This window comes from Urocitellus parryii, chromosome 6 (genome assembly GCF_045843805.1).
Source record: "Urocitellus parryii isolate mUroPar1 chromosome 6, mUroPar1.hap1, whole genome shotgun sequence".
Lineage (NCBI taxonomy): Eukaryota > Metazoa > Chordata > Mammalia > Rodentia > Sciuridae > Urocitellus > Urocitellus parryii.
Genome location: NC_135536.1, coordinates 187,604,255 through 187,674,578, shown reverse-complemented (window position 1 = coordinate 187,674,578; position 70,324 = coordinate 187,604,255). Strand labels below are relative to the sequence as shown.

Below are 70,324 nucleotides of genomic sequence, written 5' to 3'. Positions count from 1 at the left end.
AGCCTACAGCACAAAGTGGTCAGCTCTGCAGCAAGCCTGCTGCTCTTTGTAAGTAGGAAGTGGAGGTTCCGAGACTCTCTGGAGGCCAACATTGATGGGATCCACAGGGCTGCTGACCACATAGAAGGAGCTTTAAAAGAATTTCTGGATTTTGCCCGAGGAGTTTATGGGTCAACCTGCAACGTCACTGACAGTCATCTTAGGGCCAGAATTCGAGATCAGTTACAGACAATCTCCAATTCCTACCAGATCCTGCTAGAAGCCAAGGAAAACCTGGACAGCTGCAATTGGTCCCTCGAAGTTCTTGTGACAGACAAAGTTCAGAACAGCCTCGATGACCTTGAGAGGTTTGTCATGGTGGCACGGATGGTTCCAGAAGATGTCAAGAGATTTTCCTCCATTGTCATTGCCAATGGGAGGCTGCTCTTTAAGGAGAATTGCGAAAAAGAAGAGACTATCCAGTTGTCCCCAAATGCAGAATTTACGTGTAAAAAAGGCATCCAGCTTCCACAAAGAGAAGTAGAATCATACCAAAAGAGTGCTCCTTTTAATAAAGCAAGGGAAAACTACCATTCCCCAGAAGTACTTAAGAAAAATGGGACAAGTGCTTCTGAACAGGTGAGTTCAGAGGTCCCAGTGGCATAAAGTGGGTCTTCTGATGTCGTCCAGAGCCATCACCACTAAGCGAGGTGCCGAGAAGCTCTACCAATAGCTCTTAGGCTCTCGCAAGACAAAGGTTCCATTTCCTAGAGAATAAAACGCATGAAAGCAAACTTCTTGATAAAATCTTGTTGGATTTTAATATTAAGCCCAGATAGATCAGTATATTTTGATTTCCTCTAAAAAATTTTGGGGGTTCAGGTTTACCTCTGATCCTAGAATTAGAAAGTATTTTTTTTTAAATCTTTTAAAAATGTTTGTTAAGTTTTGCCGGACACAGTGGTGCACTCCTGTAATCCCAGCAGCTTGGGAAACTGAGACAGGAGGATTGAAGGTTCAAAGCCTACCTCAGGCCCTAAGCAACTCAGCAAGACCCTGTCTCTAAATAAAATACAAAATCGGGCTGTGGATGTGGTTCAGTGGTTCAGTGGTTAAGTTCCCGAGTTCAATCCTGGTACCAAAAAAAAAAAAAAAAAAAATTATTAAGTTTTAAATCTTGCCACCAAGTATCCTCATGTTTTTGAAAATTATACATTTTGTTTTCATCAGCATGTTTCATAGAAAAAGAAGTACCCTTCAAACATTCTTGTATTTTTGTTTGTTTTTGTGGTTTGGACTGTGCTGAGGGATGAACCAAGGCCTTGTGCAGGCTGGGCAAGCACTCTGCCAACCGAGCTACACCCCAGCCCCCATTCAGACAATCTTCTGAGTTGTTCCAGGTCTGATCAGCCTCCACACTCCAGTCCTACCTAGGAACTCTTGTGGAGCCTTTAGACCTTACAGGAAGAGGACGTTGAGTTCAGAGGTTGCAGCCAAGAGCCCAGCGGGCACCTGAGGGCTGCGTGGAGATGGTTTGACTCTTTGGGTCCCAGCCTTGGGGTTCTGTTGACATGCCTGATGATGTAACAGCTTTAACATATTCTAGAAATTTGAACATCTTTCATTTCCAGGTAAATTTTTTTTAATTAAAAAAATTTTAATTAAAATATTTAAACATAATTTTTTTATGGGTCATTACATTAGGTCTTGTTGGTTAGCATTGGGTGTCAGTAGCAGAACCAAGAACAGGAGCGCTCGAGCGTTAGCCTGAACTGATGCAGTTTGAAATAATGGAAAAATCATCCAAGTTGGGATTTTATTTTTCAGGCATTACCTAACCTAGAAGAAAAAGAAACATGCATCTTGGAACAAAAGTTAGAAGAAGACAAAGACTTAGATACAATGGTAAGCTATCTTGCTCACTCCCCAACACCTCTGGTTACATGTTTTGTCCCTAGAGACATTTCATCATGCTATAGCAATCTCATCCTATAGCCATGACCCACTTGGGGGAGATCTGGTTTTCTCTTCTTCTCCTTCTTCGTAGTTCAAAGAACCCTGTAGAGCTCCAGTGTATGCATCATGGCCCTTAACCCTGACCACCAGGGAAAACTGCAAGTTCATCTTGGGTGGGTCCAACATGGCATTAGATAACATGGTCACATTCTCTGTGATGTCATCAATTAATGCTTCTGATTACAACAACAAAACCCACTTTGGTTTGAAGTTCTGTCTTCAACACCTCCTTGACATCTCCTACTTCTTTTTTTTTTTAATCAAAGATGTTATCATTGTGCTTATTGTTATTGGTCATCTCCGATTTGTGACCAATGACAATAGTTTTCCAATTCCAAATTTTGAAATTTTCCTTTAAATTATTAAAGTGAAAACAATGGGTCCATCCAGAGACTCAGTGTGAAGCCAGCAGATGTCAAGAGGGAGGCTGGCTGCTTGGGAAACAGTGAACCAGTTCAACAGCCCAGATTCAGGGGCATGCTAGGTGGGGGAGGGTGATGCAGACAAGGTCATGTGCCTTCTCTGAGGCAAAGGGGGGCAAGGACCCAGGCTCAGTTACCCACACCCCAAATACTGAGCATCAGGCCTTCTGTATTGCTAAAGGTCATGCTGTCCTGTTAAGGCAAAGTATGCCTTAGACCAGAGGCCACCCAGCATGACAGTACATCACAGTCCCTTGCAAGGCTTGCTGAAACTCCGAATTTCTGATTAGTTGGGGCGTGGGTGCAGAGAATCTACCTTCCTGACAAGCCCCCAGGTGCCCCTGATGCTTTTGGTCCAGGGGCCACACCTGGAAAGCCCCTGCTTCACACTGACAGTGCTTCCTCAGTAGAGACAGGGTGTCATTGGCCACAGGGGACCATGCTCCGTGTGTGGGAAGCCCCGGTGGCACCCCAACCCCTGCCCACACACTGCCTGCAGCTGCCTGTCCATAAGACAACAACTAGAACCACCTCTGCAGGCTCCACCCCCGGGTCAGGAGCTGTGGTACTCTCTTCCTTTACCTACACTTGATACTTCTAAGATAGATTTCCTGGCTCATGATGCTCATCCCTGCTCACAGAGTCCTCTTAACCAACACCCCATCCTCTTTTCACTTCATACTAAAAAATATTCATTGTCTTCATTTTCCAAATATGAAATCATAAAAATGAATAGATTTCTCCAAAGTATGCCTTGCTTCTTGTCTGACTCCCCCTCCACCAGCCCCGAGGGTCACAGCCCCCTCTGACATTCACTTTTCGGGTCCTTTCGGATGAAGTGCTGTCATAGGTAGACAAGAGAGGGCAGAGTTTGAGGGAGAGAGTCTCAGACTCTGCCATTTGACTGTGAGCTCCAGCTGAATTTACTAATTGAATGGCCCCTGAGTTCAGTTTCCTCACTTATAACAAAGGAGGGCCGGGTGTATGTACCTCATTGGTACAGCACTCACCCAGCTTGTGAAGAGGTCCTGGCTTCAACCCTCAGCACTGCAAATAATAAAACTAGATTTAAAAAAAAAAAAAAACCCAAAGCTGCCTTGTATTGCTACCCCGAGTGGCCACCACCAACTCGGTGCTGAGAATTCTCCGATGGCATATTGTCCTGGGAGAAACATTGATCCCATTTTCCTGAAAGTAAAATTTTGATGAGACCTTAATAGCAAACAAGGTAAGCATTTTCATATTAAGGTAGGTAGGTCAGTGTATTTGACCCCTTTCACTGTACCTCTGGTACTGGAATTAGAAAGGATTTGTAAATGTCTTAAAAGCTATTCTTCGGGCACATTTTTAAAATCTCACCGTCAAGTTTCTACGTTGTTGTTGTTGTTGTTGTTATTATTGTTTTTTTCTTTTCCCTTTTATTTTTTCTCTTTCCATATTTTTATTGGTGCATTATTGTTAAACATAATAATGTTACTTGTTGTTACATCTTCCTGCATGCACACTATTGTTTGTGATTTGGTGCTGGGGTCAAACCCAGAGCCTTGCACATGTTAAGCACATGCTCTATCACCAAGCTTCAACCCCAACTCCTTCTTGCACTTTTGAAAGCTATAAATTTAGTTATTGTCCACATGTCCCTTAGAGTGAATTTCTTCTGGTTTACTGATGGTCAAATAAAATTATATATAGTATGTATTATAATGCATAAGATAACATATACTATGTTATGATATATGCTACAGTGGTTTGGAAACATTAACATTATTTTCTTTAGATGTCCCCCCAAAAACTGTGCCTTTCCTTCTAAAATGCCTTGCCAATCAAGCAAAAATAAGAAAGGGAAGATAACCGCAGCTGGCTGATCCATCTGTCTCTTATCTGCTTCCTCCTTCTCTTCTCTAGAATCCTGGCTCTCTTGTAGCCCAGCCTTTGACTCAGCAGAACCCTGGGAGGAAAGTGCACCTTTCTGAACACTGCCGCCTCTATTTTGGGGCGCTCTTCAAAGCCATCAGCGTATTCCACAGCAGCCTCAGCAACAGCCAGCCTCCAGAGATCTTTATCACTCAGAGCAAGCTGGTCATCATGGTGGGGCAGAAGCTGGTGGACACTCTGTGCAAGGAGACCCAGGAGAAGGATGTGCGTAACGAGATCCTCTGCAGCAGCAGCCACCTTTGCGGGCTGCTGAAGGACCTGGCACTGGCCACCAAGAATGCAGTTCTCAAGTACCCGAGCCCTGCAGCCCTGGGGCACCTCCAGGCTGAGGCCAAGAAGCTGGAGCATCACACAAGACAATTCAGAGGGACGTTGGATTGAGGCGCTGCTGCTTCCTCCCTCAAGTTACTTCTTAGTTTCTCAGCACAACCTGGGCAACTCTGTCCCCTGGGGAACGCCGCAGAGCATACAGGATGGGCCACAGCAGCCACTGTGCCCAGAGCCTGTAGTACAAGCAGCCGAGCAACTCCAGGACACTGGCTTACCCCCAGGGGGCAGGAAAGAGAGCCAGGTATTATGTAAGGACCTTATGAGGAGGACATGCCATCTAGGGTATGCAAAGTCACTGTTGAAAGTAACAACGAAGAAATCATTTCTATGTTGGTTAAATGTGTGTGTGGTTTACATTCATTTATTCAGCACTTATTTATTGGGCACTAATTATATGTCAAGTTCTAAGGCTAGAGACACAGCAGTTTCTCAGCAGGCATGCCCTCATGAACTCACAGTCCAATAGCGAAGACAGACAATAAAGTGATTAAGAAATGCATCTATAATAAATCAGAGGCAGGGAGAAAATACAGTCCAGGGAAGAGAAGGGAGCTCAGTTTCAAAAGATACATTTTCTGTTGCATCCATTAGAAAATGTAATTTTTTTAAAATTTTGGATTGAATTAATTCAGTGAGATTGGTACAAGTTGTGTATGTTTCTAGCCCCAAACTATATATATATATATATATATATATATTTTTTTTTTTTATTTTTTATTTTTTGCTGTTTTCTTACTGTGGTTAAAGATGCATGGTATATTCTTGCCACACATGTTCTGTTGTGTTCCCTATTAACTTATTTTGTATATTGTAGATTCTGTATTGAGAAGTTCTACTGCTCAATTAGAAAAAAAAAAGTTTATATTTCAACAGTTGCAACTCTGTGACCGTTTATAATAATATTTAAATATAACCACGAATCGAAGCATCATTTTCAGCAACCCTTTGCAAGCCTTTGGTCCACACTGCCTGAGTTCTGGTCCCAAAGTCAAGCCCTTGATGTTTATTTTTGGCCTTCAAATGCTTCTCACTGAAGTCTGTAGGCAGATGCTGTAGAGGCCATGTTTTATGCATCAGATCAGCATGTGGCACAAAGCCATCCCCTGTGGGGTGCAGACAGGAAGGTGTGGTGTGGACAGGATACCCATCGCTGGGCACAGACATGGAAATGACACTGAGCTCTCCTCCCGTCCAACCACCTCCTCTTCCACCCCTTGCAGCGGAGGCTTTCTGCTCAGGTTTCTATGGTTACATAATCCTGTCCATCCCAGGGACGGTCTGTGGTTGTCATATGTATCTCAGCCACATAAACACCTCTGTAGCCTGAAATCAGCATCTCCAGCTGGGTCCCCTGCAGGGGAACCAGGTCCAGTGGCCATCCGCTCTTCTGTCCTTGGTGGGCATGTGAAGACATTGGTGGTAGAAAGCTGACTGTTTTGTTGAGTTCATTTCTGGATCCTAAAAAAAAGAAGACTCTCTCCTTTGTGAGACTTGTCTCTACGGCTGAACAGGGAGACCCTAGAGGGCCATGTTCTTTGAACAGCAGAAGCTTCATCCATTGGGATTGAAGTCAGTTTTTTCACCACTGTCACCATAAGACCAGACAAGAACAATTAGAGGAGGAAACGTTTCTTTGGGGACTCACAGTTTCAGAAATCTCAGTCCGTAGAAGGCCAGCTCCATTCCTCAGGGCTTGAGGTGAGGTGGAAACATCACAGCGGAAGAGTGTGGCAGAGGGAAGCAGCTCAGGTCGTGGAACCAAGACGCAGAGGGAAAGATCTGCTCAACAAGGACAAAATAGAGACCCCAAAGGCATGCCCCCAGGGACCCACCTCCTCCAGTCACAGCCTTCCTGCTGCAGTGACCACCCAGTTAATCCCTTCCGGGGGATTTATACATCTAATAGGTTAAGGCTGTCGTGACCCAATCACTTCACCTCTGAACTTACTTGATTTGTCTCACACATAAACTTTTGGGGGACACCTAATAACTAAACCATAACAGGGACTCTATTCCTAGTGTTGGAAAACCATATCTGGTTTATCTTAAACAATAGAGGAAATTTATTGACTCAAGTATCTTAAAACAATTTGGGGCAGAATAGCTGCACAGCCATTGGAGGTGGGAGCAGGATTAGGCAAGTCTAGGTGGAGTTAATCCTGTATTATAGTCTTGGACAAAACATTTCCCCATGTTCAATGTATCTACATGCAGAACAGAGTAGAATCTGACCCCAAGGTTAAGGCAGTGAAGAGGATAGACCGATGAGACATTGCTCCTGTTCTAGCCACCTATGGGACACCTGCAGGCCCATGAGAAGAGCTAGTACTCTTCAAGTCCCTGAAGAGTAACCTAGGCAACTGTTATTATCACAACCCACACACCAGAGGTGTGATCTACAGCAAAGCCAACAGGGGACTAAAATTGTACTGCCCAGCTGTGTGGCCTCCCAAATTAGCGACTTTTTAAAGTCAAGTAAGAACAGTGAAGCTGAAAGATTTATTTAGGGTTTCTATGAGGAGCAAAGGGAAAGTTCTTTATGGAGCTCTCCTTTGGCCTCCATACGCCTTACCTATCTAGGGTTACCACCAACTGAATCCATATCAGTGGATTAATCCACTCTTAGGTTACAGCTCTCATAAGCAAGTCATTTCACCTCTGAACATTCTTGCTTTGTCTTGCATGTGAACTTTTGGGGATGCCTCATGTCTAAACCATAATACCAGTTGGCTTGCCTTGATTCCACAAAAGACATGAGATTCTGGTATCAAAGACTGTGTCATTGGTCCCCAACATGACCTCAGGCCCAATGAGTCATGAGGAGGACTTAAAAGAATGCAGAATAGTGTTGTACTCAGAGCTCTGAATTTTTTCAGTAAAAGGACAGAAAGTAAAATCAACAAAAAGAAGAGGGTACCAGGGTGAAATGTAGGGGGACAGACACAAGCTCCTAAAGTCCTCTCCTAGTGCAATGACAAGGGACACACTTGATTCCCACCCCCCATGAGCTGTGACATCATTGTGAGGAGTCTCAAACCTGGGAAGCTTGTGAGAGCCACAGCACCCAGTGTCATTATTGGGCACTGATCACATAGGCATCTCTTCCTGACACATACCTGATTTCCAGATTCTCAGAAGGAAAGCAGATGTTTAGCACAAACCACACTTGTCTGTACAGCTTAGGTGCTGTGAGCCATTCTTATTTGTTCTGGGGATGTTGGAAACCCTCCTGAGTTCCAAGTTCCTACATGTCAATCAAAGGCCAATGTTGCAGGCAGGCCTTCCTAAGGATGCTGGTTAGAGCTGCCATGTGGACTTCTATCTGCACAGAGACCTGAGATTCCCTCAGCACCACAAGAAGCTTCACCTTCATGCCCTGTTCCCTCATCCCTCAACTGCAAGGGGGTGAGTCAGAGGTGGGCTCAGGTGTAGGCCATTCACACTTAGGTTTGTTTCAAAGCAGAGGAAACTCAGAACAGAAATATCCAATCTCTTATAATGGGCTCTGAGCAGAGCTGGCCAAGCTTCACTTAGAGGAGACCTCGTCTTTATTACACTGGAAACAGACAAGCCTGCCCAGTGCTCTGGAGCGAGGCACTATCTCTATCTTCCAAGGCTGTTGGCTACCAGGATTCTTGAAAAGATGGTCCAGGGAAAAAATACCAGGTCCTCTGCTCAGAAGACGTGCAAAGAACAGGGTTGGGGATGTAGCTCAGGGATGGAGCATTGCTTAGCTAGTACAAGGCCCTGGGTTCCATCCCCAGCACCACAAAAACACAAAGTGAAGCAAATAATACAAAAGGGAATGATGTATGGAAATGAAAAGCAGCTGTGGAGAACTGAATTCCAATACAACCCCCTCGCAAAAGTCAGCCATGTTGTTAGAAGAAGAAAAGATTGTTGCTTGGAGGCAAACCACAAGTTTTTATTGCAGTGGACAAAATTTTTTACACAACGATGATAACAGCAGCCCATATTTATTGAATGATTACTACTAAAGCACTGTTCCAGCTGTTTGTATATTTTAGCTCAGTCCTTCCTAAGTGACAGAATGTCTAAAAGGTCATGATAGGTCCTATTTCATGTCCCCCCCACTCCCCATTTTGAGATGAGTTCAAACCAAGGACACTTGTCAACAAAGTGCAAAACCATTGGATACGAACATGAAAAGTGCTGCTCTTAGCTAAACGTGTTTCCTTCCTTTTTTTTTTTATTGAAAGAGTAGTTATTAATCTAATAGGATGATTACTTCTGGGAAAACATCTAATAGAATTACACATATATTTTCAGCTCTGCCATTTTTTTATTTTTTATTTTTATTTATTGTTAAATATTTGTGTCTCATGCCCAGAATTCTGTACCATTTCCTCCCAAAGAAGGGAGAGGAAATGGTGGGTGGTGGTGGGGGTGGTGGGGGTGGTAGCAACTTGACCTCAATTATGTTAAATTCATCAGGAGGATGGAAGTGGTGAGGAGACCACTTAAGAGATCTTCCAATGTGACAAGCCCTGCGGTGTCATGTTTCTGGAACTAGGCTTTCTTTCTTTTTTTTTTTTAATAAAACATCTTTTAACATTTTTTAATTTTTCCCTAACGGTGTACCCCAATCTATAAATGTGCCATTCCTGTTTGCACTCGTAATGTATCAACATGTATCAACGCTATTTGTTAATACTGTTTTCCCTTCACCCCTGACTTTAATATGCACATCTTGAGCACCTCCTATTTTTCAAGGACTCTACTGAGCTCTAGAGGTGCTGCAGGGAACAAAGCAAAGGCTTACACTATGCAGCTATCATTCCATGGCGGGGGGGGGGGGGAGGGCACCAGGGCCAGGACAGTACCCAAGTCACCCTCCCATAATGCAACAAGGGCCCCAAAATACTTGGTAATAAAAAGAAATAGTATTCTGATGCTCCCCTCACACACATCACACATTTTTCCTTTTTTCCCCCCTTTTTTATTGGTACTAAGGATAAAACCCCAGGTCTTGTGCATGCCAGGCAGTCAGTCCACCATTGAGTTACATCCCTAGCCCTGATGGAGTTTTGTGTTTTGTTTTTTTAAAGAAACCAAAATCAATGCCAAAAAATCATGGTAAATAAGAAATCAAAACTGAAATATATACCACAATATGGAGGAGTAATTTGCAATGAAGATGATAAAGGAAAAGAGGGGGTCTGTGTGACAGAGGAGTGTTCTTTTAGATGGAAAGGTTAGGGACAATCTCTTTGAGAATGGGACCCACAAATAGACTACTAAGTCACTCCAGAGAGTTAGCTGGGCAAGCATTTAGGATTAAGAGATCATCCCCAAGAAGGATCAGAAATTCTTGTGCTCAGGAAGAGAAGAGGGAGGTCCATGTGGCTGGGACTTAGTGAGGGAAAGAAGAGTGGCCAACATGATTTAGGAATGGTAGCCAGGGCCAGTTTATGGAAGGCCTTATGTATTCCTGGAATATTCTACTTCCCTAAGACTAGGAATTAAAAGTAATTTTTGTTTTGAATTATCTCATTAATGATCTAATTTTCCACTTTATTTCAACTTTCTTTTCGAACCTCTCCTAAGTAGGACCTGAAAGGATAGCTGTAAAACTTCTTAAAAATCCTAATATATAGTTTTTTTTTTTTTAAAAAAATTCTCACTCTTGAAATGAGTTACTTACTCTACATGTCTTATCTTTCCAGACAGAATATTAAACTGCAGCTATGGGAAAGAAACTAAATAGAAATCTCAGGAAATCAAACTCCTAATGGTTTAGATGTCTAAAATATGCGGGAACAAGTGTCTCAGCATTTAAAGTACTTCATAGCTGGAGCCGGTGAATGGAATACAAACATGTATACCATGTGAAACTTCTTATTTGTGCTAACAGATATTTTTCTGGGGAGTAAGTCTAAAGTTCTTGTCAAGTTATCAAATAGACCCAATGGCTCCAAAAAGTTAAGAAACACTGTTTTTACCTACAATGATGACCATTAGGATTTCTGGTAATGGTACATGTACTCCTACTGCTCAACCTTGTCTATTTAATCTCCTAATGTATTAGCTTTTTCACTGCTATGACCATAAGACCTGAAAAGAACAACTAGAAGTGGAAAAGTTTATTTGGTGCTCACTGTTTCAGAGACCTCAGTCCATAGACAGCTGGCTCCATTCCTCAGGGCCAGAGGTGAGGCAGAACAGCATGGTAGAAGAGAGTGACAGAGTGAAGCCGCTAGGGACATGACACCAGAAAGCAGAAAGTGAGCTCTACTCAACAAGAACAAAATATATACTGCAAAGGCATGCCCCCAGGGACCTGCCTCCTCCAGCCACAGCCTACCTGCCTACAGTGACCACCCAATTAATCCCTATCAGGAGATTAAAGCACGGATTAGGGTAAGACTCTCATAACCTAATCATTTCACCTCTGAACTTTCTTTCCCTCCCTCCCTCCCTCCCTTCCTTCCTCCCTCCCTTCCTTCCTTCTATACTGGTTATTAAACCCAGGGTGCTTAACCACTGAGTTAAATTCCTAGCCCTTTTTATATTTTATTTAGAGTCAGGGTCTGGAGAAATTGCTTAGAGCCTTGCTAAATTGCCTCAGCCTCCTGAGCCACTGGGATTAGAGCTGTGCACCTCACCTCTGAACTTTCTTGCATTGTTCACACACACGCTTTTGGGAGACACCTAGTATGCAAACTATAACACCTAATAAAGTTTGTAACTCCATGTTAAGAGAATATAGCACAAGAATTCCAACTCATGACCACAACAGACCAGTGCCCATCTCCTTTAGAGCAGTTAGGATGAGACTTCTGATCCCTGACTAGGCAGTGCCAGGGCCCCTTTGCCAGCTGAAGCAGCCATAGAGGATGGATGCCGCCCCTCGGCCACCTTAAGGTTAAGGAAAAGTCTCTGCAGTGGGGGTTGACACAGGGGTTTAGGATAAAGAAATAGATACACTGACTTTTAAAGGAAATTTCCACAAGCTATTGAGATGCAGAAAGTACAGCTGTAAATCTTGAGCAACATACCCTTGTCCACCTTCTGGTGAAACAAGGGGAATGCGCAAGAAAAGAGAAAATTGGTGCAAAATTGTGCAGCGCTGTCCTGCCTTCTCCTCTAGTCCAGCCCCTAAAACTGCATGGTTATAAATACTAACACCACTCCACTGGGTTGCTTGCTGTCTGTCCCTGTAGAGATGGCCTGTATTCTCCCTTGAGCATGTATTCCTTGCTTTACCCCTAGGGCATCTCATCTCTCTTTTGAGATTGTCCCCCCCGACACACACACACACTGAATGTGTCTCTACTTTCCTAAATAAAACTCAGTCTATACTTTTGGAAGGGGGGTTGGTGGGACACCAGTGTTACTAGAGGATGATGATTTTTCTCCAACATGATTTCATTCTTTCCTTTGCTTGAAATCCACAGCTTGACAGGATCCAGGGATCCTTGTAAGGAAATTCCCTCTGTTGGTTCTTTCAACAAAGGCAGAGGAAGAGGAGGCTGACAATAATCACACCTGCTTCCTGGTGTGACTGGGAGGCTCAAGTCACGTGCCTGACATGGCAGCCAACTCTCAGCGGAAAATTGTTGCTACTGATGACACTAAACCACACAAATTTTAGATGTGTGTAAAAAACAAGGTTGCCTAGAGACCCATATTCTAAAAGAGGAAACCAAGGAGGAAGAAAGAGCTCCAGCTGCCTGAGCTTTACTGATGTGTGGCTGACATGGTATTGTGGCGCTTTCTCCAGCCAGCCCTGCAATGGAAGCTGGGGTCATCCTGGGGACATAGCTTGATGCTGCTGGGAGCCATGCTAGATGATGCTCAAGTCTTTCAGTGCAAGGATTTGGATAGAACTCATGAGCCCAGAGTTTTATATTTCTCAGTTTTAGAGTCTACCCAAACCCCTCTGGAATGAATCTGTACAATTTTTTGTTTGTTTATTGAGGAAATATATCTTGAGTATGCCAATTACCCTTCTAGTCACTGGGGTACAGATGGGAATAACACAAAGTCCTTGTTCTCATGCAGATTGCCACTAAATATGTCATAAATCAACGAGACACCAACTGATGAAAGCGTTTTTCTTTTAATTCTCATTCACTACAGTAACAGATACCCAAAGCCTACAGACCCCGAAGTTTTTACATCCACATATTTTCTGGAGACCTGTTGCAAAGTGGGGACTATTTACAACATTTTTGCATTTCGTTAAGGTCAACATGGTAAATTCCAATATGGAGATCTGCCTTATGACCGTGGACACACGTTCCAGTAATGTATAATTTAAGGAATAAACAAATGATCAAGAGTGTGACAGCAATCATGGATTCTGGCAGAAGTTTGGTAAGGGATTTGTGTTCTCAATACAAATATAATAGAGCCTGTCTCTTGGGGAGGGTGTGTGTGCGCGCCTGCGTGTTTATAAGAATAGAGGTATTGTTTGTCAATTATATCTGCTTTTGTTAAATAAATAAAATAGCTTGGGTTTTAGGAGACTGCGAATGAAATGCATGTATGTATCCACTGTATGCTCAGTTGCATCATATACCACATATGGTACACATGGCAATGCCAGAAAGTTCCAGGCCTTCAAGGGTTGTACTTCCCCAGAATCTGCTGTAACATCACAGTTTCTGGAGGCAACTAGGTCACAGCTGTCGCTCAACAAAGACACCTCCTTTTAAAAACACCAATGTTAACTGAAACGAAAGGTCCGTCTCCTTGCGCCCTTGGTAGCCCGGTCCTCCAGGCGCTCGCGGTCACACATGCTAGGGTGGCACGCCAGAGTCACCGTCCTCGCCGCCCTCCCGCAGCCAACTGTGCAGCAGAAATACAGGGAACCCCATTGGGTAAAGAGGAAAGGACCCGCCGCGGCCCCTCCGCGCTTTGGCCCTGCGCGCCGCGGAACCACGCCCAGCTCCCCCCCCCCCGCCCGCCGGCGGTGCTCTCCACGGCAACCGGCGCTTGGCAACCGCTCCCCAAGCACCGCTCGGCGGCCACACCCCATCCACATCGCCCCGCCCCGCTGCGTCACGACGGGAGTGTGCGTCATCATGGCGCGCCGGAAGTGATTGACGATTTCGTCAGAGACCCAGGAAGTGGCGTCGTCAGTGTTTGGCTGCTGGCGCTGACTCCGGCCTTGCGATGGGTTGCGACGGGGGTACAATCCCCAAGCGGCATGAACTGGTCAAGGGGCCGAAGAAGGTTGAGAAGGTAAGCGATGTGGGCCCGGAGGCGCCCGCGAGCGGTGAGACTCTCGGAAGGGCCTGGGAGCGAAAGGAGGTTGACGGGGAGCCGCGGGTTCCAGACCGCCAGCTGCGCTTCTGTGCCCTGTTTAGGGGATTCAGAACTGACAACAGCATTGAAAGCAGCACTTATTGAGTGCTTGCTGTTTCCATTCACTGGGCAGTACGCCAACATGCGGTGTCGTGATTCTCACAGCAGCCCAACGAGTACGTACTTTCATCCCCGTTTTTAGACGTGGCAGTTGAGGCTCAAATGGAAAAAGGTGCAGAGCTAAGTGGCAGAATCAGGGTTCCAATCCCATCTGCGGTTAGTAGCGATGATTCAAATAGCCACTATTTATTGAGCTTTGTATGCATTTACTTTGTTTCCTCGGAAATCTACCCTAACTGTACCCTTACCCCATAATATCAAGTCCTTCTCTTTTTAAACTATTTTATCACACTGAATTCTGTGTCTGTGATTGATTTACGTCCTTCCCCACCACACTGTGACCGCGACTGCACCCATTTGTCCTCTAGAACTAACAAGAGTTTCTGGTAAGTTACTATTTTGAATACTTGAGTGAGTGAAAAATAATCTAATTTGCACAAGTATTGGAGCAAATTATGTGTAATAATTGTCATGCTAATTATGGGGAGTTTGAGTCCTGGGAAGTTAATGAAAGTGATTACAGTCACATACTAGTAGGTAGTGAAGCGAAGATTATCATTCAGTTATTCAAGATTTCAAAAGTTAGCATTAGTAATGACTTTTCTTTGATATCATAAGGTATGTAAATTGTGTACTACAGTGCCTAGCACATGTGTAGACTCCTTATATTCTTATTCAGAGAAGTTTTTTAAAAGATAAATCCCATATGTCAATATGGTATTTGAAACACACTGGTGGTTCCCATCATGTTCAGAATAAAATCCTATCAAACTGTGTGAACAGACCCCTATTTTTTACCTCATTGGCCCTCTCCGTTCCTTTTCATTTTGTTTCAGCTTCACAGGGCTTTTTTCCTCAGCCCAGGTTATTTCATTACCCTGAAAGCTTCTTGTCTAGGTAATGACATCATTTGTTTCTTCATCCAGTTCTTTGCTAAGCAGTCACCTCAGTCTTCTAGTTGAAGTAATCTTAGTTTCCAGCCACTCTCTATCCTTCTCTAGTGCTTTACTTTTCTTTATTAGGACTTGTCACTGTAGTTCCTTGTTTATTGTCTCTCTCTCCCATTTGGACAGGTCCTTGCATGTTTTATCTCTGTATCATGTTTGTCACATAACAGACAATAAAGAAGTGTTGACTGTGAGAATGAGTGAATACCTAGGAGGATGAAGTGTGCCCTCTGATCATACCTACATGTATGTGGGCTGATGCTGTGTATAACACTCATGGGAGATTTGCTGCTTCCTCCAAAAAAAAAAAAAAATTCAGTTCACTTTTGTTTTCATGTGCCCAGAAGCAAAGAGGAGGAGGTTAATCAGAGGCTTTACAAAAAACACATTTCGGTGGGTAAGAAAGAAGAAAGGGTGATCTGAAACAACAGGAATGCTCAGGCAGAATAATTTCTATTATCCCCACTGATGCAATAAATATTTGCCATATATACTGTTCTAAGCTCTTGGGATGGATACAGCAGAGAACAAGTCAGTCCACCCCTTATGGAGCTTACATTTCAAATCCATACTGTGAAGTAATAAGAAATACATACATGGATGCTTCCCTGGTTCCTGACACAGAGCTCTAAATTTTCCTGGGTAATGGGAGTGTCACTTGTATGGTAACTTGATGAGCTTCTGGTTTGGGATTGGTCAGCAGAAAGACCAAGCTATGATTGGAAACTTGTAACTTTCACATAGCTCTGCCCCACATACTCCAGGAAAGAGAGAGGCTGGAGATTAAGTTAGTAACAGGCTTTGCCTATGTGATGAAGTCTCCATAAAAAAAAATAAAAGAAAAAAGAAAAAGAAAAACTCTGAAATGAGTTTGGAGAGCTTCTAGGTTGCTGAACATATCCATAGGAACAGCTCCTGGCTTGAGACCTTTTCACACCTCACCCTCTGTACCTCTTTATCTGGCTGATCATTTGTATCCTCTGATGCATCTTTCTAATAAAACTGTCTTCCTAGGTTCTCTGAGCCTCCACAGGTTATCAGAACTGAGTGGGGTAGAGTAACCTCAGATTTACAACAGTTGGTCAGAAGCATAGGTAACAACGTGGACTTGTGATTAGCATCTAAAGTGAGAAGGGCGGTCTTGTGGGACTGAGCTATTAACCTGTGGAATCTGAGGCTAGATTCAGGTAGACACTGTCAGACTTGAGTTGAATGGTAGGCCACCCAAGCAGGGTAGAGGAATCAGTTGGAGTGAAGGAAACCTCACACATTTGATACTAGAACCTCTGGAAGTATTGAGTATTGTGAATGAAAATATAAAAGAAAACAGTTGGTCATTTTACACCGATGTGTGCTGATTTATTACTTGTGGTGTGTTTGATCTGGTCCAAAACATTGCTCTAATTTGGGACCTTGCCCTAAAAAGAAAAGAGGCTTTGGAAAAACATTTTTCAGCAATTTGGAGGGAGGGACCAATTTTTTAAGTCCCTGGAGAAGGAGTAATTTATCATTTTTCTCCCTGTTCCCAACTTTCCAAAATGTTTTTTGAATCAGTAAAGGACTGTGGCTGAAGCGGGTAGGGGATCCAGATGGTGGATCCCGGGCTTGCTGAACATGGCTTTTTGAATCTGAAAAATGTAGATCTACTTCATTATGCAGATCTCTCTCTTTGGGATTTTCCAGTATGAATATTGATTTAAAAAAAAAAAACTATTTAAGCTGCCAGATCTGTGGCTCTTGAATCTGAGGAATGAATAGAAGAACAATTACGATAGTTTTTGTTTTAAATAATAGAGTGGTAATTAAGAACATGGTGTTTATGGGTGCGGTGATACATGGCTGTAGTCCCAACTACTTGGGAGGTGGAAGAAAGACGATCTCCTGATCCCAGGCATTCAAGGCCAGCCTGGGCAAATTGGTGAGACCCCATCTCAAAAAAAAAAAAAAATGGGGGCTGGCACAATGGCGCAGCCCTGTGATCCCAGCAGATCTGATCGGGAGGCTGAGACCAAAGAATCATGAATTTAAAGCCAGCCTCAGCAAAATCGAGGCACTAAGCAACTCAATGAGACCCTGTCTCTAAATAAAATACAAAATAGGGCTGGGGAGGTGGCTCAGTGGTTGAGTGGCCTTGAGTTCAATCTCTGGTACAAAGAGGAAAAAAAAAAAGTGGTATCTAGAGCCAGTTGGTCTGGGTTATTATCCTGGTTTCTTCATTTGCTGCATGACCTTGAACATGTCACCTAACTTGGTGCCTTGGTTTCCTTATCTCCAGTGGGGAAAATACTAACTTGTAGTCCTTTTGTGAGGATTAAAGGGCTTGTCATGGCAACTGCTTAGCACAGTGCCTGGAATACAAGGCACTTAGGCAGTAGCTGCTGTAAATTTTAAAAATTAATTCCAGGGGATTTTTTTCTTTCTCTGTCGTCTCTAAATCATGTCGTTCTGTTACAATATTTCAGTTTGCTGTTGTAGGAGTAAGGACAAGTGGGCCTTAGAATGTCATAGAGGTAAAAATGTAGTTTGAGGGCTATGGAGGGCTTTATATCTCAGTTTTCAGATCATGGATGTTTTACTCCATTTTCTGTTGTTATAACAGAATACTCTCAAGATTGAGTAATTTATAAAAGAATTACTTTTTGTATTTCTTGGAGGTGGGAAGTCCAGTTGTCAAGTGGCTGCATCTGGTAAGTCTCCTTCTTGCTCATGGGTACTCTTAGCAGAGTCCTGAGGTGGCCCAGTGTTGTATTCCACAACTAAACACTCAAGGTCACTCCAAGTGAACTGGGCTGCATGAAATAACCACACAACACACAGAAATACCTTTTTCTTTGGGTCCTGTGCAGACTCCTCTGACCTTAGGAGTCTGTGTGTGTTTGGGGGGGGGTGGAACAGAGAGAGCTGAACCCTTTTATTGGGGAGAAGCCATTCAAATGAGGCAAGGGGTCAGGTTTCAGGGGGTTGAGTCTAGCTTCATGATGTCTGCTGTCAGCCGGTTGACTGACATCTAGAAAGGCCATGTCCAACAGCAGAGCAGGAGAAGGGGACACACAAAGAGAGTTTCCATGGAACATTCTATCCTGAACAGGACAAAAGGGTAGGATTACAAAGGAAACAGGTGAGTGTAACTCAACCCTAGGGGCATGCCTCTCAAAAAGAACCTCCTTGCTATCTGAGGGGTGGGGGAGACCAAGTCATGAGTCATGGCACTACTGTGCCAGACTACGATGATCTTTCGGATCCGCGTGGTACATCAGGACTAAAGGCATGGTCACTCAATGTGGCTCCCCATAGCCCAGGGCACTATGTGCCAAGAGGGATAATACAAGAGACAGAGCCAAAACGGGTCTTTATAATAGATCCACTCTCAAAATAACTTACTAACCCATCATTCATCCATGAATGGATTAAAATATATTCACTAGGGCAGAGTCTTCATGACCTAATCACTTCTGAAAAGATCCCACCTGGTTCCACCTCTTAATACCTTTCAATGGGGATTATAATTTAAACGTGTGTGTGTGTGTGTGTGTGTGTGTGTGTGATTTTATTAGTGCTTTATAATTTATTCAGAATAGTGGGATTTATTGGAATATATACATACATGCACATATCATAATTTGGTCACTTTCCTTGCTCAGTACCTCTCTTTTCCTTCTCTTCTTTCCTTCTCCAATCCCCATTCTCTGTTCCACTGTTTTCCATTCTGGGTTTTTTAAAAATATTTTTAGTTATACTTGGACGCAGTGTCTTTATTTTGTTTATTTACTTTTATGCAGTGCAGAGGATCGAACCCAGTGCCTCACATGTGGGAGGCAAGCACTTTACCATTGAGCCATACCCTAGCCACCTTCCCTTCTGTTTTCATGAAATATCCCCCCCCCCTTCTATGTATGAGAGAAAACTTACAACCCTTGACTTTCTGAGTCTGGCTTATTTCACTTAACTAGATATTCTCTGGCTAAATCCATTTTCCTGCATAAGACATAATTTCATTCTTATGGCTGCATAAAACTTCATGTATATATGCCACATTTTCTTTATCCTTTTATCTGCTGTTGGACGCAGAGGCTGATTCCATAATTGGCTATTGTGAATTGTGCTCCTTTAAACATAGGTAGGCGACTATCACTGTAGTATATTGACTGTAGTTCTTTTGGATAAATACTGAGGAATTGTATAGCAGGGTCATATGATGGTCCCATTCCTAGTCTTTTGAGGCATCTCCATACTGGTTTCCATAGTGGCTCTACAATTTGCAGTCCTACCAACAATGTATAAGTGTTCCTTTTCCCACACATCCGTACCAGTATTTATTATTTGTATTTTTGATAAATGCCATTCTAAATGGAGTGAGATGAAATCTCAGTGGAGTTTTTAATTTGCGTTTTCCTGATTGCTGGGGATTCAACATGAATTCTGATGGAGACATTCAAACCATAGCAGTGGATAAATAGACGAATAAGCAAAAAATACTTGTTTTGTTCAACTGGTGATTATGTAAAAAATTACATAGTCTTTGTACTGAACCTTTTTTTTAAAAAAATGCCTGTATTCTCAGTTTATAGTCTCTAAATTCTGCTACTGCTTTGGAGTCTTTCCAATTGTAGAAATTTATCTGACCTGGTTGGTTTTTTCCACATGGTCTTTTCAGTGTACTATTGAGATGCAAATATTAATATTTTTTACTTGCATAAACAGTATAATGATGTGATGTAAACTTTCGTGTATCATGTTTAGATGGACCTTTATTTGACATAGTGTTAGGACTTTTAAAGTCCCATTTCATGTTCTTTAATTTAAAAAAATCATTATCTTTGATTTAAAAATGAGAACATAGTGTGGCATTATTAAATGAACTTTCATATGTGGAACCATCTCTCCTGTGACTTTTAGAGGTGATGTTAACTCGGAGGGTTTCTGTTTTCTTTTGCCAGGTTGACAAAGATGCTGAATTAGTGGCCCAGTGGAACTATTGTACTCTAAGTCAGGAGATACTGAAACGACCAGTAGTTGCCTGTGAACTTGGCAGGTATGGTTTCTTTGCTTCATCAAGATGAGTTTATTCAATGATTTTGAGGAACACTTCATTATATAAATATTCTCAAATAATGAAATAGGAATTAACCCAAGCAAACTTATGAGGCATAGGTTATCATTCCCTGTTGCTGAACATAATTCTGCAATCTCCTAATCAATATGATATATTCAACCCATGATTTAAAAACTGAAGGACCAAGTTATAATTATGCTAAATCATAAACAGAAAGCCCAAAGGAGCCTTGTGAGGTAGAGAATGGGGAAAACTGGAGAGATCATATCCTATAAAGGAGGAGCTGCAACTCAGTTCTAGCCAATTTTTATAGTTCGAGAACATGGGTCTAGTCATTGTAAGCTTCTGATTTTTATTTTTGAAGTTGAAAATATGTACTTTTATACTAAATCTCACAATTTCTGTAATTCTTGTTTGGGTTATATTCAACCCTTAAGAATGCCAGTTTGCCGTCCTTGACTTGTGTTTCTTTTTAAACTCTGATAGTAGTTGAAACATGGTGAAGTATACAATATACTTTTTGGTAATGCAGAGCATTTCCTTTATCAAATGTAATGCATTTGGGGTTGCACTAAATTTGTTCTTCTTTTGTTGTTTTCTTGAAAGTTGATTATTGCCCTCATAGTTTGACTAGTTCTTATTCTTGCAGACTTTATAACAAAGATGCCGTCATTGAGTTTCTTTTGGACAAATCTGCTGAAAAGGCTCTTGGGAAGGCAGCATCTCACATTAAAAGCATTAAGGTAAGAAGAGTGACTCTGGAGTGCTCCTGGGGTCTCAGTGTAACGAGGTTTATTTTATGGAATTCATGTACATGAAAGTAAATTTAGAAATTTGAGATTGTAGTCACAACCCACCATACAATATGGCTGTTCTTGGGAGGTCTTGTAAATCTCAAGTCTGGAGTCCCGTCCCCCCCCCCCCCCCGCCATGTACTTTCTGTCTTAGAAATCTGTTGTGCTTTCATGTGCATGAAAGTCCTTTGAAAATTCTTAATGTCTTATAAACTTGTTGGGAAGCATTATTTTTGTAATTGAGATTCAGGTATTTGAGGGCTAGGGATATAGTTCAGAAGCAGAGCCCTTGATAACATGCATGAAGCCTTGGGTTTGATTCTCAGCACTGAGAAAAAAAAGGACTCAATGACTTGAATTTTTTTATTATTATTATTATTATAAATTTTTAAATTTTTTTTTAGTTGTAGTTGGACACAGTATCCTTATTTATTTTTATATGGTTCTGAGGATCAAACCCAGTGCCTCACATGTGCACGGGAGGCACTCTACCACTAAGCTACAGCCCCAGCCCCAGCGACTTGAATTTTAAATTTGGAATCTACTTTCATACAATGACAAAATTTTCAAAGTCTGTGTGTTTTTATATTAAAGGTTCAGCTATATATTAGAAGTTCTGATTGGCAAGTTAAAATTCTTCCATTATAGTGGAAAAACAAGTTTTTTAGTAAAGGAATTTGTTGAAAGGACAGAATCATTCAAATCTGGTCTATAGAGGAAATCAGATAATTAAGAATTTATTATACCCCTCATCTCAAAAAGACTTCCTTTAGTTCACATGGCTAGTCTGTAAGATGCTTAAACTAGAACTCCTTCCCCTGACTCCCAGTCTGACTTTAGGATTTTTCTTTTTACTTTTTATTATGATACTAAGCTTTTCATTTGAATTCTCAGAGTGATTAGAGGATATGCTCACTTTAGGCAGATTAATAATTCCGAAATGTAGCTAATAGTAGTGCTATAGAAATGGCTGTGCTGATTTTAATTACTCTTCTACTTTGGGAAGAGAATTAATTTCTGAAAACCCCATGGTATCACAAATTATGTTGCCTCAAAAATTCAGTTATTATTGAAATTAATTCATATAATTCTATACTTAAAAACACAATGTTTAGTTTTATATATAGCTGAACCTTTAATGTAAAAACACACATTCTTACATACACTCTGATTTCTTTTTTTTTTTTTAATTTTTTAATATTTATTTATTTTTTAGTTTTTGGCCGACACACAATATCTTTGTATGTGGTGCTGAGGATCGAACCCGGGCCGCACGCATGCCAGGCGAGCACGCTACCGCTTGAGCCACATCCCCAGCCCCACTCTGATTTCTTAGAGAAATCAGAGCAGAAAAGAAAAAGAATTCAAGTGAAATAATGCAGATAAACAAGATTGTCACTGCAGCCCACAAATACTCTGAGCAGCTCTTGCCCAGGAAGATGAGCAGTGGCTTTCCTTCTGAGGCACTCAGCTGCTCCTCAGAGTGTTAAAATCAAAAGAGGAAGAAATGCCTTGAATGCTGTAGTGAAGCCGTGGCATCAAACCACCTATCAAGCTGCATTCTGAAAAGCCCGATATTGGTGTGTTGAAATACAGTATGGCAGTATTCTGTCTTAGACTCACTAGGTGTTGGCCCACAGATTTTATTGTCTCTTCAATCATTATATAAATATGGATGGTCAGTAATATGGAGCAGACTCAGCGGGAAGAGAAGTATTCCTTATTAAAGTGCAGTAATTTCTTCCTCCCTCCCTCCCTCCGTTCCTTTGAGTGCTGAGGATTAAATTTAGGGCCTTATGCATGTGAGGCAAGTGCTCTACCCCTAAGATACACCCTCAGTCTTCTGTGCAGTAATTTTTGGATTGAGAAGATCCTTTTTCTTAAATACTTACAAAATAGAAATTACTCAACAAATTTACAGATGGTTTTTTAGTTAGGATGATTTGACTTATGATTTTTTGACTTTATATTGGTGCAGATAATAGACATTCAGTGGAAATTCTGCTTGGCATTTTGACTTCTGGTCTTTTCCCAGGCTAGCAATAGGTATGCGCTATCCCTAGTGGTACTGGCCAGAGGCATGGAGCAGCTCCCCATCTGCCCTGTGCCCATGATGGTGAACAGCCAGTGCTCTAATGCTCTGTGTTGCTTAGCTATGGCGCTGTTTAGGGCAGGTGTGTTCAGTGCGTTTTCCCCTTACCCTGAGTTCACCAGGACATGACCCCATAATAAATGGAGCATCTATACTTGGTAGTCTGTGAATTTTTAAAATCCTGTTTTCTGTACAGTTTATGATTTAATATTGTATCTGTGTTTCTTGGTGGTCAAAGGAAGCATCTATGGAAAAGAGGTTTGGCTTGGGAGGGACGAGAATAACAGTTTCTCTGTTAATTTAGGGGGGTTTTAAGGCAAAGAATGATCCATTTACCAAATGAATTCTTAGAATGTTAATGACTTTTCTCAGAACGTGACAGAACTAAAGCTTTCTGATAATCCTGCCTGGGGAGGAGACAGAGGAAACACGAAAGGCGACAGGCATGATGACCTCCAGCGAGCACGTTTCATCTGCCCCGTGGTGGGCCTGGAGATGAACGGCCGACACAGGTGAGTGGGGGCTGGCCCAATGGTGGACCTGGCTCTCTCCTTTCCAGCCATCTTCTCTGACCACGTCTGCTTAGCTGTGCTGTCTGTGGCTCTCTGCTCTTGATAGAGGAAAACTAAAGTAAAGTGGAACTGGAGTAATTCTCTTGGAACATAAGACTAGAGTTTGGCTATTTGGTTATCTTTTCCTAAGGGACAGAAGGGGCAAGTTTCCCTTGAAACAACCCCTATTCCTCAATGTTACTAAATGTATGCAGTGGCAAACATTGTTACGAGACTGAAGGCCCAGCTGGTAACACTAACTTATAGCTAACACATCCTCTGACTTGAGCCTCAGAAATCTTGGGATTGAGATTTATATAACAAATATAAAGCGAACTATACATTTTCCTCATTTAAAAATAGAAACGTTGAATGGGCTAATAGGTGTCTTTGTATAAGATGTCTCATAAGCAGAATCATTAAGCCCCTTTCCCACCATGTAGAAGTATCTTTGATAACAGGTAGTCCAGACTGCCCTCTGGAATCTTCTATCTCTACATGACATATTTGAAAGGTAGCATTTTTGCCTGTTTTCATTTAGGAAAGGGAAAAGCATCTTAGTTAAGTAAAAACTTTGTTCCCATGAGCAGCTGCCTTTACTCTCAGGCGTCCTGGCACGGTATGTTCATTCATATAACAAACACATCAGGGCCACTTCCCATGTGCCAGGCAGTGTGCTGAATGTGCCAGAGAGACTGACCTCCATGCTCTGGATGGCCCAGAGCTTTGTGGACCTGGAGAGAAGTAACACATAAGGCCCAAGGAACCGTTACTTTTGAAGATTATCTTCTTCCAATAATCTGAATTTAAACCATTTAGTGTCTGTCTTGAACCTCACTGATTGGAACAAACAGAAATATTCTGGGGATCCTGACTCATTTTCTTAATCTTTTCCCACTTTCATGTATTTTTTATATATGCATGTACATATGTACATACACTGAAGTGAAAGCCACATACCATAAAATTGACCACTTTAAAGTATACATGTGCTGGGATTGTGGCTTAGTGGTATATCACTTGCCTAGCATGCATGAGGCATTGGGTTGAATCCCCAGCACCACATTAAAAAAACATAAAAATAAAAGAAAATAAAGTACACACGTGGTGTCATTTAATACATTCACACTGTCATGCAGTCACTACCTCTATCTAATTCCAAAATATTTTCTGTCACCCTCGGAAAAAAATCCATACCTGCTGAGCAGCCACTCTCTGCCCCCAGCAGCTACCACTCTGCTTTCTGTCTCAATATATTTACCTGTCTGTTCTGGTTATTTCATACACATAGAATCATAAAATATTATGACCTTTTATGTCTGATTTCCCACTTCTTTTTAAGAAAACCGTAGTTCAGCCCTGAAGAGGAACTTGCCAGAAGACAAAGCTCAGTGGCAGGGCTTTGAGTGGGAGCTACCTGTAGCCTGTGGCTGTGACTGTGGCTCCCCTGGTTCCTTCCCTTTTCTTCTGCTGATTAATCTCTTCTCCTTTTTCTCTTCTAAGTTACTTGAGTTGTGCCTGCTTTGGCTTTTGTCCTGATTAATAGAGCCTCTGCACTAGAAAATTTTTTGATGAATTGATGTACGTAATAAAGATTATATAAAGACTTAAATATGCAGAGAAATAGAAATAAATTTCTAGTATAGTAAAACACTGGATCTTTGTTTAAAGAAAAGTAATTTCCTAATATGTAATAATTGATAATCATCCATAAGATTTTTTTTTCATCCTAAATAACATTTAATTAATTTACTGCTATTTTGTTTATTAGATTTTTGTCAGGGTGGTCTACTTCTGCTACAATCCCTGGGATATTGGTGAAAATTTCTATTGTGCATTTGTAAGGGGCTGTGTAAAGTAAAGTGTGGAAGTGCTTTCTGCTCCTCCAGTCCTACCTTTAGAGGTTGTGTTGTAAGTTGTCTGGCATTTACTGTCCCCTCCTTCACATCACACCCACATCCCACTTCTCTACTCCTCTTCAAACATCCCTGTGAGTAAACACGGATTCTTCCACATGATCATGGGGTCCTGTTATGCATATTTTGTAATCTCTTCTTTTTCCACTTCCCTGTCTGATCTGAACATGTTTCATGGCCTGGAATACCAGTTTGCCTTACTCTTAATAGTTCTGTGGGTATTCATCCTTAATTTAACTATTCATTCCCCACTGATGAGCACTGGAGTGGTTTTCTTCTCTTCTTTGTTACAGACAGTATCGTACTTCACTGTGTGACCCAAATACGTTTCAACGTTTGTGTACTTGGGGCATGTTTCTATACAATCACATTTCTTTATTCTTCCCTTTCTTCACGGTGCTGGGAGTTGAACCCAGTGCCTTTGCATGTTCTAAGTGAGTGCTCTACCATGGAGCTACACCCCAGCCCTGGGAGAAATTTTTTTTTTTTTTTTTTTTTTTTAAAGAGAGAGTGAGAGAGGAGAGAGAGAGAGAGAGAATTTTTAATATTTATTTTTTAGTTCTCGGCAGACACAACATCTTTGTTGGTATGTGGTGCTGAGGATCGAACCCGGGCCGCACGCATGCCAGGCGAGCGCGCCACCGCTTGAGCCACATCCCCAGCCCCTGGGAGAAATTTTTAAAGTGATTCTTTAGTTGCTATGACCAAATTATCTTCCTGAAAAGTTGTGCACACCTACCAACAAATGTACCTGTGTCCTCAGATGGTTTCCACTGGATAGCCTTTAATTCGTTAACCATTGCCTGATAATATTACATATTGTGAATTTGAAATGTGTTTCCTTAACATTTGAGGTTAACCATTTTTTCATGTTCTTTTCTTAATATTTCTTTTGTGAATTTAATATTTCTTTTTTGTGTTAATGCCCTTTTCTCATTTTTCTTTTGTACTTTTATTGCTCATTAAGATCCCTTCAAATAGTAATAAAATAAGCTCTGAACCTCATATATATTTAAAACAACTTCTCCCTTAGTGCCTATTCTGTCTTTTAATGTGTTTATGGTTTTAGTTTCAATTTTTTAAAAAATTTTGGACATACTTTTTTTAATAGGATAAATTTATCTTTGTGATTCTTGTCGTTGTGTAAATGAAAAATGCTAATTGATAATGTAATCACTAATTTTTAGTTCTTGTCTAAGCTATTCTCCATGTTGGACTCTTTCTCTAGGTTTTGCTTTCTTCGATGCTGTGGTTGTGTGTTTTCCGAACGTGCCTTGAAAGAGATAAAAGCAGAAGTTTGCCACACAGTGAGTTCTTGCCATATTCTACTTACTCCCTTCGGTAGCTGAGGAAATCAGATGGTTGAAGTCCCTCCCTCTGCTTGTCATTTATGGATCCTTAAATTCTTTCTGAAACAGATCTGATAAGTTGCTTCTCTTCTTAAAACTCTGCTGTGTCTCTTTTTTTTTTTTTTTTTTTTTGGTGAAAGTACAGACTCACCAGCTTCTTGTGACTTGATGTAACCAGCCTGTCCAGGTCAGCTCTGGGCTGTTCCTGGATGTGCCACTCTTTCGTGGGCCTACATTCCCTCTACTCTGACCTGCCAGCCTGGAGAGGCCCTGCTCCCCCTGAGCCTTGGATTCAGTTCTTACTTCTGTGGTGAATCTTTGTTGCTAGTCCTCTTTCCACTTTCCTTGGTACTGTGTTACTCCACTGGCCTCATCATGATGCAATGTGTATTTATGTGTGTGGTTTTGGACCATGAATTTTTGAAGGTGGGAACAAAATGGGTTCATTTTCTGATCTCCGGGGTTTGTTCCCTCTAGGGCCACAAACACTCACATGAATGAGCAAATGCCTTGGTGTGACAGCTAGCCTTCTCAGATCACACAAAGCAAATACTAATGATGTTGCTTCTGTAGAGTTGTGTTACCAAAGCCCCAAACCCTCATGTCTTTGATGTTCTTCTGGCCTTGGAAAGCCTGGCATTTAGTTTGGTGTCATGGATGCCAGCAGCTTCTGACTGTACACCTGTATTAACTGGATTTCATTAGACCCGTATTATTTCCCCATGTTGTGGATGATTCTCAGCCAGTAGCTTTCATGAAGCACTTGTCATGGGGGCAGCCATGCCCTAGGTACCTATTGGTGGCATATTCCTGGAAGAAAAAATCCTTGAGGGTCCTGCCCTTGGGCATCCCACGCCAGCTGGAGAGATAGACACTCAATAAAGGAGCAAGACTGTATGGGCTGTGATGGATGCTTGGAAAGAAGCACTCAAGGCAGTGACGGGGAGAGACTGCACTAGTGGAGGTCAAGAAGGCATCTCTGGAGGTTTGACCAAAACTAGAGGGAAAGAGGAGTCAGCCATGCACATTTGAAAGCAACCTCTTGGGCAGCAGGAATAGCATGTTAGCTCAGAGTGACAGGGGACTTTGCTAGTTCAGGGGACAGAAAGTGTGGCCAGGGTGGAGGGCAGAAGAGGAGAAGTATGTGAGATTGGAAGGTTAAGAGGGGTCACTTATACAGGGCCAGGGGACCACATTGTGTTTATGGATTTTATTCTAAGGTCATTGAAAAGCTAGAGGGCAGCTTTAACCCAGATATACTTTAGATTTAAAGTTATTCCCTCTACTAAAGAAGCTGGACATGGAAGAGGACATCTTTGGTGATTCATTTATAGAGCTCAGGCAGGTAAAAGGTAATTGGTGGTGCAGAAGTCAGTGGAGGGCATTTGGGGTGACTATAAATGAAGTCTTCATAGAATTTGGAAACTCTTATTAAGCTTTTTTTTTTTAAAAAAAGAATTGATTATGTAGTTTAATTGGCAGTATTTATAGTGTCTCCTTTTGGAAGACAATATTACTAGTGTTGCAAGGGAAAACAAGATTTAGATGACAGGCCCTGTGCTCAGGGAGGCTGCAGTCCTACAGGAGTCATAATTTACATGAACTATCTTGTTCCATTTTATTCTTTGAGGCCAAATTCCAACATGGTGAAGGTGTTTTTGATGTTCAGGGGCCAGAGCACTTTCTTATGGCGGTGCTCTGGTGGGAAGTGGCTACATGAATGGGTAAGCATTTGTTCTGGGCCTGGAAGGAAAAGTGTGCATGTCATGGGACCAACTCTCCAAGGAGATCATGATTGCTAGACATAAAGGTGTTGCTTTGAGGTGATCCACAGACAGGGTGTCAAACTTTATCTCTGCAGGACATCACTGAGTGAGATGCTGATAATTTGGCAGCACTTCTGCAGACCTGCTTGGGTGAAGGAAGAAAGTCTCCTTGGTCACAGTATTTTTTATTACCTATCTTAATATTTGCTTACTGCCTCAGAAAGAGTAGGCTTAAGCTCAGAGCCATTTCTGCCAAACTCTGCAGAGGGGAAGAGCAATGACACATCTTCTGGAGCTGCAGCAAATCATGCAGATGTCACTGAAGGGAAATAAAGCCACAGTGTCAGGAACCAAGACAAGTGTTTTCATTTTTTAGATAATGTCTGAAATGTAGAGAAGTCACTGACATTAGAACAATGTCAGGAGCCTCAAGGGTATTTAGGGCATGTGTTTTCTCTGCTTTTTGGCAGGCGGACCACTAGGGGCTTAACGGAAGGGTGCTTGACCCTTTTTATTTTTTAAGACAGGGTCTTACTACATTGCTCGGGCTAAGTGCTAGGTTAGCCTTGAACTTGCAATCCTCCTGCCTCAGCCCCTCGCTGCTGGGATCACAGGTGTGCACGTCCGTGGTTTCACTGACATTGGACTTTTCAGCTCACTAGAAGAGATTAAAGGGTTTGAAATAGCCTTGGTCCCATGTTGGAAAACACATGGTGTGTGCACTTGATTTCAGTTAACAGGATCCAGACAGATACAGTTGCTAGGGTTTTTGTTTTATTTTTACTGTAAACAAATCAGTAGCCAAAAAGTTAATTGTATTCCCTACTGTGTTCTTCACTTCTTGTAAGAAGCAGCAGCAATTGGAGTAATTATGAGATGCCAACAAATGATGTGCTTGTTACTTAGAGCACGATCCATAGATGTGTGATATTAGCATCACCTGAGAGTTTGTTTGATTTTTTTTAAGAAATGCAGAATTTCAGCCCTAATTCAGACCTGTTGAAATAGAATTTGCACTTTGAGAAGATTGCCAGATGATTTGTATGCATAGTAGTAAAATGTGAAAAGTGCTGCTGAGCAGATGTTAGGGGTATGATAAGTAGTTTTTGGCTTGCTAACTTTCTGGCTTTGTATATTTGGGCTTTCTAGGTAGGTGAATGGGATTTGTGGTTGTTTTAAAATAAGAAGTAAAACTATGTGTGCTGATGTTGTCTTTTTGCATTCATTTTATGAAGTAAGCGGAGTAGAAAGGGAAAGATTACTTAGGAAAGGAAATATTTTCAAAATTGATATCCTAATTCTAATTTCCAGACCCTGGCCTCTTCCAGGTTAAGATTTCTGCAATTTCTATGGTCTTAATTAATGTTTAGCTTCAGGGAATCACATAATATATGGCCTTGCCAATGTATTTCAGACATTTTTTTTTTACCTATGATTTAATTTTTCCTTTTACTTTACAAATGAGTACACATAGAGTCTGGTTCAGAATAGACCAAACATTGGCTTCTTCTTGGTTTGATACTAACAGGCTGCCACTTGCCTGACCTCTTAGCCTTCCATAGTCAGAGTGGCCATCTGTCTCTCACCCTGTTAATCCATTGCCTCCCCCAAAACTCCACCAGAGCTCAGGTCCCAAGCTGCTTTGTTGCACTGTCTCTTATGTTACTTTCTTACTTTTATTGTTTAGGAAGCTATGTTTGTGATAGTATTGGATCCTGCAGGGCAGGGGCAGGTCTGTGCCCCTTCCAATGAGGGCACAGACCTCATGGAGTTGAGTGATGGCCTGGACTCTGCAGCCAGACTGCTTGCCTGCTCCAGTGCCAGCTTCCGAGCCCAGTGATCCTGGGAAGGTTTCATTGCCTGCCTGTGCCCCAGTTTCCTGCTCTGCGAAAGCATTAGATGTTATTCTGAGTGCTGCTTCTATGATAACACATTCGATCCTCACAGTAGCCCTGGTGGTAGTTATTCTGATGTATCAGGTCACTCTTCATAGTGTATGACTGTTCTAAGGATTGACACTGAAATGGAGTGAAGGCAGTGCCTTAGGCCTGGCTCTGTCATAGTAGCCCTGCACCATACACCCATGTTTCAAGTACATTGAAAAGACTTAAGTTTCTTTTTTTTTTTAATGTGGCTTGCATCCAGTCACTAGTGAGTTTTTATAAAATGCAGAGCACATGATTATGGTGAAGCCAGGCAGTCAGGATGTCTCAGTTGGTACCTTTGAGAATGCTATTTGCCTGGAAGACTGAAGCAAAATGGTGGTGTGCTACAGGAGACTCCTGTCATCTTTCTGGTACTGCTGATATTTTCTGTGCGTTTTCAGGGGAAGAAATGTTCATTTAAATCAAGATCTTCCTGTTCTGTGGTTCACTTAAATTTGGCCTGTGGTGCTTGCCTTCAGAACCACTCTTCCTCTCCTGCCTCTCCAGGGCTGTGATTTTATTTGTATGTGTGGGAAGGTTGAGTTTACTGAGGTGCTTGCAGTTTGCCTTTGAAATATGTTCACTTCTTTAGTTTCCTCCTGCTTTTCCTTTTTTAGTTGTTTTATGCTGTGTTCTTTAGTGGCTTTATACTTCAATCCTGTGTGATGCCACGAACACTTTTAGAGAAAGTTTTCAACTAGTGTGTATAAAATTCTCAATGAGCAGCAACAATAAAACAGGGACCCTGCGAGGGAGGAGAGCTGGATCTGTGGCTGGAGGTAGTTCAGACTGTCAGTGCCTTAGGCCTGGCTCTGTCACAGTAGCCCTGCACCACACGTGTATATAGTATCTGAAGTTAAATTAATTAAAAATATAAAAGTTAGAAATCAAGATTCACTCACTGCCTCTGTCTTTCTCACCACATTTTCATCGTCCAGCGTCCCCTACAGCTGTGGTGGTGTCGGGCACTCAGGTGTTTCCACTCCACATGGACTTATTTGACCCAGAGAAATTAACGGTTGGGTATTTTTCTAGGGTTCTCCAGAATAAGGTAATATTGTTCTCAGCCAATAAGGACAACTTTAGATAAACATGTTTTCATTTTCAGTGGGAGCTTGTCCGTTATTGTCTCTATACAAGAGTTCCAGGCCCTCAGAACAAGATGTGTTGCTCTTAGCTCCAGCTTGAACCTGGATCTCAGCATTTGGAAAACCCAGGTTTTCAGCAACCATCTCCTGAAGCTGTCTGTTTCCAGATGTTTCTCCATATGTCACCACTGGTAGCTTGAGTTATTTTTTCTCTTGTGATTTCTTTCTCAAAGCTATAAAAGTGGCCTGTAATCAATAGTAAAGTCTTGTCAATAGCATGCTTCTGAGTTCATTTTAGGACTGGTCTTGTCCCATTCTTTCTCTTTTGGTTCGTCCTCTTGTTTCAAGTCAGGAAACAGAGTGATCCCAAAAAGAGCGTTCACGCTGCTTAGTGGGTCAGTTTCATGTTGAAATGAGTTTCCTGTTGGAAACTCCAGTGTGGTTCAACGGGGACTTCTGCCTGCCTTAGGGTCTGAAGTCGGTGCCGCCTCTCTAAGCATGTGACCACAAGTGGGTCTGAGGAGGGTTCGAATTTGTTGGCAAACAGAGAAGGTGACTTAATGATCCATGGCAGGTCTCCTAGTCCGTACACACAGGTGTCTTGGATGTAGTGGCCTACAAGAAGAAAGACGAAAACTGAGCTGCCGTTGTTTCCTCGCAGTTCACATTCACACAGAAAAGAGGCTGTGCTGCTTCTGATGGCATCTGACAGCCTCTGCACCTTCATAAGAGTTCAGATCAATAGCATTTCTGTGATTGCTTTAGCCGAGGCTTTTGTGTTTTGAGTTCTGAATTTAAGGTGAAAAAGGAGCATTTTCGTTCTTTTTGTTTATGATTTCTAAAATGTTTTATACTTGCGTGGCTGCCTTAGGTGAATACTGTGGAATCCTAGCTAGTTGTGGCACAGGGAGTTGAAGTAGCACTCATTTGCCTGGTAAAATCTAAATTCTGATAGGTGTTTTTTTTTTTTTTTTGGTGTGTGTGTGTGTGTGTGTGTGTGTGTGTGTGTGTACCTGAGGATTGGACCCACAGCATTGAGCTATAATATACACCCTGCCCCTTTTATTTTATTTTGAGTCAAAGTATCAAAATAAAGTTGCCCGGGCTGGCCTCAAACTTGGGATTCTCTTGCCTCAGCCTCCCAAGTTGCTTGGGATTACAGGTGTGCACCACCTTGCCCTACTCTGTTAGGTTCTGATTCCACAACCAAGTCTTTTCCTAGGTCGTGAGTAGTTTATCAAGAAAGTGTTAGTTTTAATGAACATCGCTCTGTCTTTCATTGATTTTGCAGAGTGAGCATGTCATGTGTAATTAAAAGGGAAATTGCGTTTGGAAGCAGTGCTGATGGGATCCCTTTGAGACAAACCCTGTGGCATTTCTAGTGCCTCACACTGTGTGTGGTACCTTCTGCTCTCTTGATCCTCTCGATACCACACTGATGTGGTTTCCATTTGTACCCTCAGTTTGCAGGTGAGAAGTGAGGTCTCAGCTCTGGAGCAGAGGCCTGTCCATTTGGTGACCCTGCCCTCTCACTGCTGAGCTCCTTCTTTTGCCCTCCCTATATCGGCCCAGGAAATAGTGTTTTAAAAGGGAGAGGGTACTGCAAACTGAAAAGTCTAATGTTGTTTATAAGACTGAAATAAAATCAGAAGGAACTCTGCTTCTGCTGAGCAGAGTCTATGTAAAGGGCCTAGAACTGGCACTTGGTAGGCATGGCACTGGTGGCAGCTATTATCATGATGAAACATTTTTTAAGTGATGGACTTTTTTTGTGTGTGTGTGGGGGGGGGTACTGGAAACAGGACCCAGGGGTGCTTTATTCCTGAGCTACATCCCCAGCCATAAAAAACCATATATATATTCGAGACAGGATTTCATAAGTTTCCTGGACTGGTGTTGAACTTGCAATCCTCCTGAGTTGCAAGGATTTCAGGTGTGTGCCACCATGCCTGGATAACTGATAAACACTCTTGGTACAAAGTGATGGAATCTCAATAATATCTAAGTAGTTGAAAAGTCTAAGTTCAAAGATAAGCAATGTGAAAAACAGGACATAAGTGAGCAATGAATCAGCTACCCCTTGATCATAACTTCATAACTGTTGATTAGATGCATATGGGTTTGAACTAGAAGGAAACAGAAAAAATGGAACATTTTCAAGGTCCTGTTAATGCTGTGTGGGTAATTAAAAATAAAGGAGCTCTTGGCTGCTGGTTATTGTGGGATATTGGCATTCTGTGGCAGGGTTGAATGTGAGCTGGCCAGTGTTGTTGCCATGGGCAGCTGCACCTTCTTTGAGACCCAACTCTGCCCTTCCTGTGCATTTGGGTGTGGCTTTAGGACTAGGTGAGCCTGGGGTCGGATACTAGCGTCTACCTGAGAGTGCTTGTGAGGATGAGTGCAGGCTCCGGAAGGTGTACCACCGTTTCTACCCCTAGTGCTTGGCCTGAGTCAGTGCTGATCTGAATGCTGCCCACATGTGGCTGTGTGACTGCTGTTCAGCCAACTAACTGAACTTGGTTTATTTTGCTTGTCTAGTCAAACCCAGGGGCCATACCCAAACAGTTTGTACCCTGAAGCCAGTGATAGTAAGAACTTTCTGAACTCTTTGCAGTTAGGGGCAGTGCTGTTGTTGAAACATTCAGGTTGCCACCGTGTAAATCTTTAGCCATTACTGTATTCCTGAGCCATTACTGTATTATTGGTAGCCATAACCCTTCTTCCACCACTTGCACACCATTTTCAGGGAGCATCTAAGCCCCCTGCTTTTCTGAGCACTTAGGTACTGGTCCTAGCCACCCCTGTGGTAATTAGGCAGGAGTGCCTGCTTCCTAATGAAAGGCAAGCTGTTTGTCAACCTGCTATTGCGCTGTTGCCTTCTTGCCCTGTGAAGAGCTCCCGAGTTGAATCATGTCTACCCATTGAAAGATACTTCATGGAATGTTTACCCCAGGAGTGGGGCATAGCTCACTGGTGGTGCACTTGCCCAGTGTGCACAAATTCATCCCCACCCCTACCAACAAGGCAAAAGGGAAAAAATCCCAGCTCTTCTGCTGCTACCTCTCAGGAGGTGGAGGTGCACAAGGCCACAAGAATTACTTGTCTTTGAACTATTCTGACATCAAAGTTTACATTTTCATTTACCTATAGCCCATGTATTTGGGGTCAGTCTTTTTTTTAATATTTATTTTTTAGTTTTCGATGGACACAACATCTTTATTTTTTAAAATTTTTTATGTGGTACTGAGGATCAAACCCAGCGCCCCGCACATGCTAGGCGAGCGCACTACCGCTGGAGCCACATCCCCAGCCCCTGGGTCAGTCTTTTTAATAGCTAGAAAACTAACTGAACTTGGTTTATTTTGCTTGTCTAGTCAAACCCAGAGGCCATACCCAAATGCACTATTAGAACAGGTCGTCCCATCTCTGCAGTAGTTCCCCGCCTGTGGCTAGGAAACTACTTATGGACAAACTGCAGGGCCCAAGTATCTTTGCAGAGGGGATGCTCTGCCACAGCCACCTTCATGTAGCTTTGCTTGGGTCTTCTGCATTCTCTATTCACTACTGTTTGCAGCTCCACCTGAAGGCTGGGCACCCCCTGCCATTTTCCTTTCATGAGCTCTCACAGCATTGGCATCTCTGCTGAACTCCTTGACATTGAACTGCGAGCTGCCTGTCCTGCATCTTGTTCTCCCCTACACTACTGCACCTCCCAAGCAGCCATCTTGGGGGTGGGGGAATGGGGACAGTGGGCCAGAAGAGGTCCACAGGAGCCACATTCCAGTGTCTCTCTCTAGGCATCCCCCAGCCTGGTGTGCCAAGAGCCCCTCTGCACCCAATCAGTTTCCTCTAGACTTTTCATGGAATAAAGGCACATGCTCCCCATCCAAAACCCGTCTTTGGGGTGTCCATCTATCCCCTCCCATGATTAAAATCTCTGGGACACTAAAAAGACGAGGAATAGATTGGGGGGGATAAACTTTGAATTACTTAAAAATGTAATAATCTCTTTTCCTTATTTCTTTTAGAAAGCATGCAGGTAAGACAAATGTGAGGCCCGATGCTCCAGAGAGGGCATAGCAGACTATCTGTAAAAGGCCAGAGAGGACATGTTTTGGGCTTTCTGGGTCCCTACTCAGTTCTGCCCTTCACTGTCATAAATAAGGTACTGCTGGGCATGGTGGTGCACACCTATAATCCCAGTGACTTGGGAGGTTGAGGCAGGAGGATTGTAAGTTGGAGTCCAGACTATACAATTTAGTGAGACATTGTCTCAAAAAAAAAAAAAAATGTCTGGGATGTAGCTCAGCGGTAGAGCAACCCTGGGTTCATTCCCAGTACCAAACAAAAACAAACAGTAAAACAAGCACATGGGTGTGGCTTTGTTCCAGTAAAACTTTGTTTATATAAAGAAGTAGCAGGCAGTTGCGCATGGCAGCAGTTGGCTCGCCCCACTGTCATCTGGCACCTGCGTTATTCAGTCTTATATTCTAATGCACAGCGAACACAGGGCTCGTTTTTAGTCAATGTTGGGTTTGAATTCTAAAAGCAGATTTAAGAAAAATTCAGATAGCTTGTGACTTTTATCTAAAAACTTATTCAGTTATGACCCTGCTTATTCACCTTGTGAAAGTTTAACCCCAGGTATGTTTAAGAATTGTACCTTTTCTGTGTGGAGCTTATGTTAAATTAAAAATGTTGTATACATTGACACCCATGCTGTTGGGTGGCCATTGACTCCAGGTCAAGCCTGGTTGCAGCGGCCCCCACCACTGTTGAGGCAGCAGCTGTGTGATTTCTGTATCAGGTTGCGTAGCCTTGCTTTGCTGGCTTTTACCTCTACATCCGTCATGGACACTTCCTTCCTCTGCTCTCCTCTTCATGGCTCGAATGTTCCCTTCCCAGCCAGCATCTGGCGTAGCACCTGGAGCATCTAAGGAGACACAACCAACACACACATTGTGGACCCAGCTTCCTGAACTTTTAGTACAAGTTCTTCTGCAAGGTCATTGCCGTTCCCTCTAGATCAGGCAGTCAGTGAGAAGGACAGGGGGCAGTCCATTGTTGGCTGAGGCGCCTCATTGGTTATGTCCTACCAGGGGCTAGCACTCGTGGGCAGGTGGTGTACCACTCTGGTGGTGATGTCAGGGTCGACCAAGGGCCGGGCTCTGCATCTATGTGCCTGGTGTTCTTTCATCCCTTTGCCTCCCCTGTAACTCATTCATGTAAGTTGGGTGCTCTTCGTGGTCATGGGGGTTCTTGGATTTTGATTGTTCTGGAACAGCCTCTCCAGTGATTTGAAATTGGGACTTAAAACAGGTATGGGATTTTAAAAGGGGTCTCGGCAGTCTCTGCCAGGTCCTTTGCACAGTGTTCTGGACTGATGAGCGTGGCTTTTTAAGCCTAAAGCCATGCACCTGAGGAGCCAGTTGGCCATTTACAAAGAGGAAATACTTAAGTCCACCTAGAGGAGGGTGTTAGATTTCCCTCTGCCTTGGAGAACCTATCCAAAGTATTAGATTTGCAACAAAAAAACCAACCAGCTTTAATATTTTCCTTTTTATGGTGCTGGGGATTGAGACCAGGGCCTTGTGCATGCAAGGCAAGCACTCTACCAACTGAGCTTTGTCCCCAGCCCCTAATATTTTCCATTCTTAATGGCCGTTTGCACACCATTTGACCCTATGCATCTCCAGTAGTGTTTATCAAGTGAAGGAAGAATGAAGAACTTTCCAAAAAGTTATGCTCAGCATTTTCAAAAGGCTCTGGCTGAGGTGAAGGCAAAATGCCAGACTCCTTTCTACAGAGGGAACAAATACAGCCATGTTTGCTTGGGAACCTGTGGCCTTTGCTAATGTCAGACTCCTAAAACCAAAGACCTGGATTCCTCAAGCAGGCATTTACAAAGCCACAGGAAGACAGCTAAATAGAAAGCATCTTCAATTAAGAATGAGACTTGGGGCTGGGGATGTGGCTCAAGCGGTATCGCGCTTGCCTGGCATGCGTGCGGCCTGGGTTCGATCCTCAGCACCACGTACCAACAAAGATGTTGTGTCCGCCGAGAACTAAAAAATAAATATTAAAAATTCTCTCTCTCTCTCTCTCTCTCTCTCTCTGTCTCTGTCTCTCTCCTCTCTCACTGTCTCTAAAAAAAAAAAAAAAAAAAAAAAAAGAATGAGACTCCTACGGTTGCTTCTGACCTGAGCAGACATTTGTATGGTCGGATGGCGCTTACCTTTTAGTTGATTTAAGGTCACCCAGTAGTGCTGCTCTGGGTTGAGGATGTGTTTGGACCACTGAAGCATGTCTTTTGCACGGATGTCAGTCAGTATGAACTCCACAAACTTTCTTGTGAGTATGTAGTAAGCACTTCCAAAGTAAATTTTTAGGTTATGAGGTGGCTTGTGTTTGAATTTTTTATTTGGAGATATGTAGACATTTCCTTCAGGACTGGGCTCAGGATGATTTTGACTGGCCTCGGATGTAATGTTTAGTGGATGTATTACTCCAGGAGTAATATTTTTATCATTCCATTTGCTTCTGATGTGGTGTATGATTTCTTTGTTGGTTTTGATTGGAAAATCTTGTCCACAAAGATTAATGACATAGTTCCATTGAAATTTGGATTGGACTAGATCTTTCATACAATTAATGTCTGCCTGTAGTCTTGTAAGGCCAGCATGAACCACCTTCTGTCTCTTTGAAATAAAGATGTTTTCAAAACAGTCAACCAGGCTTTGCACCACAGTCTTATACTTCTTTGAAACCTTTTCATCAACATGAATACAGTAAACATTTTGAGGTGCATAAATAGCTCTGAGAAGCTGCACAAACATGGCCAGCTCCTTGTGAATGGTTATAATATATGCCAAAGAGAAATTACCCTCTTCTGCAGACAGGGGCCTGGTTATGAAGTGCAGTCCTTGGGAAATCCTGGAGCAGTTTCCTGGTGTACGTAAATAAGCAAATATTCCAGTTGTTTGAGGGTTTTTACAGAATTTTGCAATTTGGGGAGCTGCCTCTTTCCCTTGAAATAAAGCTGAACATAGTTCATCTGGATAGAAGCCACATTCCACTGCTTCTGGAGAGGTGGGCGCCTCCTCTGCTTCCTCAAGATCTGGGCTTCTTAAGTAAAGGAAAACGAAGATGCAAATTGCTACACACACGAGGAGCCCAGGCTTTGTGGCTCGAAGTTGGCTCATGTTTTGAGTTCTGAGCGCATTCTGATTACAGCAGTCGGAAAGTTTTTCTTTAAATTTCCTAAAAGAACAACAGGTAGAATTTAGAGTGTTGTAACTTTTTTTCCAACTTTATCAAAGCATACTAAAACTACATGTATTTAAAGTTCATAATTTTACCAGTGTTTTGTTTGTGACAAGGTCTCATGTCATGTTGCCCAGACTGGGCTCAAAGACCTGGTCTCAGGTAATCCCCTTGCTCAGCTGGGCTGAGCTGCATACCACCAGCTGACTAGAATAGAGCCAGTTTTTATGTATTTGAATGTTTGAGAAACCACCACCACAGTGAAGATAACAAGCGTTCTCCCCACCCCTGAGTTTTAACCCTTCCCTCTTGCCATCCCCACCTCTGAGCACTCACTGGCAGGCTTTCTGTCATTCTGGATTCATTTGCATATTCTAGAATTTTATAGCATGTACTTTCTCTGCCTGGTGTTTTTCACTTATGATAATGCTGCTTAGAATCGTCCTTGTCATTGTGTTTATCCCTGTTCTTTCTTACTGCTGTATTCAATCGTATGACTGGGCGCAGTTGGTGCATTCCTCTGCTGATGGGCATTTAAGTCGTTGCCAGTTTGTGTTTCAGGGATGCTATAAGCATTGCGTACCAGCCTGTGTGGGCAGGTATTTTCGTTTTCTTGGCTAAACATCAGATGGTGCTATAGCTGGTCCACTCATCACTACATCCCCCCCCACCCCGTGACACCCCCAGGCTGTTTTCCAGAGTGGCTGAAGCAGCAGTATATGCAAGTCCACTTGCTTTGCATCCTGTCAGCGCTGGGTGAGATCAGGTGTTTTAACTGTAGCTATTCTAATAAGCATGGAGTGGTGGGTCCTTGGGGTTTGACTCTGCATCTCCCTGCTGACTGAAGATGTTGAGATATTTTCAAGTGTTTTCCCCATTTATTTATGCCATTATTCTGTATTATGTTGAAATTACGTCTTTTCAGTAAAGCGAATGACAAAGTAAGACAAATTTTGTGATTATAAACCTAAATCTTTTGAATTCGTTTATGAATTGTTTTAAAGGAATACTTTACTGATTAAATACAATGTCTTTATCTAATGAAGTTATTTGATGAAAATGTAGTTGCCTATCTTGATCTATATGTAGGTATATGAATAGGTGTAGCCATAGCAAAAAGTAATCAAAAGTCTTTTAATTAGTTAAATATTAGTGCTACCATTCTCAGAAATTTAGGGTAGGAAATTTGTGAGCTAAAATGTCATTTGAGTCATGTCTCTCTGTTCCCATAAAAAGCCATGTCTTTTTCTGTGTCCTGTTCTTCAGAAGCCTCTGTTCTTTGGACGGGAGTTCTGTCCTGGAGTTGACATAATGCCTTGCCTGTCCTCTCATCATTACACGTGCTGTTCAGATTGACCAGACAGCATTTTGAATTATCCTTGTGTTCTTGACTGTGAGGCATTGAAATCCACAAATATATGTTGATTGTGGATTTTTTAAATGTTTTATATTTATTTTCATTGTACGGCCTCTTTCTACCCAGTATGCTTGAAAAGTAAAAAGCTGCCCCTGTCCACATGTACCAGCCAGGTAATGATGTTCTATGGTGGTGCAGTAAATGTTGATTGCCCCAAATGTCAAACCTTAAAGATATTTTATAAATTACATAGTACTTTGTAAACGTAAAACTCAGCATTTTCATGTATGGTCTCTAAAATAAACAAAGCTGTGTAATAAAATTAGAAATGGAATGGAAAGAAAACACCTTCTTAAAATGAAAGCAAAGCTTTTTACAGTGTTTAGAAACTTTGATTACAGGTAAGCCATATAGTGTAGTTTTTTGTCACATCTCTTCCTGTGTTGTAGCTGTAGTTTGCGGGGCAGGGAGGTGAAGTTTTGTCTCTTGCCTTGGTTTTGCTCCTGTGGTAGAAGTAAGCCCCTCTGTGCAGACACATTGTCCCCACATAGCCCTCTCTCATGTAACCCTGACCAGCCAGAAGTGGCAGAGCCCAGGGGATTGGGTATTTTCAGTAGTTTATGTAATTAAATGAAGACCAGCCCCAGGGGTAGCCCGTTGTCCTTCAGGGTGGAACCTGACTGAGTGGGTTTCCTCTCTTCATAGACACAGGCAGGAAGGGGGAGCTGGTGGCGTGGGGACTGGTTACCTCTCCTCCTTATTCTGACAGTGCAGCTTTTTACAGCTGCCAGCTTAACTCTGGCTCTGGTTCACTTTGAAATTCAGAATAGTTACCTACTGGAATGCCACCTGCAGTTTATCTTTCTGTTATTACTTCAGCGAAGGCTTTGTGAGGCTGACAGGTCAGGTGTTGTTATGAGGTCTTTGAAGATTGCATTGCTGATGAAAATAAATAGTTCTTGCTCTCTCTTGAACATGACATCCAGGGGATAATGTGAAAATAACAGGGTTACTCTTTGGGGCTGGCAATTTTCCCTTTTACGGTAATGGTGACTCTGTTCTGCTTTGCAAGCATTTTCTAGCTGTTCTCAGGTGTCGTTTTCTCTATTGTAAAGTCAACTTTTTTATCCATAACGAAATGTGTTCATTACACCTATGACTTTCTGTCACTAAATTAATTTCCAAGAAAAGTAGGTAGTGTCTTCCAAGTGTAAATGTGAAATCCTAAAGAAGTATAATCTTACTGATTTTTTGAGCCATTTTTTTTTCTCCACAAAATTTTAAATATGTATTTCCTTAAAGGCTTTAGAAAGAAAGGACACACATTATCCATAAGTATATGGAATTGACATTCGGGTTCTTTGTCCAGCCTGGGCATTCTTACCACTCTATGTCCTGTTCCTGGGCTTTATTAAATCCCACATGGCTTCTAAATTCTTGGGCATGTGAGATCACTTTGAGGCTTTTGCCACATACTGCCTTTCCTTAGGTTGTCTTTCTTAGTCCATGTGTGCTTTAGTAATCTTTGCTACCCCATAGCTGCAGCCTTTGAACAGGAGCATTGTTACAGTATTGTAACATATGTAGAATTAAATAGCTTCCAGATAGCAAATAACATGAAGCTTACACAGTGGACTGAAGCCATGCCACAGTCAGGAAACACTGCAGAATGCAGCCATGAGACAGGGATCAAAGCCATGGCTACAGTGGCTTAAAGGTGGAGCAAAGGTAGAGTGTGACTTTCCCCCTTTATCCAGTGCTGAATTCTGATCAGTTACAGGAATAATTTCATTATAGTTCTCAGTGGAATTGTCCTGCATCTTGTGTTTTTGTCTAAGCCCAATGTACTTCCCAGGAATCGTTTCAGAACATTTTACCTACCGTCCATGTTCATTCTGTGCTCTCCCTCCCCACTCCCAGCAAGCCTCAGTAGTGGGTTTGGTGCCATGAGTCACCCCAGGGCCGTTTTTTTAGAGCAGGCATTCGAAATTTGTTGAAATGAGATTTAATTTGTTGGGAAGGCCTGTTGTGGGGGTTGGTACTGGCTCTTCATAAGCACTCACTTTTATGCTGAATTTTTTAGACTTTGTTTTTCTTTAGTCTTTTCTTTTAAAGGTAATTCCAGCAAGTAAATATGTATAATAGATGGGCATCTTTCAAGATGAACTTAAAGTATCTTGTCATATATTCTAAAATATTATTGCTTTAAGACATTAATATAAGTTTAATCAGCAGAAACAATTTATTTAATACTCAAAGTTTTTCAGATATTTATTTAAAGAAAAAAAAACAGCAATGCTCATTATCACATTTACCTTATTGAGAACCTGATATTTGGCTTGGAGACTGGGAATATGGGCTTTGACGGCAGCCTCCTAAGCGTGCTGGGTGGGTGCAGGAGTGCAGGAGTGGTGCCATGCTGAGCCTGGCTGGCCCCAGGAGTTGCTCAGCGCTCACCAGCCCAGGCATCTCATCAGCTCTCATTCCCTGGAGGTCTGTGTCCCTGACCACCAGAGCCTGGGTCTCTCTCCATTCACTGTGCCTGTCTGAAGTGGCCAGGGCCACAGCAGTGTGTCTGTTACTTTTGTCATTTTTAGGCTCAGAATAATGTACAGAGCACCCTGGACAGGAACACTTTTCCTTGAACCATTTGGGTTTACTGTGTTAGTTGGGCTTGTTTTGAAATCAAAAACTGTTCAGCTATCCAGGAAAGTGGAAGTCTTAATCACAGCAAGCTTGCTCCTTTGACATGTGTAAACTTTTGTAAGCCATTTTGAAGTAAAGAAGAAAACTTCATTTTAGGATATCCACTCAAAATGACCACAACCAATAAAACAGTCTGTTTTCATTACTGGCACAAAATGAGAATTGAAGATTTGGACATGGCCTGGAGGTTGATTTAGTTATTACCTCCCTGTAAGGAATTAACAGGTGGTAGCATTTTAAATTTAAAAATCTAGTTGACCTCATACTGTGAAAATATTCCACTTTTATTTTCTTTGGCTTAAACAAAAAGTGAGACTGTTTTTCAAAAGATACCCACAAATCTGCATTTGAAATGTTAGTCAGAGTCTAGTCTTTTATTTAAAGCCATAAAGGGAATGAAGAAAAACACACTTTTACTTCAGAGGTAAATTACACTTAACCTGTGCACTCCTGGACCTGCGAAGTTAAAGACACTCACCAGAAGATGCTGCTGCCTTCTGCGAAGTGGGGATCCTGGCAGGGCCTCTGCCACCTCTTCTCCTCCCTGTGGCTTCCTGGGCAGTGGCTCCCTCTCTGGAGTTGCCTGGCAGGCCGTGCTGCCTTTGCATCCCCAGAGAGTTGCATTCTCATTGATTCTGTCATGTAGATGGAAAAATAGTTGTTGTTGTTGCTTCTCCATTTCTTCAAGACTGGGTCACCTGCTGAAGAAACAAAACCAGGCAAGAGAAGACCCTGCTCTGATGAAGGGCAGCAGGGCAAGCTTGCATTCTGGAAACTGTTAGGTGAAATCCTGGCATTCATGGGTCAGATGTGTTAAATGCTTTTAAAAATAGGAGCCAAAAATTTAGTTATCTGACCCCTTTTCATTAGAGTGATAAAAAAAAGTCATTTAAAAATCTCACATCTTCCTGAATACTATCCAGCTGAAGCATGGGGCTCCAGTGTTGCTCACAGGCACCATCTCTGGGAGCAAGGTGATCCTTGAGCACCCTGTCCTCTCTAGCTCCCCCAGCAATGTGGGCGGGTCCCGCCTGCTCCCCTTGGTTGGCTCTGCTCTCCCTTCCACCTTTGGGCTCCTGTCCTCTTAACGTCCTTTCCTCCTCAGGTTCTAAAGGGTTTTTCATGAACTCTTTTTAAGTTCACTGTAGACAGATCTACTAAGAATAGTGACACCAAGGGATGTCAGTCACATCATCAGGGAACCGGGGTAGCTTTGTGCCAGAGCACTCACCCACCTGGCATGCACCTGGCCTTGAGTTCCGTCCTAGTACTGAGGACAAAGAAAAAAGAAGGAAAAAAGTCACATACTGTGGAGATTTGTCATCTCCTCATATGTGTCTGGACACCGGCCTGGGCAGTTGAGTCACATGAGCCCACATTGTCCCCACCTGCTGGTGGAATGGAGTGACTGGTGCATATGCTGCTTTTCTGTAGAGTGGATCTGAGGGTGCCATGGAAAGACCTTAACTGAGCAGATAGGACCAGATCTCCGTAACTAAAGGTGTTGCAGCATTCATGCAGCCTTTCCATAGTGAGCCAGTGTGCTTCATGCTCCTGTGGAAACTTTCATCTTCCATGAGTTGAGGTTCTCATTTTTTTACCTAACAAGATTCACAAAGTGAAACCAAGCGTAGTAGTGCACACCTGTAATCCCAGCAGCTTGGGAGGCTCAGGCAGGAGGATCTCAAGTTCAAGACTAGCCTTGGCAACTTCTTAGTAAGACCCTGTCTCAAGTAAAAAATAAAAAGGGCTAGGATGTAGCTCAGTGGTAGAACACCCCTGAATTCTATCCCCAGTACAAGAAATAAAAAAATATAAAAAAAGATTCACCAAGTAAAGCTCATATTATGTATGAAAAGGCTACCCTGCCAGCTTGTGAAGTCTTGCTATGACTGTCCCCAGTACCCTAAATGTGTGCTTGAAGTTTCTTCTATGGATGCTGCTGAACTGGACCAGTAGTTATGTACATACTGGCCATTCCTGGAGGGAGGGGACTGGGCTGGATTCTACCTGATTCTCACTGCTCTATCAGAAAGGAGGAAGTCATTCTAAGCCAAAGAGAAATGGCAGGAACAACTGAGGACACGATGGAGAGAGTTGCCTGTGTGGTTCTCAGGAAAGCACTGACCCAAGAAGAACCCAAGGAGATGGACGAGGAATAAATGGGTTCATACATAAATTTTTATACAGATTGATTAAAATGAAATTTGGAAAATGAAAGCCTTGAGAGATAAAATGGACAGATGGCTTGTGTGTAATTAACAAAAAGCAATATGAATGCAGTGGGGATTTTTTATTTTTTAAAGCCCAAAATGAGCTGTCTCTTTGGCATTCAGATTAACATAAAATTTGGTTTTTGTTTTTCTCAAACCATGTGGTGTGATGGATGTGCTCAGAGTAGGGAGTGTGAATTTTTTGTAAACTCCTGGGGAACTGTTTGGCTTTAAAATTTTATTACTTTTCATTCCTGGACTGAAATATTTCTTTAGACTATTCTCATTCTTTCGTTTAGCAAAAAGATAAAATGGCTCCCAAATGGAGCTTGCCGCATAATGGAGAAAAGACATTGTTTTCCAGAATGCAGAGGCTTGCAGGCATCATCCACTTACTGCATGCCATGAAGTCCTGTGTGGGAACAAACAAGGTTCTGAATCAGAGAATAACTGTCACAGGAGTGAAATCCTTAGGTCAGACACATGCAATCAGCTCCTTGTTACACATAATGTTCGTAAGGATGAAGATTGGGAAACCACTGTTCCATTTGCTTAAGTGATGTAGATACATAGGTATATTAGCCTGATACTCCTAAGTCTACAACTCGTTCCTCGTGGCACTTTCAAACTGGATTTTTAAAAGAACTTTAAAAAATTAATATCTGGAGCATATAAAAGTAAAGTTACTAGTCTGATTTTTCTTTGATGTGTGATAAGCATTTTGTACATTGTCATACTAACTATATACCCTTCCTCTCTTAGCATGTGTTAAGAGCCAGGAGATAGCTCAGGGGTAGAGTGCTTGCCTCACATGTTTAATCATTTCCCTCAATTCAGGCGCATCTAAGTCACAGTAATAAAAGGAACCAAAGGTTTTATTTTTTTATTTTTTTTTATTTTATTTTATTTTTTTTTAAAGAGAGAGTGAGAGAGGAGAGAGAGAGAGAGAATTTTTAATATTTATTTTTTTTTTAGTTTTTGGCGGACACAACATCTTTGTTGGTATGTGGTGCTGAGGATCAAACCCGGGCCGCACGCATGCCAGGCGAGCGCGCTACCGCTTGAGCCACATCCCCAGCCCCGGAACCAAAGGTTTTAAATGAACTTACAATTTCAGCAATAGTTGAAACCGTTTTAGTAGGATAATATATGTCATAGGGAAAAGGTCAGTCCTTTTGGACCAACTGCACCATTGCAGCAGCCCCTACCCTCTTTCTAGACTGAAGGCAAAGGGTCACTCTAGAGAAGAGCCCCACCCTTGGCATGGTGGGTGAAAACCTGCTCCCTACCCTTGTCTCACTTGCCTTTTGGGGATAAGCCACTGCACTTGAATTCCCAAGTTCAGGCATGAAATCAGGACAAGTGATAGGTCCTGGAGCAATGGAGAGAGTTATGTACACAGTCCCAAGGGAATGTTCCTACTCAAGTCCAAGCAACCAAGGTCTCTAAGTATTAATGGATCTTTTGAATTTTTGAGAGAACAAGCAAGATAGCTTAGTTTTTATGTGAATGATTTCTGACTTTTTATTGTGAATGGCTTATTCAGCTTTGAAAATACAGTAACTCAGGGTCAAGTTATATGCAGAATAGGGTCCACAGCATATAATCAGTCATTTCCAGAGGAGAGAGTCTGTTGACCCTCAACACCATAGGAAAGAGGAGCAGCAAGACTCCACAAAGAAACTACAGCAGGTATCCTGGAGGGCAGGCAGGGAGACACTAGCTGGATGGTCACCTGCCTCCTCTCCCCTTTTGACTCTGCCCTCAGGAGGGTTGCTGACGTCAGAGCTGCAACTCCAGGCCCCACTGGGCCTTCTCTTCCACCTGATTCCATCTCTGTGATTCATTTTCATTCCTTCTCCAAGGAAAAGACATGTTCCTCCCCCAAGGAACTCTCTTATCTGAATCTCCCCTAGCCCGGGACTTACCAGGGGTCCTCCTCCCTGGGCCTGGCCTCCTGGAGCACCTGAACACAAGCCACTTATCTTCAGAAGCGTCCCAATCAAACATCTAGTTGGGATCTCCTTAAATTACTCAAATAGTTTCTCTGTGGCACCAGCCTTAGGGATTTCTGGGTCAAGGGAAAGTATCTTCAGTCATGAAAAACTCTTCAGACAAACTCTAGAAAAGGAGCTGATGTTGGCATAAAATAATCACTTTTAAACATAAGAACCACAATGAATAATTCAGCTAAGTTAAAGCAGAAGAGGGCCAGCAAACATTGATTGCTGTCTTCTATGTGTTGAGAGGTGCTAACCAAATCTTTGACAACTTTAAGAGTGCCTCCACATCTCTCTGTGTGGAGATTGCTTTCTAGAAAGGAGGTCATGGACTTAGCATGTCTCCTATGATGGGCACAAGGAGGCCTGCTGGAGGCACTGTTCACTCGCCTACAGATAGCATAGAAATACCTTTCTTCTTGATGATAAGGTGCCCGCCTGGATTTTTTTCAGATACTGGCTGATGGAGTAACTGGACATTTTGGTTAGTAATAGACTTTACTTGGTAAAATGTTTTTAATATCTATGATTATAATATTATCAAATGGCTCTTTAGAGATATCAGGAAAAATTTTGTTGGCTTATCTACTCAATGGATAAATCAGTGGAATAAAATTGGCCCAGAAATTAACTTTCACATTTATGGTTAATTGATTTTCTACTAAGGGGCCTAGACAACTCAAGGGAAGGAAGAGTAATCTTTTCAGTGCATGAGTAACTGGATGCCCACATGTGACTCCCCCTTATGTCAGGCATTAAGATGGAATCAAAGAGGATCACAGGTCTAAACATCTGAGCTAAATGATTGACCTCTTAGGGAAAACACAGGAGCAGATTTTCATGATCTTGGGTTGGGCAATGATTTATTAAGTACAAGACCAAAAGCATAGTGGTAAAAGAGAAAATTGGTAACCTCAGTTATTCCACATCTAAAACTTTTATGCTTCAAAGAACATCAACCAGAAAGTGAAAGGACAGCCCACAGGAAGGGAAAGAGCATTTGTAAATGTTGTATCTGATTAGGGACCTGCTGTGGCCTGAACACTTGTACCCCCCCACACACCCAGTTCATATGCTGAAGTCTAATCTCCAGTGCAAGAGTACTAAGAGGTCAGATTTTTGGAGGTGATGAAGCCCTCCCACATGGGTTAAGACCCTTATAAAAGAGGCCTGACAGAGCTGCTTCCCCTGTAGCCATGTGAGGCTCCAATTATGAGGAATGGGCCCTCACCTATAGATGACGAATCTGCTTTTGCCTGATCTTGGACTTTCCAGCCTCTAGAACTGTAAGCAAGAAATTTCTGTGTTTATGAATTACCCAGTGTAAATGATTTTGTTATAGTAGTCCAAATGGACTAAGACAGAACTCATCCAGAATATATAGAGAACAACTCAACATTAAAGAAACAAATGACACAATTAAGAAATTGGCAAAGGATTTAAATTTAAATAAGACATTTCTCTGAAGAAGATATAACTGGCCAGTAAGCTTATGAAAAGATGCTCAGCATCACTGGTTTTAGGTGAAATGCAGATTAAAAAACAATGAGCGAGGCCAGATATGGTGGTGCACACCTTTAATCCCCGCAGCTCAGAAGGCTGAGGCAGGAGGACCACAAGTTCAAAGCCAGCCTCAGTGATTTAGTGAGGCCCTATCCAATTTGATGAGACCTTGTCCCAAAATAAAAAAGGCTGGGGGTGTGGCTCAGTGGTTAATCCCCAGTACCCCAAAACAAAACCAAACAAAAATCGCATTCACACCATTTAGGATGTTATAATTGACAGTAAGCAGTGTTGGTAAGGATGTTGGGAAAGGGAATCCCTGTGCATTGCTCAGGAGCATGTAAAATGATCAGCAGCTTTGGCAGTTTGTCTTTGGAGGAGAGGCACTTCCTCTAGGATTGAGCAAGAAGTCCATATATGACCCAGTGATTCTACTCCCAGGGGTTTCCCAACAGAAGTGAAAATGTATGTTTACATGTAGACTTGCACGTGAATGTTCTCAGTAGTATTATTCATAAGAGCCAAAGTGGGAGCAACTCAGATGTCTGCTAGCTGTTAAATTTAGTGGGCGGAATATAAAGAAATGTAGTTCTGATACTTGCTACGACATAGAAGACCCTAGAAAACATTGTACTTGATGAATGCAGCCGTTCACACACAGAACAAAGACTCATATACTGTGTGATCCATTCATATGAAATGTCCAGGAGAAACAAATCCGTAGAGACAAAGTGGATTAGTGGCTGCCTATGACTGAAGTAGGGCGGAGACCATGAGTGCTGATGGATGTGTTAAAGTATTCTAAAATTAGATTATGTGATGGTTGCACAACTGTAAATTACTCCAGATGCTATTGACCTGTGCACTTTATGTGAACTTTGTTAAATTATATTTTTATCTTTTTTAGAAAGGCATGTTTGATAGGAAATGTAAATGCTGGCCAAGCCGCCTTCTCCAGAGCTTACTCAGCATTCTGTGTCCTAGTCACAATATCTGGAATTAAGAAGTGAAACATGATTTTTCCCTCCTACCCTGTAAAAAAAAATCATGGAGATGGAAAAACATTAAAGACCCAGAATGTTCTACAAGTTGGAAAGCTACAGAGTAAGATAGGGAAGAACAGTTCGTGTTTCTAGATAGGGTGGGTGGGAAGAGTGAGCTCACTTCTCTTTCACTCGGTATTTTTAGGAGATCCCACCCCGCTTCCATTGAGGGTTGAGACCATGTCTTATTTAGCATGGTGTCCAGCTCTCTTACAGGGCGAAATAAGTACAATAAAACTATAAACTTTTTTTACGGTACTCTTCCCATTGCAGTAAAAGCAAATAGTTTTGTAATGTAATGAGTGACTGGAACCCTCACTGTACCAGTCGTTTCTCAAGCATCAGGGGATAGCGAGACTCAGCCTAGGGTGTACTGCTTCAGTTAATACTGAGAAAGCTGTGCTTTCAAAATGAGGCTTATTTTTTTTATTATACATGTGTAAAGTGTACAAAAAGATGTTTCGATGTATGTGTGAGATGATGACTACATGTCTGTGGTGAGATGATTACAGTGGTCAAGCAAGTGAACATTTCCAGCTTCTTACTTAATTATCTGTGTGGAGAGGATAAGAGTTGTGGCATCTGAGCAGCTTCCAGTGTACAACATGACATTGACAACTGGTCCTCAGGCTACACTAGCTCTCTAGACCTGCCATCCTATATCACTGCCCGTTTGTCCTTTTACTAGCATACCCCTACCCCCCACTACACTTGGTAGCCATTGTTCTACCATGTTCCTGTGTCCTCAGCTTTTAGGTCCCTCATGTCAGTGAGGTCATGCGGTGGTTCTCTGTTTGTCTGGCTTGTTTCTCTTGGCACACTGCCCTCCAGGGTTGCCCGTGCTGTCAGATGGCAGGTCTCTTTGAGGGTTAAAAAGTGTTCTGTCTTGTTCAGATGCCAGTTTCTTATCGGCTCATCTGGTGACATGCTAGATCGTTTCCAGAGTGTGCTTGTGCAGATACGGACACAGGAAACTGTGTGAACATCCCAGCGGGACACTGCCACCAACCTCTAGTTTGTGTTTTCAGAGTTGAGAGTGGCAGGGTCACAAGAAAATGTGCTCAGCGGCCATGGCTTGGCTGTTCAGACCCTTTCTGTGTAGTTGCCTTTTTTTAGAGGATGCTGTCCAGGAGGATTTTATAAAGGGTTCTTATGTAAACATGATTGTGTTCTGTAAATTTATCCTTTGAATGTCGTATCTGCTGCAAGTATTTTCTCTTAGCTTTTGACTTATATTTTATTTCGTGTATTGTGACTTTGTCATTTAAGTTGTAATTTTATAAAAAAATATTTCTTGTAGTTGTAGATCGATATAGTACCTTTATCTTATATACTTTTCTTATGTTGTGTTGAGGATCAAATCCAGGGCCTCAACAAATGCTAGGCAAGCGCTCTACCACTGAGCTACAACCCCAGCCCCAGATTGACATTTTTATATAATAAAAGTTGTTAACCTTTATAGCTTCTGCCTTTTTCTTGCTCTAGGTGACATTTCTTACCCTAGTGATGAACAAGTTTTTCTATAAATTCCAATTCTTTTAAAAATGTTTGTTGCATTTAGGTATTTAGACCCTAGCCCAGAGTTTCTCAGCTTCAGCATGAGTAGCATTTTGGACTAGGTGCCTCAGTGGTGAGGACTGTCCTTTGTATAGTAGGATGTTTACCAGTGTCCCAGCCTTTTACCCAAAAGATGCCAGTAGCACCTGCACCCCAGATGTGACCTCCAGAAATATCTCCAGACAGTACTGAGCATCCCTGAGGAGCAGAACTTCCTCCAGTTGGGGAGCACTGCCTTTGGGCCAAACCATTCCTCTTTAGAGCTGAGAAACTGAGGCCGAGGGAGGTGGAAGAGTAACCTTATCTGAGCAGGTCAGTCAGAAACCTCAATTCCAAATATGGGTGGCAGAGCCTCCCCTTTTGTTCTCATGATTTCTTCTTTTTCCTGCCCCAGCCCCGGTGTACAAGGTCCCAACTGTGTCGGACTGTGGGTTCAGTGCTGGGCCACTGCAGTGAGAACAGCAGTGTAGACAGTATGGACAGACCAAGGCTTCAGATCTGATTAGTGCGTGGAACAGACGGAGGCAGAGTACCGGGACCTTGCAGGTGCAGAGGCAGGGGAGGCAGCAGTGCTCACAGAATGCTCACACATGACCTGGGAGGTGGCTCACTCACCAACAGAACTGAGGGTGGACACAACAGGGCACTGTCAGGTGGTCTAGATTCTGCTCACGGTTCTGTTCTGCCAGTGTATATCTGAGGTCCCCAAGAGCATCCTTATACTTGGAATTTTCTAGAATGACTGACAGGAGTTAGCATATAGTGGTCACTCAGCTAAGACCTAGTACAGTAATGCAGTAAGGATACATGGTGGGATGTTAAGGGACGAGACAGGTGGTGGAGTCTGGAAGAGTTCATGTGAAGCTTCCTTGTGCTCTCTCCCTGCCTGGAAGGGTCTCACAGAGCCAACTGCCCCAGCAGTGCCATGCAGCAGCATTCGGGTGACATATCTCCCTGGGAAGCCTGTTAGAGAGCCCAGTAACCCAGGGGTTTTGCTGTGGCCTGATTACGTACCCTCTGCCTAGCATGTACCAAACTTCTAAACTCCCAGAAGGAAAGCAGATGTTCAGTGTAAACCACATTTTATAGAAAGGCTGGCACCATGTGCCACCTTACCAGTTAAGAATTGGCAGTAGCCCTCCCAGAATCCAGATCCCAGAGGCCTTGTGGGTAGGCCTTTTTGGGGCAGCCCTCTCAGGCTGCTAAGTCAGAACTCTTTTGGGCACCAGATCTCCTAGACCAGGGCTTTGACCCGAAATCTGGTGAAGCTGAGATGCAGGCAGAGTCATGATAGGAGCCTTGCAAAGGCTGGAAGCTGACGCTTGGGGCTGAGAGTGACTTCCCTTCTGTGACCAACTCTGTCTTCTCTTTCTCCCTCCCCAGTGCGGTGCCGCCTTCCAGGAGGATGATGTCATTGTGCTCAATGGCACCAAGGAGGATGTGGAAATGCTGAAGAAAAGGATGGAGGAGAGAAGACTGCGAGCGAAGATGGAGAAGGTAGTGAAACAGGCTTGGCTTCCTTCCTCCCTTTCTGAGAGTCTCGGGGTAGAAGTCAGTCCTTCAAGGGTCTGCCCTGCCTTCTTCTCCATGCCAGAGTCCATTGCAAACTTCTGGCTGCCTTTCCACAGCTGCTAGGGGTGTGTGGTTAGAGAGGGGATTCTTACAGCCATGGAGGGCTTGGGCTCTAGAAGCTGTCCAGTCGTGGCCCAACCACAGTGCTTCTGTTTGTCCATGCTCAGCTTCAATCATCAGTGAAGTAGGGGTGGTGACAAAAACTGCACCTGACATGGGGTTGTCAGGAAGATTAGAAGGGTCAGCGATCATGTCTATAAATGCTTACAAGAGAGCGTAGCCCTCATGAGCCCTTGGAGAAGGGCAGTGACTGCAGTTGCTATCACAGTCAATTGATTTAAAAATCTTATAACTTGAAAAACAAAGGAATAAAGATTTGTTCCCAGGATGTAGGCTCCCTATTTACCTCTCTTATTGTTCTTTTGCTGAGAAAAAACTTTTTAGTTTGAGTAAGTCCCATTTGTTGATTCTAGTTATTAACTCTTGTGCTATGGGTGTCCCATTGAGGAATTTGGAGCCCGACCCCACAGTATGTAGATCGTAGCCAACTTTTTCTTCTATCAGACGCCATGTCTCTGATTTGATATCAAGCTCCTTGATCCATTTTGAGTTAACTTTTGTGCATGGCGAGAGAAAGGGATTCAGTTTCATTTTGTTGCATATGGATTTCCAGTTTTCCCAGCACCATTTGTTGAAGATGCTATCCTTCCTCCATTGCATGCTTTTAGCCCCTTTATCAAATATAAGATAGTTGTAGTTTTGTGGATTGGTTTCTGTGTCCTCTATTCTGTACCATTGGTCCACCCGCCTGTTTTGGTACCAGTACCATGCTGTTTTTGTTACTATTGCTCTGTAGTATAGTTTGAAGTCTGGTATCGCTATACCTCCTGATTCACACTTTCTGCTTAGCATTGTCCAGAGTATACAAAGAACTCAAAAAATTAGACAATAAGATAACAAATAACCCAATCAACAAATGGGCCAAGGACCTGAACAGACACTTCTCAGAGGAGGACATACAATCAATCAACAAGTACATGAAAAAATGCTCACCATCTTTAGCAGTCAGAGAAATGCAAATCAAAACCACCCTAAGATACCATCTCACTCCAGTAAGATTGGCAGCCATTAGGAAGTCAAACAACAACAAGTGCTGGTGAGGATGTGGGGAAAAGGGTACACTTGTACACTGCTGGTGGGACTGCAAATTGGTGCGGCCAATTTGGAAAGCAGTATGGAGATTTCTTGGAAAGCTGGGAATGGAACCACCATTTGACCCAGCTATTCCCCTTCTCGGTCTATTCCCTAAAGACCTAAAAAGAGCATACTACAGGGACACTGCTACATCGATGTTCATAGCAGCACAATTCACGATAGCAAGACTGTGGAACCAACCTAGATGCCTTTCAATAGATGAATGGATAAAAAAAATGTGGCATTTATACACAATGGAGTATTACTCTGCATTAAAAAATGACAAAATCATTAGAATTTGCAGGGAAATGGATGGCATTAGAGCAGATTATGCTAAGTGAAGCTAGCCAATCCCTAAAAAACAAATGCCAAATGTCTTTTTTGATATAAGGAGAGCAACTAAAAACAGAGTAGGGACAAAGAGCATGAGAAGAAGATTAACATTAAACAGGGATGAGAGGTGAGGGAAAGGGAGAGAGAAGGGAAATTGCATGGAAATGGAAGGAGACCCTTAGGGTTATACAAAATTACATACAAGAGGAAGTGAGGGGAAAGGGGAAAAAAATACAAGGGGGAAAAATGAATTACAGTAGAGGGGGTAGAGAGAGAAGAGGGGAGGGGAGGGGAGGGGAAGGGGGATAGTAGAGGATAGGAAAGGCAGCAGAATACAACAGACACTAGTATGGCAATATGTAAATCAATGGATGTGTAACCAATGTGATTCTGCAATCTGTATACGGGGTAAAAATGGGAGTTCATAACCCCAAGGGAAAAAAAAAAATTCAGTCAGGAATGGCCCACGTGATGAAACCAAGCCGTTTCCCTGATGAGCTATAGCAGTTTTGTCAAATGGGGTAGAGGGTTACTGAACTCTGCAATTTATTATCACCAAAGAACCAAGAGCTGCTCATGCCTTAGGAAAGCAAAACCAATAAGTAAAATCATGCAATAAACCAAGGTATTCTTTTTTTTTAAAAAAAAAAAAAGAAAAACAAAGGAAGAATGAAACGTCATCGTCAACCCAGAAAATCTGAAGGTCCCCTGCCTCCCAGATTTCAATGGGAATAGGAGTTCCCTGCAGGCCAAGTTTCAACAGGCTTGGGGGACCCTGGAAGCCTGTTATGTCTCCCCCACCCAGGCCACTGGATGTAGTCCTCCAGGACCAAGGAGTAGCAAGGAGCTAAGTAGTCTTCCTGAAGCTTGAGCCATCTCCCACACCTTCCTGAGCCCTCCCTAGGGGAATTGTGGTGAGTGGGGCTTCTACTCTCCATAGAGAGCCCATGGACACAGCACTGGTGATGACAGTCCTGGTGGATGTGCAGTGGTGGGGCCTTGCTTCATAGTCTCAGGTTCGGAACCACATTCCAGAAGCAGTAGGAGTATTTCTTAATGATAGACCATAATGAGCAAGCTCAGCAGTTTGTCAGTCAAGAGATCATCCAGCGTGTGTGCCCTCGACTGAGTCCAGCTGTACACTTTATGATTTGTTATCTACAGATGTCAGTTGTGTATTGCAGGGCTTTTGTGAGTGGTAAGTTTTTTTTGTTCTTTATGGAAAAGTTAGGCTCAGGATAAACATAGGAGCAAACTTTATGTGATGAGAACTAAGGCAGAAGATGCTGGAAGTATTAGAAAATCAGTGTCCGTATCCTGAAGACATATGGGGACAAGAACCAACTTTAAGTGCACCTGCGTTGATCAGTAGGTGAGAGTAATGGGATTAGGAAAGAATTTTCAGAGACTCATTTTTTGCTTTTTGTGTTTGTTTGGTTTCAGAAGACAAAACAGGAGCCTCTCATCCTGGAATGACATAATTCAGGGTTATTAAGCTCAAAAAAGCTGGTAAAGTTGGGCACATTATTATTCTTAACATGGACCTGGAATTTATAAAGATCCAGATCCACTGGCACTTCCTTCTTTGATCATTTTATCACTCTTAGGGACCAGCTCAGTGATTCTATAGGACAAAGAATTGTGCTCAAACTTTATAATCAGATACTAATAGAATAGTCTGGAGCTGTTTTATAATATTAATATAGCACTCCAGAGAAATACTGAGAGAGTGCTTTGTCATTTAAGTGCTGCATTAAGGTTAAAAATCAAGTGTGTGTGTGTGTGTGTGTGTGTGTGTGAGAGAGAGAGAGAATTCTAAGTTAGTGGTCTAAATTACTCTGATTTATTATCATAAGAGCAAAAAGAAAGAAAAGTCTGAGGCATGTTCAACAAAGAACACTTATCAAAAGGGATATGCCTGTTCTTCATTGCTGCCTTTGATCAGTTTTTTTTTTAAGGGAAATTTTTATTTTAAAGGAAGCTACTAGAGATTTTCATATAGTCTTTGGTTGTTTTACTTGAGTTTCTGTCACAGGCTTCCTGCCAAGTTGCTCAAAGCCCGGTGGAATTGACATGCCCCTCTCTGCAAAATACTCACTGGAGCTCCTGTGAATCCTTAGATACTGCTACCAGGATACAAAATATTTCCCAAATAAACTTGCACCTGGAAACAGGACACAATATTTTTTCTATACCTCCTTATTGCTTTTCAGATAACTCAGCTGTACAGTTTACAGTTGTCTCTGGTGTTTTGAAGGACTGTCAGCCTTCACAGATAGGCATACATGCATTGCATGTGTGAAGTGAGCAGGGGTTTGTGTTCTGTTCAATCTTCTAAGTCATATTACATGCATGTTACAGGTTCAGGGCCTTTGAGAAGTCTTTCTTCAGTGTTTGCTAGACAGAGAGGCCTTCTGAAATAAATAGGCTGGGTGTGTCTTTAGCGCCACCTTTTGGATACTTGGGAAAATAACATTTTAAAGTAAATTGGACATAGTTGTGTTTATCATTTCTGCAGTTGCATCACTGTGAACACAGCTGTGTAATTTTAGAGTGATTTGTTCATTTCTTTTTGTTGTTAATGACCAAAGTAACTATAGTGAGTAACAAACTTCTAGTGCCTAAAACTAACAACAGTAATCCAGAGTTTAGGATAATTTGCTAAAATGTTTAGCATAAGCCTCTAGGTCTTAAAGCCAGATGAAAAAATACCATAGCAGCTTGACAACTTTGGAAATGAGGGAATGTGAGGAATTTAGCACCCGCTTTGCTGGCTAGATCTCACAGAGCTGCCTATAGTTTGTGTTACTAGCTTAACTGCTCTTTTGTATACAGTAGTCACTGTTAACATTGCCTCTTATAACTGAAATCCGTCATCTTCATTTAAAATTTTTGAGAATGTAATTTTTGGAATGTAAATATGAAATTGAACAAGGGCTGTGCAGGTAGACGTGTCTGTGAAGCTCCAGTGCACCACTGCAGATGCCTGTGGAGACCTGAGGGTTAGAGTTTATGGTTGGTCTCGGGAGTGAGGACCTGCCTTATACTGTGCACCAGCCCGTGACGGTGAGCCCCACACCACTGCGGCAGTGCACTGAACCTGGGAAGGTCCTCCAGAAACTTCTTTCTTCTTACAGAAAACAAAGAAGCCCAAGGCGGCAGAGTCTGTTTCCAAACCAGAAGTCAGTGAAGGTAAGATGCTAGAAGAGGGGATATTTTAGCAAAATAAAACTGCAGGGCCATGTCCCAAATAAGTTTGTGCTTTGGTTTGCTTTGGTCTTACTTCCTCTGTTTTTTAAATTTTACAGAATGCCCAGGGCCATCAAGGGCGAAGACAGGCAAGCCTGAGGAACTGGGTCCTGATACTAGAGAGAAGAAAGCCGTCTCAGCACCCAGAAGTACAGGTGAGTCCTGCTGAGATGAGCCTGAGCTCATGGAGAGCTAGGGACTCCAAGGGCATGTTCACTTTATTGGACTGGGCACAGGAGAAAACTGAAGCGTTTCCCAAGTTGTGTCTGTCAGTAGTTCATTGAACTTCTGAGGGGAACTGTGAATTGTCAGCATACCTCTGACCGGGAGCCCTGTCGAGATTAAAGGGCCCGGAAAAGGAAATTGTGCTTTCCTGCTCAGTGAGCACATGGTGCTGCCCAGAACTAGACTCAGACCTACCATGGAGACTGTCATGTGGAAAAGCATGGGCACTGACGGGAGGTGTCTGCTCTCTATAGTGGGAATCTTTATGGGATCCACACAGCACTCAACGAGTCTTTTCTCTCCACCTGCTTGTTGGCCGGAGTCAGCTTCTCTTGGAGCTCCTGTCTTCAACTCCAGAGAATAGCATTTATTTTACTAGAAGGAAAGCACAGACTGATTAGATAGAAGAAGGCCTAATTTAACTGTGTTGTGTAAGTGCACAAAGGTCAACATTTCCCATTCTGGCTTTGATGTGGGGTAGTAGCCTGGCCTGGGACAGACCACTCCAGTTTCCATCCAGTACTTTTGTGTCCTCCCCGCCATGCAGCATTCACCTTCTGAAGACCAGTCTATCCTTGCCATTCATGGGCGGGAGCAGAGCATGAGGCACAACAGATCCTGGTGTTACCAGGATCTTATGTGCTGGGAGCTGTGGTTTTTAGGAGGTGGCAGCGGGGATGTGTTTCCATGTAGAGTGCTTGCCCCAACACTTGAGGCCCTGGGTTTGATCCCCATCACCACAAAACATAAAGGGTATATATTTCAGCATTCCTCCCAGAAAGCAGCAGGAAAGTGTCCAGGGAGAAGCAGCTGACTTGTGCCCTTGTAGGAATGCCATGTCGGAGTGACCTGTAGTCCCAGTATGAAAGGTTTTGGCTTTTCGTTTTTCCAGCAACTAATGGGAAAGCCGGGAAGCCTCCCTGTGGGGCCATGAAGAGATCCATCGCCGACAGTGAAGAATCCGAAACCTACAAGTCCCTTTTCACAACTCACAGCTCTGCCAAACGCTCCAAGGAGGAGTCGGCACACTGGGTCACCCACACGTCCTACTGCTTCTGAAGCCCAGCTCAGGCTTCTTTCCCAGCCTAGGCTCCTCTGTGTGGTCCTGGGGACTGTGTTGTCTCTAGTGTACTGGGTTTAGATGGTGTCATAAAGTTGTCCTCACCAACCTTCAAGACTGTGGTCGCTCTTGCTGTGAGGGTCCTAGGGAGGGACGGGGGCTTGCAGAGTGTCTGGCAGCCTCTCCCCAGCCCGCATTCACACCTGCCTCTGCCTGCAGTGGGTGTGGCCCTTTCCACTTCCAGGCTTTGTAAGCTTGCAATAATGGAAGGCTCTTGTGCTTGGCTACTTATTTTGACTAAAATTTTATTGTTTTGCTGCTGACAGTCAATTAAGTAAGCAAGTGAAACAGCCTTAGGTGAATTCAAACACAGTCTGGCAGCAGGAGCCTTTGAAGGAAACCATTCCTCACTCCAGCCCTGGAAGAAGCCGGGGCCCTGCTATCTGGCATTAGGAGAGTCTTCTCTCATCATTTTGGACCTAGCAAAGATTAGTTGAGTTCCGAAAGCTTTGGTGCAGAATAAAGCACGCCTGCCTTTGCTCTCCCTGGTCTGTGCTTTCTTGCTGCTCTCCCTTCCCCTAGTGTTTTTGTGAGGCATTGGGGTCCCAGGAATTCCACTGTCCTTGCCCTCAGCAGAAGGTGAGAAGGTGTATCCCACCCTTCTGTGCTGTGTCGATATCTCACATCAGCATATCTCCACTCCCACGAGGATGTCAGTGCAGTGTCCGAGTTCCTGAGCTCAGTGCCATCTGTGGGTCCTCGACACCAGGAAGGCCCCAAGGTTCTCTTTGTTCTACTGTATCTGCAGCGCTGGGAATGGGGCCCAGAGCCTCCGCCCCGAGCTGTGCCCTTATCTGCCCCACAGTGATGGGAGGACTTGGCCCCAAGGAGCATATTTACACTGTTACCAGAGAAGCATTTTAATCAGGATTACATCATTTTCCAGCAACTAAAGGGAAAGGGAATTTTTATTGTGAACTTTTCTGGAATAAACATGAATTGGCCATTTTATTTCCTCGATTAGTATTATATACACCCCAGTTAAACTATCTTTCAGGGTTTTGTTTTAATTATTCTCATAAAAATTAGTTACTTTTAGCCGAGTGTGTTGGTGCACACCTGCAATCCCAGCGGCTCTGGAGGCTGAGACAGGATCGCAAGTTCATAGCCAGTCTCAGTAACAGTGAAGTGCTAAGCACCTCAATGAGATCCTGTCTCTAAATAAAATATAAAATAGGGCTGGGGATGCGGCTTAGTGGTCAAGTGCCCCTGAATTCAATCCCTGATACCAAAAGAAAAACAAAATTATATTTGGTTAAATTATTTTTTGTCACAATTTATTCTTCTCTATTTTAACTTATAAAGAAAACTTGATTGTCCTTTTAGTCAAATTCTACTCATTAACAGCTTTTGGCATCATGAGGTATTTTTTATTTTGATGGCCTTTTTAATTTTCCTAAGTTTGCTTTAACCTATCCGTTGTATTTGGCATTGTGTCCAGCTTTTGACTATGTCCAGTTTTTCCCAGTCCCAGTGACCTAGTCCCAGTGTCCTCTACTCAAACCTTGAGCATCTCAAAGCTTCCAGCCTGTGGCCTTCTAGCCAGTGTGGGAGCTACGTGGCCTGCCTTCCCCACTTGCCCAGGAGGTGTCCGTAGGTGTGTGTGTGGAGGGACTTTGGGGATTCCTTTCCAGCCTTGGGTGTTTAACAAAGGCGTCACTACCCCGAGGCCTGAGAGTGTGTGCCTGTGTAGAGCAAGGGCAGCTCCCTTTGCACCTCTTGTGAGGGGAGTGGGGGGTGGGCAGGCTGTCTGCATTCTGTGCCACTTCCATAGTGTCCAGTGTGACACCAGCTTGTACCAAGGCAGGTGAGCAAGGCAGTAACTAAGGTGATGTCCAGTAGCTGGTGTTGATCTTGGGCTCACCTGAACAGCGGAGCACTGGGTGGATATTTCAGCTCCTGGAAGGGGACACAGTGACCATCACCCACTCTGTGGGTACCACACCTGGACAGCAGTGCTCAGTGCACATGGTTCCTCCTGACCAGGTCACTCATCACGCTGCCTCTGATGAGTCCTTGCCACAGGAACAATCAGCAGAGGCTGGAAGCTTTCCCAGACAAGGACTCGTCAGGTTTTGACTTCTGGACCATAGAGGCTGCTCCTCCACCCGCTGGGGCCCAAGCCACCTTGCCAGTGCAGTGGCGAGGGGCTGGGGGCGAAGGGTTCTTCAGGGCAGCCTTTACTTCCCAGATGTAAAGTCGAATCTCACTCAGCCTCACAAACCTGTCATCACCTCTTGACCCGGAGGGACCTTCCCAGAGCTTCGTGCTTTTTCTTGGTCCTGTGCTATGGAAAAGCACCAAGCTTGTAAACACATTGTAGAAAAAAAGGGTTTGGGGGATTCCTATCATCAAATTCCCATGAAGATTTGCAAGTAATGAAAATCAGGAACAGAGCAGCTCTGTTGTGAGGGGTCGTTGGTATAAATGAAATCCACTGGCCCCAAAGGCAGCCTCACTTGACCACTACCAAGGCCTCAGTGTTGCTGGCATGCTTGGCACGGTTCAGGCCCTGTGCAGACACAGCACCCCCAGAGTACTCAGCAGCTGTACTCAGCAGCTGCAGCTGCTCCCAACAGGAGCCTTAGCACACTGACGGGGGTCAGTGGGGTAGGATGGTGTCATGCCAAGGCTGAGTCTTCAGACAAGTCACAGCACACTCCATGGCCCAAGGCTAGGAGCATTGTGGCCAGCTTCTTCTCAGATGGACATTCACAAGCCGCAGCGGTCAGATTGGACATTGCCTGCAGCATGAGGCCTATTTTCCTGCAGCCCTGGGACCTGCACCTCTCTACCTCTTGCATACACAGTCTCTGCAGGAGACCCCACCACTCCAGCTGACAGCGGTGCACGTGGAGAATCGGTGCAGCATGTGACACTGCTGTTTTCCCCTTGGGTTTTACAGGTGAGGCTTTGGGACCTCTGTGTTCTCCCCAGTGTGCAACGCAGTCAGCAGCACAGGAGGGTGCCCAGTGGACCCCCAATGACTTGGTGTTCAGTAGGAAGTCACTGTTTGGGAGTCAGCCTGTGAACTAGTTCCTTCCTTAGCATGATTGTGACATAGGTGACCAGGGGAACAAGTATAAGCCTTGTGCCCCCCTGACCAGCCTTCTTGTTCATTCATTTTTTAAAACTTGTGGTTTCAAACACTGGTCAGGGAGGTTTGGTTTATTCCAGGCTGTGTCCTTACGCTGGGGCCTTCACACAGGCCAAATGTCAGCCCCTCCCCATGTACCCAGCCAGCTCCTCAGCAGCATCTCTTGAGCTCTACCCACATCTTCGAGAAAGTCTTCCTGAATAATTGCATTAAGTTCCCCCTTCTGTTCTCTTAACAGTTCTCTGTTCTTGTCAAAATTTTACCAAGTCATACTCTGAATTCCCCCTGGGCAGGTCAGTCAGTCGTATGAAGCAACAGGGACTGGTGAGGACTGAGGAGAGAACACCAGCAGGGTCAGTTCCTGCCCTGCCAGAGCAGAGAGTGGGCCCATGAGAACAAGGCCCTGTGAGGCCAGAGCATCCATATTCAAAGGAAGCCTGAAACTTGGGGTTTTTAAGTGAAGCTGCTTCTACCACTTAAATGCTGGCCAATCTTTATTTCTGGAACAGTGGCCACAGATGAAATGCATCGGTGGCCCCTTGTGCGGCCTGTGGACAAACATCTTTCCCGCTGGACTCCAAGCTCCATGGGAACACAGTGTCTCTGTTCACCACAGTGTCAGAATCAAATAAAGCAGGATGATGATGGCCCCTCCCATTGAACACCAGAGTCAGAAAGAATGTCCTGGCAAGGAGGTGACTTCCCATCATGCCCTCTCACTGGAAATCCTCCCCTCCCCCCAGTTTCTTGAGGTCCTTCTCCAGCTACCACTGTGAGCCTCCTTGTCCCCAGCCTCAAGGCATCACAATGGCCAAGGCTGCCCTGGCTCAGGCCCTCTGTGACATCACCAGCGGCCAGCACTAGGTCCCCAGTCTCCCAGTTGCCAGGGCAGACAGACCCACCATGAGCAGCTTCCTCCACCACCTCTGCTCACCATGCGGACGCTGAGATGGTTCCTGTTCTTGCCTCTGTGCCTCTCCTGCGGCTACGCCTTTATGTTCTCTTCTCTGAGAGACAAAGCCAAAGAACCCCAGGGGAAGGTGCCTTGCGGAGGGCACTTCCGAATTAGACAGAATCTACCAGAGCACACCCAAGGCTGGCTTGGGAGCAAATGGCTCTGGCTTATTTTTGTTGTTTTGCTGTATGTAATACTGAAGTTTCGAGGAGATAGTGAGAAGAATAAGGTAAGAACAGCTCCACGGATTCCGTCTCAGAAACGGCGACAGAATCAGGCCTTGTGGTCCGTAGGGTCAGAACGGCTGAGCTCTCTAGAACTTGAATGGGGAGGAACTGCCTCGGATCCTGGGAAATTTGGCAGATTTGCTTCCTGACATTCTTAGTGAAGACAGTGGTCCCCAGAGCCACAGAGATTGGGACAGAACAGTTGATAACCTGTTTAATGGCTCATGATTTTTCCTGTGAATTTTTTCAAATTAAGGATAGATTGAGGAAATTACAGTATTTTTCAGGTAAAAAAATTATTCACGAAGCCAGACCTAACTTTCTCCTGATTTTTACAATTTTGCCATGTTCAATTTATTACAAATTCTGGAACTTGGTGGAAATGTTATTATCCCAAGTAAATTAAATAGAAGCCTGTTCTAAAGTTATAAAGATGTCAAGTAAGCTCTGGTCCCCAACAGCTCTCCAGTTGAAGGAGAGTGGCAGAGAAATATGGCGTATTCTCTCCTGGACACTCCCAGCACTTCATGATACTCTATCCAGACTGTCTAAAGCTGGAGTCAGGAGAGATGGGCCAGGAGGTAAAGCATTTCAGTTTGGGGGGTCTTATAGTCTCTGTGTAACTACTCAATTTAGTCATGAATAATATGCAAAAGAATGAGCACAGCTGTGTTTCAATAAAACTTTATAAAAACAGGTTGTGGGCCAGAGGTGGCCAATTTGCCATAGCCTAGACTAGAGCAGTACAAGGGACCTGTTCTCTTAGATGAGCCCAACTGTCAAAGCCGAGAAAATCAATGGAATTATTCACCCCAGATATCTTTCTTGACAGGAGCAGACTTCTACTGGCCTCCGAGGCTGCCAGTTTCGCTCTCCACTAAAGAAACATCAAAATACTTCCCCCAGCAAAGACTATGCATTCCATACCTTAACCCAACTTGAGATGGACCTTGTGAAGTTTGTGTCCAAGGTGCGGAATCTCAAAGTCACCATGGCAACTGGTGGTAACATCAAGCTGCAAAGCTCAGAGATGCCTACAGATCCACACAATAATATCACAATATATGAGATATGGGGAGAAGAAGAGTCTGAATGAATGGATTTGTGTGTCAAAATAGAGGGAAAATAATCAAGTGTTGACAGACAGTATCCAAACCGATTAAACTATTCTGGAGAAAGAATTCCTGCATGTGAGAACTTTATTTTCCTCTTTTTTTTTTTTTTTTTTGGTATGAGAATTGAATTTGGGGGCACTCGGCCACTGAGCCATATCTCCAGCCCTATTTTGTATTTTATTTAGAGATAGGGTCTCACTGATTTGCATAGTGCCTCACTTTTTACTGAGGCTGGCTTTGAACTCTCCATCCTCCTGCCTCAGCCTCCTGAGCAGCTGGGATTACAGGCGTGTGCCACTGTGCCCAGCTCTTTTTCTTTTTTTTTTTTAACTAAAAGAAAAAATGAGGTGAGGCCCATGTAGCCATGGCAGCAGTTGTTTTGGCTTTTCCACTTCCTCTGGACCGAGGGTGGTAGGAGGGCTGAGAGCTTTCTAGGAAGCGCTCACAGTGGGATGACAAAGCCTCAGGAATCTGGAGGAAGATGCTAACATCATTGTCGTAAAAATTCTTGTCTCTGTACTGTTAGAGCAACATAGAGAACCGATCCTTAATGATTTATAACATTGCAAAGGACAACTCTGTGGGTTTAAAATGAGAAAAACAATTCAGTCAAGAGGGAGGCCTTTTAAAATCATTTGCATCTCTTACCACCAGAAGTCCTCTTGTTTATTCCATCCCATAGATTACAGTTATTGTCTTTTTTTTCCTATCAAACTAACAATTACATATGCCTCTAGTTGGATTTTTAAAATGTAGAAGAAGCCAGGCATGGTTGCACATGTCTGTCATCCCAGCTAGTTGGGGAACCAAGGAAGGAGGATCACAAGTTTGAGACTAGCCTCAGCAACTTAGCAATTCCCTGGCTCAAAAAACCAAAAAGGACTGGGGGCATAGCTTAGTGGCAAAGCATTCCTAGGTTTAATCCCTAGTAACAACAACAAAAAAAAATTGTATTTTTTATGTCTTGAGATATAGATGAGTCAACCAAGGATTCCCAAATTAGTTGATATGGTCTTGATAATACTTAAAATATGGATGTCTTAGCATGTTCTTGTGGCCCACTCTCTTGCTTGTCTAGTCTGTTAATCTCGCCTACAGACTCCCTGCTCGTCCTCGTCTGGCTGCCAACTGTAGATGGGTTAGTCAACAGGCCTGTGCAGCCCGCAGAGGGTCAGCTCTGGTGTCCACCAGAACCCCAGTCTTGCCTCAGTCCACACAGTGTGCCTGACAGGGAAGCCGTGTGTCTCCATCACCCTCCTTCCCAACCACAGAAGTTGGTTTGCTGGCAGAATCCATCCTGCAGGACGACTTTCTCACTCTTCAGGAGGTAGACCTTGGGGAAGCTGCCTGTCTCTTCCTCTCAACAAGGTTATACTGACTGAAAAGGATCCTTAAATGCTTTGGTCTTGGTCTTTTAGCTCTCAGGATGGGAGAAATGGAAGGAGCCAAGGTACGCCCTTTTGCCTTCTGTATTCTGTTTCCCAGCAAACTGGGGAATGTGAATTATTCTCACTGAAGAAATCCAGATAGGTTAAAAGGAGTGGGTAATCTTTGGTCTCAATATGGGGTAGGTTTTAGATTGTCTGCATTCAATCCATGTACACTTAGGAGCCTCTCAGGTCAAATCCAGCCCACAGCCAATAATAATGGTTTTTATATAATGTAAATGTTTGAGAAACATTGAAGGATGAATAGTGTTTCATGACATGAAAATTACATGGAATTCTTATTTCGATGTCCATAAATTTTTACTGGAACACAGCCAATTTATGGCAGCATTGAATGACTTCTGTAAGATCCAATATGGTCATCCAGCTGAGAAAGTTTACCAACTGCTCCTTTACAGGCTAAGTTTGTCAGTCCATGACTTATGCTGAGGTGACCCCAGTTGCACATACCTAGAGAAAGCCTCCCTTGAGTGTGGCTGGAGCTGTGGATGTGGTGGGATAGTAATTTTATGGTGGGGTTGAATCATGGAGGAGTCCCCAGCGGGCTGAGGAAGGGGCTGCTGCAGTGTGAGATCATGCATCCTTGGCAAAACCGAGAGGGTAACCTCTAGGACCTGAGAGGTCCCCAGTCAATACCTAGGAAGATGCTAGGCTCAGTGGTACACACCTGTAATCTTTGCAGCTCTGGAGGCTGTGATAGGAGGACCATGAGTTCAAGGCCAGAAGCAGCAACTTACCAAGACGCTGTCTCAAAATAGGGAGGAAGGGAAGGACAGAGGGAGAAAAGCAGGGTTCTCATCATACACTGAGAGGAGGCACGTTCCATCAGCAGCCAGTGCCTTGGAAGAGAACGAGCCTCAGGAGAGAGTGCAGCCATGGCCAGTACCTGGTTCCAGCCCAGTGAGAGCCAGAGCAGGAAGCCTTGTCAGGCCCTGACACACCCCTGACCCAGGAAATCAGGATGAAACTGTAGTTAATGGTAATTTGTTTGCATAGCAGCAGAAAGCGAATACAGCATGCTTCCCAACAAGATGTTTCTGATACCTCCTCACTTGGCACATTCACCTCCCCCACCTGGTCACTGGCCCTTGACCCAGGGAAACTGAGGAAACCTCAGCAAAGGTCAAGAAGAACACCTGGTCCCCTGAAACCAGAGGTTGCAGACCATTGGCTCAGAGGCTAAAGCGTTCCTCACCCTACTGGGCTTGCTGGTGGGAGCAGTTCATTCTCTTTCTTTGGTAGAATTAGATGGGTAGGAAGTTGTGAAGGCAAAGGGCTCCCTGTGCCCTCTGCTCTCCACATCCAAAGTGTCCAAGCCAGGAAGTGGGCATAGGAGGGACATGTGAGAGCTTCATGCCCTCTTGTCCCCTTCTATCGTGTCACCACACCACGTTGCAGACACAGAGCGGAGTGTTGAGTGCACAGAGCTCTCCCTCTTGCCTGCACTTCCGGAGCCCACCCAGCTGCCCTGAGCCACGCCCACAGCCACTGTGTGTTCTCCACCAGTCCCCTTTTGTCATTTTGAGGCTGTGCACGTGGAATCAGAAAGCCTATAAATTTCTGAGATTTCTTTCACATAGCACAGTGCCTTAGACCTGCTAAGGTGTGACTGTGCCCTCCAACACTCATGTGACAGTTAATTCCATGGCGATGGCATTACAAGTTGGTGAAGCCTGCGGGCTCCCCCTGGTGCGGGGTCCAGGCTGCTGTGGGGTGGGTAAAGGGGGAGCAGCCCCTTTCCCTCCCCTGTGCTCTCTCTTCCATGCCCCCCACCCTGGGCTAGCGCAGCCCCTCGCCAATTGCCAGCACTGTACTCTTGGACCTCTGGTTCTAGGACCCTGAGCCAAATAGACTTCCACTGTGGGTTAGAACCCCCATGCGGGGTTGGGTCAGAGTACAGACATACTGATCCACCCCTTGGAGCTGACCCCTGGCTCTTGCTGTTCACTGCTAAGTGTGACCCACCTCAGGGCACTTGGGTTACTTCCAGATCCTGGCTCTTATGCACAGAGTTACTATGGAGAATTTGGGTGGGTTTTGTGTGGACACACATTTTGGTTTCTCTGGGACAAACACCCAGAAGTGCCCTTGCTGGGTCATGTGGCTGGTATTGTTCCAGTCCACAGTAGTGTTTTAAAACCCTTGAATTAGTAGTCAGTGTTTGACCATGAGATGTCATACTATGTTGTAGTATCTTCCCAGGAGGAAGAGGGACAGCAAACTGCCAAGTACCTATAATATGCAAGTAACTGTAGCGTAAGGCACCTCACCTCTGGCTCAAGCCCTCTTTGGTTTCCCAAGGTATTCAAAGCAGTGTCCAAAGCTACCTTCCAACCTAAGGGCCAGGCAGGTTCAGCTCCTCCCAGCTGAGACCAGTCTCCACCAGCTGCACCAGGCCAAGCTCATTTTGGCTTCAGGGCCTTTACCCTGGCTTCCCCTGCCCAGGATCCATTTTCCCTCCGGGTGTCACATTGCTGGCCCCTTGCTTGCTATGCTGATCTGTGCTCAATGGTCATCTCCCTACCCCAGGGAGGCCTCTCCTGAACATACCTATAAAGGAGCCCCATCTCTCATCACATCAACCTACTTTATTTCCTTCCTATATAGCATCTATCACTGTGTAATTTCATTAGCCTGCTTCTGTATGATTTGCTGGTTTGTCTTGCGGTGCTGGGGATGGAACCAGGGCCTTGTGCATGCGAGGCAAAATCTCTACCGCAGAGCTACACCGCAGCCCTGTTACCCTGCTGCTTGTCTCTCCCCTTCCCCTCAGGCAGGGACTATAATGTGGTATTAGGAGCTCTGTGTTCATGAGGGCTCCATCCCTCCTCATGAACACAGAGCTCCTAATACCTGTGGAACCTCCAAAGTGGCAAGGGATGGCTTCTGGATGCCTCGGGTCCCAGAGGCTGCTCTCCAGGGGAATCGGCCACATCGGAGGCGTGAAGGCGGGCGGTCCTCACTGGCCAGCGCTGCAGTCACTTAGGCTCACATCCCCCAGAGGTGCTGCTGCTCTGCCCTGCCCCCACCCCAGCTCAGTCCTACACCCTTCCCGCTCCCGCCTCCTGAGTTGTGAATGAACTCCTCCACGCCAGGAGTCTTAGATTTAGCGGAAGCTGCACCCCTGGAGCCTCCCGCTCCCTCACTCCCACTCCTGTCCCCTTGTCCTTGCGCTGTCCTCTCCACTCCTTTCTGCACAGCGCCTGTGGGTGACCAGCCTCTGCTTTCTGCTCTCTCTTCCTGGATTCCTTTCTCAGCCACCTGCATGTTTTCTTGCCACTCCTCTCTGTGAAGGGTGGATGCCGTCAGTGCTCCTGTGGATGCTGGTTCCCTCCTCCACAGGACACCCCACAAACTACTTCATGCCGCCTCTCGGTGGGAGGGGTGGGCGGGGTGGGGATGTGCTGCCCCACTCCATCCTGCGCCCTGCCCCCATGGACGCAGGTGGTCTCCAGCAGTCTGCAGTAACAAGCTGTGTTGGGGTGCATGACCTCATGCGTGTGTCTTACCTGTGATTGAAGTTGGGTTACTGGGTGCAAAGGTCCCATGGGTGTGATTTTGTTAGGCATTGCCGAATTTCCCTTTAGAAGGAGTGTGTCGGTTCACATTCCCACCAGGGATGTTGGTACAGCGGTTTGAACAGCTGGCTGGGTAGCGTTGGACACCTCTGGTGGCCAAGTCCATCCCTGGGTGGGTATTTGCATAGCTTGCAGGTCCCAGAGGCCACCACTGGGTGGCAGACAAGGTTTTCTGATTTTGCTTCAGGGCCTTGCAAACCACAACTGTGGAAACTGAAGTGATGGTAGTCACAACGCTTTTACTACTAACAACATGCAGCTGGTACTGCGATGGCACTAGGTGAAACCTTGTTTCATTAACAATGCCCATCGTTAGGTCTTTCACTCCTGAACACGTTTATTAGTTCAGGTACCAGGAATGAGGGGATGAAGGGAACAGGCAGGGCTGGGCACAGCTCAGAGCTGGAGCTGTCAAAGGCCAGTTCTGATCCCAGCGCTGTAAACAAAACACACAAACATCCACCTGCATGACGTTTGCATCATAAGGAGGGCTGCGAGAGAGCGCACATACACGCATTTAAGTCCAACATGGACACGTGCTGAAGGAAGGTAACAGGGAGTGTGTGTGCACATGGGGGCAGTGTGGTGGGTGTAGTGCGTACAGTGTGTGTAGTGTGATGAGTTCTGGTGGGGGCGGGGTATGTGATGCTTGGTTTATAATCAGTGGGACCAGAGAGGGGCTGACTGGGAAGGAGGATACCAGGCCCGCCACCTGCAGAAGAGCATGGAGCAGAAGGACCAGGAAGGGCCAAGGCCCTGAGGCAGGAGCAGCCCAGCATGTTGGAGGAGTGCGGTGTCAATGGCCAAGGCCACTCCCACACCTGCACTTCACCCATTCACCAGGTACCTACCAAGGGCCCAACAGGACCCCCATCTTGAGACCTTGGTCTCTCTGTTCCAGGGGCTCTCACTGGAGGGCGTGTCCGGGGGCAGCAGGAGGTGTGTGCTCTGTGCTGGCTGGGCTAAGCCTACAGCTCTGAAACAGACCAGAGTCCACAGGCACCAGCCTGGGA

The 70,324-nt window shown here is 43.8% G+C and overlaps 4 protein-coding genes across 4 annotated transcripts in view; 3 read left to right on the top strand and 1 right to left on the bottom strand.

The window, feature by feature from the left end:
* The window catches only part of Cass4 (Cas scaffold protein family member 4), a 25,303-nt gene extending 20,570 nt beyond the window's left edge, over positions 1-4,733 (top strand). Inside the window, exons 5-6 of the mRNA XM_026406774.2 lie at positions 1-618; positions 4,323-4,733. The exon at positions 1-618 is cut by the window's left edge and continues 687 nt beyond it. Coding sequence (XP_026262559.2) covers positions 1-618; positions 4,323-4,733 — 1,029 coding nt within the window. The remainder of the gene's footprint in view (positions 619-4,322) is intronic.
* Positions 4,734-13,747: 9,014 nt separating this feature from the next.
* Rtf2 (replication termination factor 2) lies at positions 13,748-59,842 on the top strand. Its single transcript, XM_026406777.2, has 9 exons — positions 13,748-13,892; positions 19,960-20,054; positions 20,725-20,818; positions 23,334-23,473; positions 26,657-26,735; positions 52,582-52,695; positions 57,435-57,489; positions 57,606-57,701; positions 58,664-59,842. Exons 1-9 carry the CDS (start codon positions 13,824-13,826, stop codon positions 58,828-58,830), a joined length of 909 nt encoding a protein of 302 aa, XP_026262562.1. The 5' UTR covers positions 13,748-13,823; the 3' UTR covers positions 58,831-59,842.
* Positions 31,945-38,758, bottom strand: LOC113195300 (putative beta-1,3-galactosyl-O-glycosyl-glycoprotein beta-1,6-N-acetylglucosaminyltransferase 7). Its single transcript, XM_026406776.2, has 3 exons — positions 37,792-38,758; positions 36,394-36,489; positions 31,945-32,171 (listed from the first exon to the last, which is right to left on the bottom strand). The coding sequence occupies exons 1-3, from the start codon at positions 38,756-38,758 to the stop codon at positions 31,945-31,947; spliced, it is 1,290 nt and encodes a 429-aa protein (XP_026262561.1).
* A 3,025-nt stretch (positions 59,843-62,867) lies between the features above and the next one.
* Positions 62,868-64,339, top strand: Fam209a (family with sequence similarity 209 member A). The gene is made up of 2 exons (XM_026406784.2): positions 62,868-63,172; positions 64,003-64,339. The coding sequence occupies exons 1-2, from the start codon at positions 62,924-62,926 to the stop codon at positions 64,264-64,266; spliced, it is 513 nt and encodes a 170-aa protein (XP_026262569.1). The 5' UTR covers positions 62,868-62,923; the 3' UTR covers positions 64,267-64,339.
* The last annotated feature ends 5,985 nt before the right edge of the window (positions 64,340-70,324 follow it).

What these genes read in the sequence shown, in the direction of transcription:
- Rtf2 (XM_026406777.2), top strand. Translation starts at nt 13,824, where the DNA reads ATGGGTTGCGACGGGGGTACAATCCCCAAGCGGCATGAACTGGTCAAG. An exon ending in GTTGCCTGTGAACTTGGCAG is followed by an intron (nt 20,055 to 20,724) that starts GTATGGTTTCTT and finishes TTATTCTTGCAG; the next exon opens with ACTTTATAACAAAGATGCCG. An exon ending in CTCACATTAAAAGCATTAAG is followed by an intron (nt 20,819 to 23,333) that starts GTAAGAAGAGTG and finishes GACTTTTCTCAG; the next exon opens with AACGTGACAGAACTAAAGCT.
- LOC113195300 (XM_026406776.2), bottom strand. Translation starts at nt 38,758, where the DNA reads ATGAGCCAACTTCGAGCCACAAAGCCTGGGCTCCTCGTGTGTGTAGCA. An exon ending in GACCTTAAATCAACTAAAAG is followed by an intron (nt 36,490 to 37,791) that starts GTAAGCGCCATC and finishes GTGTCTCCTTAG; the next exon opens with ATGCTCCAGGTGCTACGCCA. An exon ending in TGTCCATGACGGATGTAGAG is followed by an intron (nt 32,172 to 36,393) that starts GTAAAAGCCAGC and finishes TTCTTCTTGTAG; the next exon opens with GCCACTACATCCAAGACACC.
- Fam209a (XM_026406784.2), top strand. Translation starts at nt 62,924, where the DNA reads ATGCGGACGCTGAGATGGTTCCTGTTCTTGCCTCTGTGCCTCTCCTGC. An exon ending in GAGATAGTGAGAAGAATAAG is followed by an intron (nt 63,173 to 64,002) that starts GTAAGAACAGCT and finishes CTTTCTTGACAG; the next exon opens with GAGCAGACTTCTACTGGCCT.